Consider the following 63,324-nt stretch of genomic DNA (forward strand, 5'->3'; position numbering starts at 1 on the left):
TTACAAAATTGATTAGGGTACAAAGGGTCAAAGGCTACAGGAAAGTGGGTGAGACCATTGTTTCCACACTAATATCATCATTTTATTTCCCCTGTATCTGGTGTCAGGGGAGAAACAAAGAGAAAAGCCCCACCCAGCCTCCCACCCATCCCAGGTCCCTGATGGGGGGCATGCTCTGAGGGTCCTGCTCAAGCAGTTTTGATAGTTCAACAGTTCTGAATTGCTGCCAATCTCGCCACTCCAAGTGCGATGAAATCTCTTCAGAATCCACTGGCTGACATAGTCTCTTCATGGTTGAGGTTCTGAGATGAGCAGTTCAGTTGGAGGGACCTCCAAAGAAGCTTTGTCTGTAGTGATCCCAGACCTGATTCTTGTGTGTGCTTGCCACTACAGGGTCCAGCACAGTCTGTCGCCCCAATTATCTTATGCACATACTGGTTGTTGCAACTGCTGGGTCAGTTCTTTTTCCAGCCCTGTCTTCCACGTGAACTGATAGGTGTTGTAGTCCATCCCGATCCTGCTCACTTTATACTCGGCCCTCACGCAAACCAGTGGGAGCTGCAGCCTAGTTGGGTGACTCCCCATAACCCCCTCCAGTCCTGCCCCCTACCCTGGTTCCCATGCTTGCCAGTATGTACCGCAGACTTGTTCAGTCTGTCCCACATCCATTTAGTTCTTGTACATGTCAACGGGCATTGAAGCCTAGTTCAACCCAACCAACCCTACTATCCAGCCCACACACATACTGGCGGATGCCTTTTCTGTCTAGCCACCCCTGCCACTGTCCTGGTTTTCATGCTCTCCAGTGGGAGTAGTAACCCAAGAGGGAGGTGCCCACTATTTCCCTCCTAGGCCACTCCCACTCCTGGATTATGCATTCTTCAGGGGGTTCTGGAGTTTAACTTGACAGATTTAGCCCCCAGTGCCAGCCTCTGCCAGCTGATGCTGCAGCAAAGCCCAACCAACCCTCACACATTCTGATTTATGCTTGCACCAGTAGGAACAGTCAGCCCAACCTGGCTTTTCCCTGATCCAGCTCACATGAGGCCCGCAGGTGTTGTAGCACTGCCTGGTCTGTTCTGCCCCCATCCCAACTCATGCTCTCCCTGGGGAGTGGCTGTCCATCAGGGAAACCCACATTCCCCTTGCCGTCTTTGCCCCCTCCTTCCCTGGTTCTCACATGTGCTTGTTTGGGCGCTGCGGCCACATCTGGTACAGCTCACCTCACCTTGACATTCTATAATGTAAACTGGTATGTGCTGCAACCATGCCTGGCCCGACCCACACTCTATTCTGGTGCTCAGATTCGCCAGCAGGTGATGTGAACTGGTTCAGCCTGGTCTGCCCCCGACCTATGCCAAATGTATGCTGCTGGGTACCTTTCCCAGGCCTGGTCTGTGCTGCTGCCTATCGTGGTTCTTGCGCTCACCTGTAAGGACTGTGTCCTGCCAGAGGAGTTTCCCAAGCTTCTCCATCAGAACCTCTCCCATTGCCAGATCTCACACATACCGGTGGTTCCATGGGCCAGGACTACTTAGTCCACCTCCTTTCCTTGCTGATCTTCAATCCATTCTGGTTCTTACTGTTGGATGTTTCAGCCCAGCCAAGGCTCATCCATACCCAGACACTGCTCACACATGGCTCATTGGGGCAGAGACCTAGCCTAGTTCGTCCTACATCTACCCAGGTTCTCCAGAGCACCAGATGGTGCTGGCGTCTAGCCCAGTTAGGTGCACCCAGCCCCAGTTCACACTTGTGCCAAGGGAGATTGCAGCCATATCCAGACCAGAGTGCAGCCCCTAGCACAGCCCCTGCACTCTCCCATGGGTGCCACAACCCAGCAAGGGTGTACTGTCACAGCTCCCCAACCACGTCTATTCCCAGCTCTAGATTATGCGTTATGCCAGTGGTTGCTCTGACCCAGTTGGCATAGCCTTTCACCTGTCTCAGCTTTTGCCTTCAATGCTGTGGCCTAGTATCCCTGGCTCGTGCAGACCAGTTGGTGTAAGAGCTTAGCTCGGCATGACCTGTGCTCCATCCTGATTTCTGTTCTTCCTTGTGAGTTGAGGTTTGCTTGGCCCTGCCTGGTCCAGTTGCAGCTCAGCCCATCCCGCATCCTGTTTGAGGATGTACATTCAGGTACTGCTGCCTTGACCCGCCCAGACTGTTGTCGGCTCCTTTCCCCGTAAGTGATGGCAGGTTCCATGGTCACTCCTAGCTCAGCCCATTACCACCCCAGCTTGTATTTCCACAGGGTTGGGCCCACACTTCCCCCACAGAGTCTACCCTTGGATCTGGTTCTCTCGCATGTTGGTTAGTGTCTTGACCCTGCCAAGTGTGACCCATCACCTGTTGCACCACTCAATCAGGTACTGGTACCTAGCCCTGCCAGACAGGCCCTCCTCCCTAGCATTCATGTGGACTGGTGTGTGGCAGTCAGTGATGCTCTGTGCTAACAGCCCATCTCAGAATGTCTATATGGGTTGGTGAATCAGTCTGACCCAAATAGATCATATGGACTCTGCCCTCCAAACCACCAGGTCTCAGTCCCCATGCTTGCCAGAAAGTTCTGTGAGCCTGTTGCTGGTAATCACCCAGAATTCATTCCTCACCTACACTCACACTGGTCTTATCCGTGGATGTCCCTAGGCAGCAATTACATATCTTAAAAACCCAGAGCTCGCCACTGGGCAGCCAGCAGGCAGAGCCTGACACCGCTTGGTGTGCTGGCTGCCCAAAGCTAGGACTGGGTCACTGCCTGGTAGCAGTGACTTTGGTTTGAGTCCCCAGCATTGGGTCCAGCCTGGCTGGGGCACCCCCCATATCTGCTAACTGCAGGGGCTTCCTTTTGCCCCAACCCCATGGCCAAACACTGCCCAAACTCTTCCTGCTACAAGATGATAACGGCAGGGCAGAGCCAGGGCCTTGAGTTCCCAAGATTTGGGAGAAGTCATTCCCAAGCTCCCTGGTTCTGCTCTTGCTTTCTGTCATTTGGGCCAAGTCAGTGTCACCCAACCCTTGGCTAACATTGTCAGTTATGAAGTGAGTGTCAATGTGTCCAAGTTCACTTTGAAGCCACATTGACTCCCTCTGTCTTCTCATGGTTTGCTTCAAAGTCTTCTTCATTCTCTCTTCATAAGATGGTCCTTTGGAGTGTGTAACTGATCATTTTCGGCTCTAAGGAAAATCCTTCTACCTTTCACCAAGATGAATACAAGACATCTTATTCTTTAGTTCCTTGATTTCTGAAGACATTGGGTTCTATCTCCTTGGCCACTCCCCCAGTAACAGGTGCAACTCCTATCAAATCCCTAAAAGTCCTCCCCCCGCCAATAATCTCTTTCTCTCAGTGTGCACAATTATCAGGATTGAAATCTATGGGCTGGCATTCTGGCACCCCCTCCACTCCCTCTGGGTATGATGTACCCAGTGTTAGGACTGAGTTCAGGATTACCTCCAGAGTCCAGCTTCCCACTTATTCTCATTCTGGGAGGGAGCTGGTGATAGCTCCAGGGTCTGGTCTTCTGTCACATAGGTGGGAGTGCAGGTTGGAGTTCCCGACTCGTGGCTTCCACGTGGCCCTGTCCTGGCTGTTGAGGACTTTGAGGGAGTAAGCCCTAAGCAGACGTGAGCCCTTGCTCCATCTCCGCTCCTGCTTTCAAATAACTGGAAACACATATCGCCTTTTTTTTTTTCCTTTTCACTTTAGAAAGTCACACCATTCATGTTCACACCACCATTGTTTGTTGGAGTAGTATGGACATGACATAGTGAAACAGGGCCATCAGGGAGCTCTGACCAAATCTATGCCTGAGCCTAACGTAGTCCAGGAAAGACCATCAACTATTTCACCCTTGTGAAAAACAGTTATTTGAGAGTTAGTTGGTTATGCAGTGTTTTTTCTTAAATATTTATTTTATTTTTATTACAAAGTCAGAGATACAGAGAGGAGAGACAGAGAGGAAGCTCTTCCGTCCGATGATTCACTCCCCCAAGTGAGTGCAACCTCCGGTGCTGCGCTGATCCGAAGCGAGGAACCAGGAACCTCTTCTGGGTCTCCCCCATGGGTGCAGGGTCCCAAAGCTTTGGGCCGTCCTCGACTGCCTTCCCAGGCCACAAGCAGGGAGCTGGATGGGAAGTGTAGCTGCCGGGATTAGAACCGGCGCCCATATGGGATCCTGGTGTGTTCAAGGCGAGGACTTTAGCCGCTAGGCCACGCCGCTGGGCCTAGTTATGCAGTGTTTTACACAGGGAGCCCCTGTGGCCTCCTCAGGGCAGTGAGTTTGGAGTTAGTAAACACATCCTTCATGCTGATTTATCACTCAGCCACAGGGTACCCAATCGGGGCCCAACAATGGGTGCCGTTTCTTGGTGGTCTTGCAGTGAGGAGGCAGGTAGGATGTCTGAAGCTCCACAGGGCCAGCGCCTTGGGCCTCACACTCTTCATCAGCCAGGCTGGGTCAGTTCTGCCTGTCCTTGAAGTGACCCGCTGAAGGCACAGCTGCACTGGGAAACCACTACTGCCATTACAACCTCTGCTGCTGGTGAGGCACCCAGACCAGAAAGTTGGGGACAAGCCGTCAGGCTGCCCGTGCCTTGTCTGGCCTGAGCCCCATCAGCTGCCTCCACCACCATGAAGAAACAGTTCAGCCACATGAAGCAGGCTGGCCAACCAGCCCATGCACAGGAAAGTATGCGAGGGGCTGGGCTGTGGGCAAGGTTTGGGGTGGGATGGCTCTTCCTTGGGTCCAGAGGTTCCAGAGAAGGTTTCAGCCATGCCCAGACCAAGCAAGTTTAAATCTGGAGGATGGAGGGGGTAGGAGGAGTTGGCTGTGCCTTGGCAGAGCTGAGCTCTGAGCTCTGGCTGGATGGGATGCTGCCTCCTCCACAGAAGGAATGTGGGTTTGAGTGTGTGTGTGTGTAGAAAGTGTGCCACTTCTAGGGCCCAGCACCATGGCTCGGTGGCTAAATCCTGGCCTTGCAACCCCCCAGGATCCCATATGAGTGTCGCTTTGTGTTCCAGCTGCTCTAGTTTCCATCCAACTCCCTGCTTGCGGCCTGGGAAAATAGTAGAGGATGGTCAAAAGCCTTGGGACCCTGCACTCACGTGGGAGACCTGGAGGAAGCGCCTGGCTCCTGGCTCCTGGCTCCTGGCTCCTGGCTCCTGATCAGCTCAGCTCTGGGGTCATTGCGGCCACTTGGAGAGTGAACCAGCAGACAGAAGATCTTTCTTATCTCCTTCTCTGTAAATCTGGCTTCCAACAAAAATAAATAAATTTGTTCAGGAGAGAATTTAGCCACTGAACCATGATGCTGGGCCCCAAAATAAATCTTAAACAAACAAACAAAATAAAAGCGTGCCACTTCTTGTTTCTTGTTGTCAGTCTGGAGCCCACATGGGCTGCCAGCATTGCACACAGCAGCTTTACACACTACGCCACCATGGTAGTCCCATAGTCACATCTTTTTCGACATTTATGAATTTTATTTGAAAGGTAGAGAGACAGAGGACTAGGGATAAAGACAGAGATCCATCTGCTGAGTCATCCCTCAGATGCCTGGAACAGCTGGGCCCAGGGTCAGGCAGAAGCTGGGAGCCTGAAACTCAAGTTAGGTCTCCCACATGAGTAGCAGAGGCCCAACCCCTACTGCCTCCCAGGGTCTGCAGTAGCAGCAAGCAGGAATCAGGAGCACCGGTACTATAATATAGTGCCTGGGTGCTTTTACCTGCATCTTAAGCAGTAGGTCAAATGCTTGCCCTGGTATCTTCGTCTGATCATTCTTCTATTTGGAAGAGAGGAAGGCTTTCATTTTCTTGATACTTTGTTTTCACTGCCTTCAAATGTTATTATGAAAAGAGCTATACTGCACACCTTTCAGATAAATTACTAGAAATAGAACTGAATCAAAAGATATGCACCTTTTTTTAAGATTTAGTTATTTTATATAAAAATAACTTAGTATTTGAAAGGCAAAGATTACAGAAGAGAAAGAGAGCCACAGAGAGAGGTCTTCTCTGCACTGGTTCACTCCCCAAATGGCCACAATGGCTGGAGCTGAGCTGATCTGAAGCTGGGAGCCGGGAGTTTCTTCTGGGTCTTCCAAGCCAAGTGTAGGGATTCATGGACTGCAGCCATCCTCTGCTACTTCCCAATCCATGAGCAGGGAGTTGGATCACAAGTAGAGCAGCCAGGATACAAACTGGCAAAGCTGCAGATCCAGATCAAAGCTGTTGCACCACCATGCCAGCCTCAGACAGACACAATTAAAGAGCTAGTGGCTTTCTATACTTCTGTCTGAAAAGATTTACCAGCCCTTCTGTCCACGTAGCCCCACTTTTTACCAATGCCTCTCATTTAGTTCTTTAATGTGAAAATTAGCGTGTCCTTTCTCTTTGTGCATTTTTAATGCCAGGTGATTATTTTCACAAGCTTATTAGCTATTTCTATTTTCTCCTGTGATTTACCATTAGTATTTTCTTTTACAAACTGAAAGATTTTTTTTTTAACTTGTTTGAAAGACAGTTACAAGGAGAGAAGAAGAGACATACAAATCTTCCCTCTGCTGGTTCAGTCCCCAGCAGAGACCGGACTAGGCCAGCCAAATGCAGCAGCCAGGAACTTCCAGGTCTCCCATGCCTGTGGCAGGGTCTCAAAACACCTGTGCCATCTTTTGTTTTGTCCTGTTCCATTAGCAGGGAGCTGGATTGGAAGTTGGAGCAGCCAGGAATCAAACTGGTGCCCATATGGGTTGGCAGTATCAAAGGCAACAGCTTTAACCCCAGTCAAAGCAGTTCTGAAAACACTTTGTATTATATTTATTTGCACTTCTTGTAAGACCAATAGAGATCTTGGATCAGTTAGTTCACTACCCAAATTTGCAGTGATAGGTAGGCAAATTCAGAAACCTGGAACTCAATTCAGGTCTTCCAGTTGGGTTGTAGGGACCCAAGTACTTGGGCCATGACCTGCTACTTCCTAAGGTATGCACTGGAGTGGAACTACAGCTGGGGTTAAGACCCAAGGACTCTTGATACGGGATATGGTATCCCAAATAGCATCTTACCTGCTGGACCAAATGCCTGATTCTCTTCTGTTTTCTCCCCTCCTGAATTCCCATTACTATGTTATTGGCTTTCTTGAACTTGTCCATTTCAAGTTAAATTTCATATTCTCATACCCCTGCCTTTTTTTAATTTTGAAGATTTTTTTTTTTACTGGAAAGTCAGATATACAGAGAGGAGGAGAGACAGAGAGGAAGATCTTCCATCTGCTGTTTGACTCCCCAAATGGCCACAATGACCGGAGCTGAGCCGATCCAATGCCACAAGTCAGGAGCCTCCTCCGGGTCTCCCATGTGGGTGCAGAATCTCAAGTCTTTGGCTGTTCTCGACTGCTTTCCCAGGGAGCTGAAAGCGAAGTGGGGCCCTAGGATGGGATCCTGGGCATGCAAGGCAAAGAATTTAGGTGCTAGGATACCGCACTGGCCCCTCTTATTTTTAAATTTAATTTTATTTGGCCCAGTGTGGAGATTCAATGGCTAAATCTTCACCTTGCAAGCACCAGGGGGCACTGGTTCATGTCCCAGCTGCTCTACTTCCCATCCAGCTCCCTGATTATGGCCTAAGAAAGCAGCAGACGGTAGCACAAAGCCTTTGGACCTTTCACCCTTGTAGGAGACCTGGAAGAAACTCCTGGCTCCTGGCTTCCGATTGGTTCAGTTTTGGCCTTTGCAGCCATTTGTGGAGGGAACCAGCAGGTGGAAGATCTTTTCGTCACTCTCTCTTTCTGTAAATCTGATCTGCCTTTCCAGTAAAATAAATGAATCCTTAAAATAGTTAATTAAAATGCTTTTTCTTGTGCAGTTCTGTGAATTTTATTATGTATATAGACTTAAGTAACTACCACCAGAATCAAAACGATTTCTTGCTGTGGCCATTTCAGCCTGGCAGTTAACATTGTGGGTAGGATGCCTGAGTCCCAAATCATAGTACCTGCGTTTCAGATCTGTTTACCTCCTAAACTCTTATACATAATTAATTAATTAATTTTAAAAATTATTCACTTAATGTTTTCATTTGAAAGATTTACAGAGAGAAGGAGAGATAAAGATCGCCTATCTGCTGCTTCATTCCTCAAGTAGCCACAACTGCCAGAGCTGAGCCGATCCAAAGCCAGGAGCCAGGAGCTTCTCCTGGGTCTCCCATGCAGGTGCAGGATCCCAAGACTTTGGGCCATCCTCGACTGCTTTCCCAGGCCACAAGCAGGGAGCTGGATGGGAAGTGGAGCAGCTGGGACATGAACTGGTGCCCATATAGGATCCTGGCACATGCAAGGTGAGGACTTTAGCCACTAGGCTACCATGCCAAACCCTATTTATTTAATCCTTTCAAATATTTAAAACAGTGGTAAGTGGTTTGCAGACCCATGTGGAGAGGGCCGTGGAGGTTGGAGTAGAAGGTGGATGAGAGAAAATGTTTTGTCTTCTATCCAGTGTCCATGGGTTGGTGAGGATGGGGTGGAGGTGTGTGTGTGAAGAGGATGAACTTCTTGCTGTCAGATTGAGTGTCAGGGAATGGAGACGAATGTTTGATGTCATCTTAGGGACTCCGATGGGCAGAGAGGAGGAGAATGTCCTGGGGGTGTTACTTGAGAGGTCTTGGTTGTTTTGAGAAGTTGTAGGCTTGGTGTACCAGAGGTGATCAATTCTAGTTAAGGCTTTCTTGGCTCTCCTTGTCTAGCTCAGTGTGTCCACAGACTCGGCTTCGAGCTGTAGAACAAGGCCTGGAGTGTTGTTCAACCTGCTTTGCTTTCTACCCTTTGAAGAGGTATTCAGAGTCTTCTGTTGGATTAGAGGAGCCAGCTGTCTTGTCCTTTGTGTCATTCTTTATTCTTACACAGGAGTCAACAACAAAGGTGGTCCAGTCTTGCAACATGTGCTCTGAGGTAGGACCTCACATCTATGTGATTGTTCCCCGAGGTTGGCAATCAAGTGCAGCTGTCTAGTTGAGGAACCCCTTAAGAGCCCCAACCTTGGAGGCCTTCACACTCAGCTCTCATGCACAGGTGGCAAGAATATTGGCCTGGCCCAGCCTACCCCAAGACCCAACTCTAGCATGTATACATGGGTGCTGCAACCTAGACAGGGAAACCTCAAAGAACCCCTAGGCCTTCCCCTAGTCGTGGCTCCCATGCACACCAACAGGTGCTGCTGTCCATTCAGGGAAACCCCTAAGGACTCCCCTACCAGACCAGTTCAAGCCCTGGTTCTCATGTGTGTGACCTGGCGTGGACTGGCATGGCCTGGGCCAGACTCATTCCTCAGGGCCACCTGGGGGTCAACAGCCTGGCCTTGAGGATCCTCTAAGGCACCTCCTCTGGGTGGTCCCCAGACCTAGTGCTCCTGTGTCAGCAGGTGCAGCTGCCTGGTACAACCTGCTCCAGCCCCAGCTCCCATGCTCATCAGTGCAATGGCCTGGTTGTGGAGACCCTCCAGAATCCTCGCCAGATCAGTCCCCTGATCCAATTCTCACACATGTTGGCAGGTGCGTAAGAGCGGCCTTGGGGGCCTGGCGCCGTGGCCTAACAGCTAAAGTCCTCACCTTGAACGTCCCAGGATCCCATATGGGCACCGGTTCTAACCCCGGCAGCTCCACTTCCCATCCAACCCCCTGCTTGTGGCCTGGGAAAGCAGTCAAGGATGGCCCCAAGCTTTGGGACCCTGCACCTGGGTGGGAGACCCAGAAGGGGTTCCTGGTTCCCGGCTTCGGATCGGCTCAGCACCAGCTGTTGCGGTCACTTGGGGAGTGAATAATCGGATGGAAGATATTCCTCTCTGTCTCTCCTCCTCTCTGTATATCTGACTTTGTAATTAAAAAAAAAAAATCTCTCTCTAAAAAAAAAGGGTGGCCTTGGGAGGCCCTCTGGGTCCCCATCTGATCCACCCCCTTTCCCAGCCCCCTTACTTGCCTGTGGGTGCAGTAGCCCAGTCTGTGGAAGCCCTATAATTAGTTTACATATCTCAAACAACCCCTCAGTGACCCCAGTGGCCCTGCCCAGCATGCAATCAGGTTGATGCTGGAACTTCCACCCCACCACCCGCCCCAGCTTACTGTGAATGCAAACTCCAGAAGACAGCAGTGGTGGGTTAACTGGTGCCTCCCATGTATGTGTAAGACCTGGATTGAATTTCCAGGTTTTGATTTTATCCCAGCTCATTCCAGGGGGCTGCAGGCATTAGGGAATGGCTCCAAAGATGGGAGGACACTCTTTTTTGGAGATTTTTTTTTATTTGAAAGGCAGATTTTAGGGGGAAGATGAGACAGAGTTAGAGATCTTCCATCTACTTGTTCACTTCCCGAATGGCCATTTCATCTGAGCCAGGACAAAGCCAGGAACCTGGAGCTTCTTTCTCGGTGTCCCATATAGGTGCAGGGATCAAGGAACTGAGCCGTCTTCTGCTGCTTTCTCAGGTCTTAAGCAGGAAGGATCGGAAGCAGAGCCAGTGAGGGCTAGAACGGGCACCCACATGGGATGCCAGGACGACGGGTGGAGGATTAGCCTATTAGGCCACTGCCAATCCCACATACTCTTTCTTTCCCCTTCTCTCTCTGCCTTTCAAATAAATTCACAGGCATTTTAAAAAGTACCTTTCGGGCCCAGCAGTGTGGCCTAGCGGCTGAATTTCTTGCCTTGAACGCCCCGGGATCCCATATGCTCGCCAGTTCTAATCCCGGCAGCTCCTCTTCCCATCCAGCTCCCTGCCAGTGGCCTGGGAAAGCAGTCGAGGACGTCCCAAAGCCTTGGGACCCTGCACCTGCGTGGGAGACCCGGAAGAAGTTCCTGGTTTCCGGCATCGGATCGACATAGCACCGCCATTGCGGCTCACTTGGGGAGTGAGTCATCGGACGGAAGATCTTCCTCTCTGTCTCTCCTCCTCTGTGTATATCTGACTTTGTAATAAGAAATAAAAAAAAAAAGTACCTTTCAGGCCCAGCGGCTAAATTTCTTGCCTTGAATGCGCCAGGATCCTATATGGGCACCAGTTCTGGTCCTGGCAGCTCCACTTCCCATCCAGCTTCCTGCTTGTGGCCTGGGAAAGCAGTCGAGGACGGCCCAAAGCCTTGGGATCCTGCACCCGCATGGGAGACCTGAAGGAGGTTCTTGGCTCCTGGCTTCAGATTGGCACAGCACCGGCCATTGCGGTCACTTGGGGAGTGAATTATCGGTTAGAGGACCTTCCTCTCTGTCTCTCTCTCTGTATCTCTGACTTTCCAATAAAAATAAATAATTCTTTTTAAAAAAATGGCTTACAGAAGAAATTACATCACTTATAACTTAAATGAAAAAAACCTTTTAAGTGAGCTGATGTTGGCGATCGGCACTATAAAGTGACTACAGGTTCTTCAGAGGAAGATTAAATGCCTTTGAAAAGCTTAAGGACTAATACATATTCTCACTTAAAAGGCAAAATTCCGGGCTTGTCCAGCAGGATGCCCCATTACCTGATAGGATGAGGGATCAACAGAGGGGTCACAGAAGGCATTACTATGACACTGACTGGCATCCAAGAACCATACTCGGGGCTAGAATGTGTGAGGCATGCGCGGACCAATCCACTGACACTCTGACCCCATTGGACGGTTTAGAAGGGCCGGTGGAGTCTATGCAGGAGGCATGACAGTCTATAGGACGCTCTGGGCTGACCAGAGCAACCTCTGGCATAGTTAACACTGGCTGGCAACAGGCCTGGTTGGAGAGCGTGGTGGAGGCCTTGGCTGCGTGGAGCCTACCACTAAGGGGCACAGGAACTGGAGGGAGGCTGAGTTCTGGTCGGGTCACAGTTGTAATCCCTTGGCACAAATATCAATTCGGCTTTGACGCACCATGCCGGATTAGACCACAGCACAGTTTGGTGCTCCGGAGGACCAGGATAGACGTTGGACGGGCTCGGCTAGGCCTCAACCCCATCTGAGCCATACATGAGATACGCGTGGGTATGGACGGGCCGTGGCTGGGCTGAAACTCTCAACAGCAGGAACCAGAATGGATTGAAGAGCGGAGCTGGCCGAAGGACCTGCTGGAATGCGTGAAGCCCGACACCATGAAGGAGTCGGAGGGAGGAACCTGAACAGTTCCTCTGACAGGACACTGACTCTACAAATAAACGCAAGAAGCATGGAGGTAAATAACCCAGAAGAGGCTTTGGAATGTGACCCACTGGAATACACTTGGCTCGGGTTGGGGCAGACCAGGCTGAGTCGGTTCACGTCATCCACTGGCAAGCCCAAGTGCTGAAACTGTGTGGGGGCCTGGCCGGGTTTGGTTGCGATTAAAAAAAAAAAACAAACAAAAAAAAAAAACAGTACAAAACACAAAATGCCAAGGTGAAATGGCCTGTGCTAGCAGGGAATGCAACACCCGACCAGCACTCCTCCCGCTGGTTTAGGTGAGGGACGAGAGTGTGATGGGCAGAGCCAGGGAGAGATGCGATACTCATTGGTTCCAATGGAGGTCGGGGCTCAGAAGAGAGCCAACCCAGGGGGTAAAACCACCAGCTGATAGGAGTGATGGACGGTGGCGGGCACTGTGCTTACTAGTAGTACATGTAGGAGCCTGGACTGGGAATGCCTCAAAGTTTTTTTTAGGGGGATTCCCCTGAACAAAATGGAGGAATCAAAGCATTAATCAAAAAAAGATGGAAAATGGAGTAGATGAATCAACCACCTCAGCTTTATGCTTCCAGCGGAAAACTGGACAAGGGGAAACCCTAAGACGGACTATGTCAATCAGTGGACTCTGCACCAGCCTCATCGTACCTGGACTGTTGCTGATGATATGTTGGAGCTTCTAATTGATCGAGGTGACGCTCTGCTGGATCTGCCTTCAAACCTGAGAGGGCCTCCCTAAGAGGCCGTTGAACTTGAACTGGACAAGTGGGATGCTGGACTCTGTATGGTGTAAACTTTTAATTAGGGAATCTCAACGGAACTTGAGCTGTGGTTATGCAACAAGGTGAAGGAATTCATGATGGGGGAAGGGTTTGGGGTGAAGGGGGGGGAATCCCAGTACCTATGAAATTGTGTCATGTAATGCAATGTAATTAATGAATAAATGAATATTAAAGAAAAAAAACATTAAAAAAAAAAAAAAAAGAAAAAAACCAAGATTTAATTATTTACTTGAAAGACCGAGTTACAGCAAGAGGGCAGTCAGAAAGGTCTTCCTCTACTAATTCACTCCTCAAATGGCCACAACCTGCAGAGCAGGACCAGGGATTCTTCCAGATCTCCTGTGTCTTCCAGTGCTTCGCCATTAGCAGGGAATTGTACTGGAAGCAGAGAAGCTGGGCCTTGGGAACTGGCATGCATATAGTGTGCTAGCACCCAGGCAGTAGCTTAACTTGCTGCACCCTAAGAGCGACCCTCAATTTATAACTTCAGACTGGTGTCTTCCACTCCACATAAGCAGTTCAACTGCAGCTTGGTGGGCCAACCAGCATTATGCTAGCAAACAAAGCGGCTGCCTGGGACACCAACATCACATATCGGTATTGGTTCATGTTTTGGTGGATACACTTCCTGACCAGCTCTCTGAGAAAAGGAGCAGAGAACTCAAGTTCTTGAGTCCCTACCACCTACATTACTCAACTAAAGTCCCCCCCTGCTGGCTTGGCCTGGCTCAGCCCTGGGCATGGCAGCCGCCTAAGGAGCGACCCAGCATATGGAAGCTGTCTCTGTTTCTCTGTAACTCTGACTTCCAAACCTGAAAGAAAAATGAAACATGTCACTTGCTAGAGAGATGGATACATGTGGAATGTGTATTAGCTTTCTTCACTGGTTAGAACAGGTGTGTTCTAGGCTCGAACCTTAGGATCTCTGAAATGGACCTTACCCCTAATCTATAGAATATGCAAATGTGTCCGTTTAATCTTATATATATATATATAGCGCCCATATGGGATCCTGGCACATTCAAGGTGAGGACTTTAGCCACTAGGCCACGCCACCAGGCCCAAAACAAATAAATTTTTAAAAAAATGTTTCTTTCCTGTGAAGAACTTTAATGGTGATGCGGAACATGGAATTTCTAATATACTATTTGGGTTTTGTTTAAGATTTATTTTTATTAGAAAGACAGATTTATAGAGAGGAGAGACAGAGAAAGATCTTCCATCTGCTTGTTCACTCCCCAAATGATCACAATGGCCACTTTTTTTTTTTTTAAGATTTATTTATTTTATTACAAAGTCAGATGTACAGAGAGGAGGAGAGACAGAGATACGAACCAGTGCCTATATGGGATGCTGGCACTTGCAGGCAGAGGATTAACCAACTGAGCATCATGTTGGCCGCATTACTATTTGTTTCAATAAAAAAATTTTTTTTTTTCACTTTTCCTGTAAGGCAGGAAGATATGTACTGGTTCACAGCTGGGGCCAGGACAGACTGAAGCCAGCAGCTGGGAATCCAATCCAGGTTTCTTGTGTGGGTGACCCAAACCAGTTGAGCCACCCTCTATTGCCTGCCAGGGTATACATTAACAGGAAGCTGGATTGGAAGTGGAGTTAGGACTTGAACCAGCCACTCTGATAGGGGATGTCAGTGACCCAAATGCTATGTTAACTAGCTTAGTCAATTGCATCCCACTCCCCAGCTATTATTTTAATTGACTACACTCTCATTTTTTTTTTGCTAAGATTTATTTATTCTTATTGGAGCTGAGCTGATCCAAAGCCAAGAGCTTTTTCTGGGTCTCCCACATGGATGCATGGTCCCATCCTCTGTTACTTTCCTGGGCCACAAGTAGGGAGCTGGATGGGAAGTGGAGCAGCCGGGACACAAACTGGAGTCCATATGGGATCCCAGCACTCACAAGTGGAAAATTAGCCAATTGAGCCATTGCACCAGGCCCTATACTCTCAATTTTTAAAAGCTATCTGAAGATGCTAAGATGAAGCTAAGATGTCTTCACCTTTCCTTTCATGGAACTTGGAAGGGAGGGGAGTGCCTTTAGAGATGGGACTTAAGCACAGGAGGAGCGAATTGAGTTCTGTAGCAAAAACTTTATTGGCTGGTTGTCTCCCATCTGATCGTTCTGCAAAAGAGTATTTCCCCACAGCATGTAGCTTGGAACCAGGTCTGAGAAGTATACTCTCCGTGGGAATTATGTGCCTTACTTGCCTGAGGAGGGCAGGGAGCGGCTCCTGGGGTACGAAAGGCAAGGGAATCCACGGGGCACAGCTGGTTAGAGCCCCATGTTCAGGGATCGCACTGCTAGGCCGTTACGCTCCTCTGTCCAGGAGCAAGCCTATGGCTGCGGCGGCAGCAATGCCCTGGGAGAGCTCTGAGCCCCAACATTACACTCGTCAACACAAGAGGTTACTACTGTCATCTTGATCAGCACAGGGGCCTGGCTAATCATTGCACCGAGGTAGCATTGCCAGGAATCTTGTGGGCTGTGTGGGACGTTAGGCTCTCTGCGGGCCTTGCCCACAGCTGTAAAAGCCTTTCTTTCGCTCGCTCTCACTGGATCAACACACGCCTAGTCTGGGTTGCCACATCCTAGATGATTGCCACATCTGACCATCTCTTAACGGCAGCTGGAGATGTGGCGTGGGTGGTGAAGTGGCGAGGGCTTAGCCAGAAGCCGGGTAAGGCCAGGCACTGGCTCCATTAGGATCGGAGCTGTGCGTCAGCAGAAGACGGCATTTCCCCGTGTGGTGAACACTTTATTCCCATTCCAGATTAAGTTTTCCTTTCACCTCAGAAGTTCCCTTGCAGCAGAGAACCATGGAGTCCAGGCTGGAAACTTCCAGGTGTACCCTCAACAGCCAGGCAGGCACCTGCTCCGTGGAGGTCACCCCTGAGAGAGGCGGCAACGGTCACCCCAGAGGTAGTTCTTGTTTTAAAAAGTAAAAGGGCTGTTGCCCAGACACTGGGGCCTCACCGAGGAGCGGTGGTACCTGGTTTCGTTGGCCAGCTTCCAGTACCGGTCTCGCAGAAGAAAAGCTGCACTTTTGGGCTGCCTCTGACGAGTGAAGATCCCCTTTCTGTTCCCTATTGGTCTCTGCGGGGCTAAAAGAAAAATAAGAACCAGAAGACAGGTAAAGGTAAGATGAGATGCAAAAACAAAAGCAGCTCAAATGGCAAACTGAGGTCCAGCTGGGCACTCAGTAAAAATGGCCCCTGTGGGCTAGGACCATGTGCTGGGCTTCAAGTGGCATCTGAAGTGACAGCTTTGAGGTGAAAGCATTAGGTACCATTGCTCCCTCCCCAAATCACCGCAGCTCCCTGGTGTGCAAATGTCTGGGGAAGAAACTCCAGATGATTTCGCTCTGTGGCTTTTCTTATTACTGGGGAGCACTTTCATCTGCTGGTTTACTCTCCAAAGTACATGAGGACTGGTGCTGGGCCAGGACAAAGTCAGGAACCCAGAACTCAAGTCTCCTACGTTGGGGGTGGTGGTGGACCAAGTGCTTGAGCCATTGCCTGCCGCCTCTCAGAAGATGCTCTAACTGGACCTGACATTGGGAGTGGGGCCAGGTTTTGAACCCAGGCATTCTGGTACAAAAGGTGGACATCCCAACCGTGACGTCAGATGCCTGCCCTCCCTCCCTGCCCCCTCAAACCGTTATCTTTTATTTACAACATGAGGTTTAAACAGTTGTGGGTACACACGTGTTTGATATGCACAGCACTGAAGGGATTGGTCCAGGAAACACTAGGAACTGGAATCCCGGCCAGTCAGAGAGGTACCTGTGGTGGGCGTCGATTTCAGAGTTCCCACGGGACACTCTCCAGCCTTCTGCTGGCATTTCCCAGAGCTGAGGCTGGCAAAGCAGCAAAACTAGCAACAGCTTGGAACAGCTGCACCTTCAGCAGCCTTTCCTCCCCGCTGACCCCTGCAGACCATAGCTAAATGGAACAGGGACGTCGTCATGGCAGTGGGTTATGCCACTTGAAATCCTGGCATCCCGTATCAGCGTGCTGATTTGATTTCTCTTCCTACCCAGTTTCCTGTTGGCATGCCTAGGAGGGCAGCAGAAGCTGGCCTCCTTGGGTCCTTGCTGCCTATGGAGAGAGCTAGGTTGAGTTCCTGCTTTCTGGCTCAGACCTGGCTGTTGGCAGCCATCGGGGGAGTGAACTGGCAAATGGAAGATTGCATGTGTGTCTGTGTGTGTGTGTTTCTCACTGTCACTCTTCCTTTCAAAAAAAAAAAAATATATATATATAAACATATGAGACACAAGACTCATTTCCTCCACAACAAGCGAATATCCAGTATTGTCAAGCATTTTGTCAAATGGAATATGAACATTAGCCTTGCAGGTTCTGCAAAGGGCATTTGGCACAGCAGCTGGGGGCTATCTGAGATATCCATATTCCACACCTGGGTGCCGAGTTCTTATCCGGCTTCATGCTAAAGCATATCCTGGGAGGTTCAAGTAACCAGGTCTCTGCCAACCACGGAGGAGTTCCTACGCTTCATGCTCTCACCTGGCCCAGTCCTGGCTGTTGCCAGGCACTTGGAAATGAACCAGCAGAGTTAAGATCTTTTTCCAATTCTCTATCTTTCTGTCATTCTGCCTTTCAAATAAATAAACAGGATTTAAAACAAGAAAGAGCCTATAAGGTGACAGGTGTAATTTTTACTTTACTTGTGAAAGTTTGGATCACTCAGCCAATCGCTTACTGCACAAAACCGCCCTCTGAGTGTTTCCTGACCCCGTTCTCTTTAGGTAAGCAGGGCAGAGGAGCGGGTCTTCACTCTCTTTTCTCTTGACTTATCTCATTCATAGTTCATTGAATTCTCTTTCTATACTAACGTTTAGTTAAAATTTAAACTTTCAAAGGCCCATCTTCTCCATCATTCATACCACTGCCACAGTCTTCTCCACTCGCCTGAATTATCATCCCACATTCATGGTAAGTCAGGAAACCAGAAGCCACAATGTCTGGGAAGAAACCCCAAACACTCACTTGGAACTTCCCTGAAGTGTTCTGGAGGAAGCACTCTGGCCGAAGCTTTGCACACCCTCACATTCAAGGATTCCCTGAGCCTTACCTGTGTCTGTCAGAGCCTGCTGCCGCTGAGCGGATGAAATGCCACACCCTGATCCGCCTGGCATTTCTCAGGCTCTGTGCCCTACTCTGGGATAATCACCGTATCCCACAGCAAGACCCAACCTGCGGCTCAGTTCTGCCTTAGGTCATTGTGAGAAAGACAAAGGCAAGTTAGGCATCACGTCCAACCACTGCCACTTACACTGATTAGTCATAAAATCAGCGAAGTTCCAAATGAGCTCTCCCACCACGTATTCTTTGCGTTTCCGGTCCAGAACCAAGTGGTATTGCTCTAGCATGCTTCTCTGGTACTCCTCACTGAACATCAGTGGTGGGTCCTGCAAGACAAGGAAGGGGTAGTATGCATGTACGATAAAAATAAGGATCCACTTGGAGACGACCAAAACACTACAGAGGGCTGTAGCCATGTACACACAGCCAGGTTATGACAAAACCCATACAGGATTTAAAACAAAAAAAAAGCCAGTACTGCTGTATTTATAAACACAGCTTGATACTTGCTTTATCTTCCTTTTCTATGTTTGAACTGTCTTAAAGCTGCACTGCACTCGAAGTACAAATAAAGCCTCAAGCTTCAAGTTACTGCTAGTGCATAATTTGAGAAGCGGCATGACTCAGCTGCACCCACAGCTGGTGTGGCTAAGGAGCCACATGAGCCACTTCATCCACACAACAAATAACCTTCCATCTGCTTCTGGGACAGGAATCAACAATAAAGTGACAAACAGGGGCAACTCTGCCCTCAAAGGCTTATAGCCTAGAGAGGGAGACCCAAGAGGAGCTGTCCACCGTGTGTGACGAGGATGAACAGGGAGAGGGCACAGCAGGAGGTGGGCACGGTTAGCGGCGGATCCAGCTGGCAGCCTTCCTGCAGGCAGGGTTAGGACACTGCCAATTGGCGAGAAGAACCCCCCTACCCATGGATTTTTCAGACAATACCCAGCACGGTGCTTTGCATCCTATAACTGTGGCCAAGATGTTCTTGGCACACAAAAGTCAGCTTTTTATCTTGAGGAATGCTTTCGAGGTCCAAGCCTCGGCTACTCAAGGATGCAACAGCTCCATCAAGGAGGTGGTGGTGGACACAGTACTTAGGAAGTGGCCTGGGGTGCCACACCTCATGTCAGAGTGCCTGGGTTCAGATCTCAGCTCTGCTTCTAACTCTAGCTTCCTGCGGAGGTGTGCCCTGAGAGCCAGCAGATGCTATTCCAAGTGCTTGGGTTCTGCCACCCATATGGCAAAACTGGATGGAGTTCCCAGCTTTTGGTTTTGACCTGGCCCAGCTCCAGTTGTTGCATTTGGGCAGTGAACCAACAGGCAGAAGATCTGTGGGGTTGGGGTGGGGTGGAACGCTTTTAAATAAAGACAAAATAAATTTTTAAAATTTTTGATTAAAAAAAAAAGCTAAAAACTCAAGCAAACTTATCACATTTTCAGTAGTCAAGGTTTGGGAGAGCTTCTGCTGCCCCATTCACAGCTATCATTTCCATCTTTGCAAAGGTTCTGTCAGTTTCTACCAGACTCTGGGAGCTTATTTTTTGTGACTTTTTTTTTTTTAATTGGTAAGTCAGATGGACAGAGAGGAAGAGAGACAGAGAGGAAGATCTTCTGTCCACTGGTTCACTCCCCAAATGGCCACAATGGTCTGAGCTGTACCAATCCGAAGTCAGGACGTTTTTCTGGGTCTCCCATGCAAGTGCAGGGGCCCAAGGCTTTGCGTAGTCCTCGATTATTTTTTCCCAGGCCACAAGTAGGGAGCTGGATGGGAAGCAGGGCCGCCGGGATATGAACAAGTGCCCATATTGTATCCCTGGCACACAAAGAGAGGACTTCAGTCACTAGGTTACTGCACCAGGCTCCAGGGAGTTTCTTAAAAAATGCAGTTTTGGGCCCGGCGCCGTGGCCTAGCGGCTAAAGTCCTCGCTTTCAACCCCCGGGGATCCCATATGGGCGCCGGTTCTAATCCCGGCAGCTCCACTTCCCATCCAGCTCCCTGCTTGTGGCCTGGGAAAGCAGTCGAGGATGGCCCAAAGCTTTGGGACCCTGCACCCGTTTGGGAGACCTGGAAGAGGTTTCTGGTTCCCGGCATTGGATTAGCGAGCACCGGCCCGTTGCGGCTCACTTGGGGAGTGAAACATCGGATGGAAGATCTTCCTCTCTGTCTCTTCTCTCTGTATATCCGGCTTTCCAATAATAATAAAATCTTTTACAACTCGTAGAAGTAGCATTCTATGTCAGCAGGTGAACTGAAGGGTGCAAACAGAATAGTACATTCTACCATGGGTAGCGGGTCACACACAAAAGATACACACGTAAAGAAATGCTTGCTGGGCCTGGCGCCATGACACAGTAAGCTAGGCCTCATCCTGTGGCACCATCATCCCATTTCAGCATCAATTTGAGTCTCGCCTGCTCCACTTCCCATTCAGCTCTCTGTTTTGTGGCCTGGGAAAGCAGTCGAGGATGGCCCAACACCTTGGGACCCTGCACCTGAGTGGGAGACCCGGAGGAGGTTCCTGGCTCCTGGCTTTGGATTGGCACAGCTCCGGCCGCTGCAGTCATTTAGGGAGTGAATCATAGGATGGAAGATCTTCCTCTCTGTCTCTCCTCCTCTCTGTATATCTGACTTTGCAATAAAAATAAATAGAATTTTTCAAAAAATAAAATAAAAACAAAATACATCTTTATTTTAAAAAAGAAGAAATGTGTGTCAACAAGGGGTCCCAAGAGTCATGACAGAGCAAGCGACAGGTGGCTAGGGTGAGGAGGCAAAGGACTGGCTAGGGTTCAAGAATGCACATGAAGAGGCACGCGTTGGGTACAGAAGTGAAGTCACCACGTGGGACACCCACATCCCATATTGAGGGCCTGGTTTGAGTCTTGGCTACTCCACTTGTGGTCCAGTTCCCTGCTACTGGGAGGCAGCAGGGGATGGCTCACGGGCTTGGGAGATCAGGATGCAGTTTTAGGCTCCTGGCTTTGGCCCGGCCCAACCTTGGCTGTTGTGAGCATCTGGGGAGTGCACCAGAAGACAGCAGATCTCCCTCCACCTCCACCTGTGTCTGTTTTTCTCCCTCTCTCTCTCTCCCTCTGTTCCCTCTCCTTTCAACTTAAATTAAATGAAAAAAAAAAAAAAAATTCCCCAACACAGCAGCATATCTTTGGTATAGAAATGGACCAAAACAATGAGAACAAAGCTGATGACTAAACTTTGTTCCAAAATGCCACTCACTGCCTCCATTGTATTTAGCACCTGCTAGGTATCAGATACTATTGAGTGCTCGGGCAGCAACAATCATCTCATTCCTTTGCGCCCTCACAGTCTGGCCAAGGTGAAGAGCAAGTAAACGATGCAGGCATGGCGGAAATGCTGACGGGCACTCAGCCTGGAACAGGTGGGGTAAGCCTCTCCAAAGAGGGAACGGCTGAGCTGAGACCTGAGCCTTCACAGGAATCTGTTGGTGACTGTGGTGCGAACATGAGGTTGCACAGAGAGAACAGCCTAAGCAGAACAGGGGGTGCAAACCTCTGCTGGGTCACCTGTCCACCGGCATCCGGTGAGGCCATTCAGCAGCCAGGAGTAACAGGAGGAGGAAATGAAATCTTGGACAGGGCCAGTAGCAAAGGACATCTCTACCCTGACCAGGGTGAGGGCTTGGTGCTGTAGACTAAGGGTTACACCAAAGACAGATCTCAGAGGTAGGGATTTGCTAAAAAAAAAAAAAAAAAAAGACCACTTGCATAGGTGGGTATCTTTGAGGATCCGGCAAGTGGGGCAAGTGAGTGTAAGGATGGCTGAAAGGAAGCCATCAGTGCCACTGGCAGCCATGGGAAAGTGTGGGGGAACCAGTGGTGTCATTGGCCAGGAGTGGCATACAGGCAGAACGCAGCGCTCAACCTACCTCGTGAAACCCTGCGATCGTCTCTGCTCCGTACTCGCTCTGGATGATGGGCTTCTGGTAGGCCCCATACCAGCTCTCAAACTGGGACTCCAGCTGCAGCTGAATCAACTCCAAGTGCCCGTAGTCATGATACCAAGAGTAGTAACTGTTCACGCAGATCACGTCCACATACGGAGCCTGGGACAAGAATGCCAAAGTGCGTTCACTAACCATGAGATGGAAACAGTGTTAGGGCCCTGGCAGAGAAAGCAGGAAAGGGACACAGGAGATGAGTCAGATCCTGTGACGATCCCACCCCATGTGCAGGAAATCGGAAGTGCCCTAGAGCAACAGGGGTACACTGCCGGGCTGACCCTCCTGAGCCAGCTGCAGTGGGGTCCCGCAAGGGACCTGAAGTGGAGAAGTACAGGCCTCAGCAAAGCCTTCAGGAGTCCTCCAGCTGGAATCTTCACCCATTTGAGTGTTGACCTATCTAGTAACATCATGAATCTCCAAAGTCTGCCCTTGGACTGACTTGATCTACCCCCAAGAGCCGGCAGCCCCTTCACAGACTTTGAGCGGCAGGAAGATACAAGCAGGAGAAAGCTGGGGGCAGGTGCAGGTGGGTCCTCTCATCCATCCCAGACCTCAGACGATCAGTCAGTCTGGCAGCCTCTCACAAGGCCAGGCACAGGGAGTCCACAAGAAGCAGTGGCAGTGGGCATGGGGCCTGCCTTCAGATGCCCACTCCACCGTTCAGATTCAGCTCCCTGCTATTGCACAGCCTAAAGGAGCAGAAGATGGCACAAGGATGTGGGTCTCTGCTAGCCCACGTGGGAAACTCAGACGGGTTCCTGGTTCCCAGCGTTGGCCTGGCCTGGCCCCGGCTGCTGCAGCCATCTGCAGAGTGAACAGCAGATGGAAGAGATGGAAGATTCTCTTTCAAACCTTAGGCCACACTAGAGTTCATGGCAGTCTTTGTACCTCTTGGAGTGGGGAACATAAGGCCAACGTAGCCTTCTCCATCAATGGTAAAATGATGGCATCACACTCTGTGTGCATACTGGTTTCTTCTTTTTCAAGATTTATTTTTGCCTGAAAGAGTTACAAAGCGAGAGGAGACAGAGCTTCCATTTGCTGATTTGCTCTCCAAATGGCTAGAACTACCATAGATGGATCAGTCCAAAACCAGCAGCCAAGAGCTTCTTTTGGGTCCCTCACATGGGTACAGGGTAGCAAGACTTTGGACCATCCTTAGCTGCTTTTCCGGGCCACAAGCAGGGAGCTGGATTGGAAGTGGAGCACCCAGGACTCAAAACTGGTACCCACAGGAGATGCCAGCACCCACAGGCAAAAGATGAGCCATGACACCACCACGCAGGCCCCATGCACATTGATTTTCATCCATTTTTCTTTTCTTTCTTCCTTCCTTTCTTTTTCCTTCCTTTCAAGATTTATTTTATTTTTATTGGAAAGATCTACAGAGAGGAGATACAGAAAAATCTTCATCCGCAGGTTCATTCACGTGGCTGCAATGGCCAGAGCTGAGCCAATCCAAAGCCACGAGCCGGGAGCATCTTCCAGGTCTCCCACATGGGTGCAGGATCCCAAGGCTTTGGGCCATCCTCTGCTATTTTCCCAGGCCACACGCAGGGAGGTGGACAGGAAGTAGAGCAGCAGGGACATGAACCAGCATCCTTGTGGGATCGCCACATATGCAAGATGAGGATTTATCCAAAGCCATCATGCTGGGGTCCTCTCATCCATCTTTCCTTTCTATAGCAACTTCCACTGACAGACTCCCCAAGGGAAGGAGCACTTTGCTGTCCCTGTGTCTTAGAGTTTGTAGGGCAACTCCACACAGCTTCAGAGGGGGGCGGATGCTGGACCCAGAATCCCACAGGCTGGAACGCCTGGGGAAGCCACGTGGGATACAGTTAACCCTTTCCTTTCCATGCTCAGTCTAACAGTGGTTTCTAAGCTGCTTCATCACTGTAATCACTAAACAGGTTTTTAAAAATCCAACTTTGGAGCTCAGCACTGTGGCACAGCAAGTAAAGACTGTGACAACTGTGACACCAACTTCCCACGTGGGCACTACTTTGAGTCCAGGCTATCCTGCTTGGATCCAGCTCCCTGCTAATGCATCTTGGAACGCAGTGAGGGGTAGTCCGTGGGGGCGATCTGCATGAAGTTCCAGGCTCCTGGTTGATACAGTCATTTGGAGAGTGAACCAGTGGATGGAAGATCTCTTTCTCTCTTTTAAATGCAAATACAAATAAATCTTTGAAAACAAATCCAGGTTCAAATCCTGGACTGAAAAAAAGCAGAAACTGAGAGGCCAGTGTAGCAGTGTAGCCGGATAATCCTCTACCCGCGCCATCATCCTGTATGTGTCCAGGCTGCTCCACTCCCTATTCAGCTCACTGCTTATGTGCTGGTAGGGCCACGGAGGATGGCCCTGCCACCTAAGTAGGAGATCACAAAGAAACTCCTAGTTTTTGGCTTCAGTTCCGCCCAGGTCTGGCCATGGTGGCCATTTGGGGAGTAAACCTACAAATGGGAGATCTTTCTCTCTGTGTTTCCCTTTCTCTCCATAAATCTGATCTGCCTTCCCAATAAAAATAAATAAATCTTAAAAAAAAGGGGGGGGCCCCTTAGGAGCCAGCACCATTGTATAGCATGTTAAGCCTACACCTGCAATGCCGGCACCCCATATGGACACTGGTTTGAGTCCTAGGTGCTCCACTTTCAATCCAGCTCCCTGCTGATGTGCCTGGGGAAGAGGGTCCAATTTGTTGTGTCCCTCCCCGCCACATGGAAGACCCCCAAAGAAGCTCCCGGCTTTGGCCTGCCTCAGCCATTGTGGTATCTGGGGAGTGAAGCCGCAAATGGAACATCTACCCTCTGCCAAATGCCCAGGTTTGGGAAACCTTGGGCCAAAGGAACCAAAAGCTCCTTTCCACTTTTGACATCCTACAAACCTCACACTGAGGGATATACAATTAACCCAAGGTGTCCACAACACAGTCTGTGCTGAGAAAGTACTTCTCCTCGGCCCTGCCTCCGAAGAATCAGGAAGCCACACTGCCTGGCAGGTCAGCAGGTGGGCAGCAACTGGTCACCTAAAGACCATCTGTGAATACGGCTAACACGAGTGCACTGGCTGCCCGCAGCTCTCTCAGAAGTTCAGGTTAGCAAGCATCGGGACAAGATGGGCAAGACAGACCAATGCTGAGAGAAGTGACATGGACCGCCCCCTCCCATGCTGGCTCACCCCCAAGTCTGTAGTGTAGTTGGAGTTGGTCACAAAGGTCACAGGCCGGGAGGGGTCCAAGGCCTTGGTGTGGGCAATCACGGTCCTGTCCACAGAGGGTAGAAGACACGGGCTCCATCAGGCCGGTGGGGAGGGAGACAGTCTCTCAACCTTTCCCTCCCTCTGCCCCTGGCCAAAACCCGAAGCACCCATGGCTCTCCTGCCTACCTCCAACTACACAAGTATTTCAGAATGTCTGTTGTGGAAATCAGAATTAAGAGATAGGTTTGTTTTGGTGCACAAAAAAAAAAAAAAACCAAAATGACAACGACAACAAAAATTGTGGAAGCCATGCTTACGAGGGCAGGCTTTTGAGAAATTTGTGCACAACATGGCATTATTGCGAAACACATGTATGGATTAAAAAAAAAAAAACTCTTGGCATCAAAATGCCCATCTTTTGACAGGTTTTTCCATGCAGTTCTGAAGACCCCCAAATATCTGACAAGCTGATGCCTCCCTTTCTCCCCTTGACTCCCAGCTGCTCTGACAAGGAAGAGCTGGAAGGTCAGGCTAGGGTGGGTGTGAATGGCACAGCTCATCCGGGAGTGTGCTAGGAGACAGCCGGGGTGCTGCGTGTGGGGTGCTGGCCAGCGGCGTCAGCAGCGGTGGCCGGAGCTGCACGGAGTGGAAGGAGTACACGCACAGCTTGTGGCCGCGCTGAAGTGACTGTAGGAGCAGTGTCGGGAGGAGGGAGTGTGGTGCTCCAGGAGACAAAACCAAGGAACTAATACGCTCCTGGGGGAAATGCCACTCAGGCTGAGCCAAGTGGGTCAAGAAGGAATGGACAGGCTCCCAGAAGGCAGCCACTCTGCGGCCAGGGCTTGGTTGGGGTCTCAGGGACCACCCACGCCTGCTTTTCTCTTCTCTTCCCTGCCCTCAGTTTTATTTTATACCTTCACCCCACCACGGCTCTAATGAAAGGCTGTGTGTGGTTCCTCTGCACAGCACCAGCCTCTCTGCCTCAAGTGCTATACTCTCTGTCATCCGGGACATTCTGATGCCACAACAGAGGCTAGCACTGCTGCTCCACCCAAAGCCCGCCCATCCCTACCGCCCAGGCAACTGTCCACAAAAGCTGGTTCCTGGGAGCCCAGGCTCCTTACCTTCCAACTTCATTCCCCACATGGTTACAAGAGCCAGAACTGGGCCAGGCTGAAGCCAGGAGCTCAGAACTCCATCCTGATCTCCCACATGAGTCCAATCACCTGCGCTATCTTCTATCTTTTGCTACTTTCCTAGGCATATTAGTAGGGAGCTGCGTAGGAAGCCTGGTGCAGCTAGGACTCAAACGGGTGCTGTGGTATGAAGTGGCGTTGGCATAAGTGGCATGCTAACCTACTGTGCCACAACACTTGCTCCCTAACAGCAGTTGTCTCCTCCCCCCTTGGAGAACTGGTCTGTCAATGCAGAAGGTGGCCCGAGAACTTGAACTCCTGCCTCCCCACACACACAGGAGACCCTGATGGAGCTTCTGGCTCCTGGCTTCAGCCTGGACAAACCCTGGCTGTCGGTGGCCATTTGGGAAAAGAACCAGCAGATGGAAGATCTCGGTCTCTCTTTCTCTCCCTTCTGCCTTTCCAATAAACAAATAAGTCTTAAAAAAAAAAGAATGTTCTATTTGCCAAGCTCTGGCTTCACCCACCACACTGCACCCCAAGAGCTCTGGGGGCTATGGGTGTTCAGAGCCCTCTGCAGACTCAGCTCTGTCAAAGCACTGCACGAGACCAGGAGGCAGCATCGGCCTCAGTATTTCCATGCCTCCACGACTGGTGAAATAATTTACCTCTCCAGGCTGTTACACCCTGCAAGAAGGAGATGACTACCCCCCAGGAGGCACGGGGCAGGCTCCCTCAGTGACTGCGACCCTTCTACCCCCAAGTAGTCCATCTGTCCTTTGCAGAGGGCTGAGCGGGATGGGGTCATCAACAGTAGGTGGTCTGGTCCCAGCCAGCAACATAACCACACAGGACCTAGAAAGCACACGTCACCGGGTGCCTGGCTGTGTCATAAAGCCCAGGCCCGCTAGAGACAGGCCCAGCCTGTGGCACGGCAGGTTTGTGCTCCATCAGCACTAGATCTGCCTGGAAGACTGAGTGACAAGTCCACGGGTCTGAGCGTTGCTTTACCAGAGCTGCCCATCCCTATGAGAACGGGCAAGGCCTGCCCACGTGCCCAGGTGGTGCCCTCTCAGTTTGCTGTTGTAGCTGAGCTCTGGGGGTACATGTGAGTGGTTTGACCTCCTCACAGTCTGTTACAAAAACTCCTTTTATCACAGATAGACCATGTCACTAGTTTTGGGGTTTCCTCTCAGTGTGAAGTTACGCATATCAAACTGGATTGCCTTTCAGATGTTTTCGGGGTCTCCCAAGTTGGCAAGCCCGATGTGACAAGTCAACACTTGGAGCTCACTGGCCTGTGTTTGGGTGTACCGGCTCTCCAGGCTGAACCAGACGGAGAGGATACTCCCTCCCAGTACCAGTCTACCGCTGGTGAGGTCAAACCCAGCATTGCCACGGCCACCAGCTGGGCCCCAGCTCCCTGTCTCAGCCCAGGGGAGCTCCAGGGCACTCACTTGAAGTAGTAGCCAGCAGGCTTCAAGAAGGACTTGGGCTCATTGGCCACAGACCACATGACCACAGCCGGGTGATTCTTGTCTCTGCGTACCAGTTCCTCCATCACCTCCAGGTGGTGCTGCAGGGACACGTTGCCATAGCTCTGGCTGCAGCCGGGCAGGAGGGGAAAGGAAAGGAAGTGGCATTACCACTCTGCAGGGCTGGGCAGTCCAGGTGGGCAGGATGGGCTTGGGCACTCACGGCAGCACGATGCCCACGCCGGGACACTCATCAATGACCACGATCCCATAGCGGTCGCACAGCTGCATCACCTCCTCAGCGTAGGGGTAGTGGCTGGTGCGGAAGGAGTTGGCCCCGAGCCAGCGCAGCAGGTGGAAGTCCTTCACCAGCAATGTCAAGTCAAAGCCCCTCCCTCGGATCTAGAGGGGGATGGCAGAGCAGAGTGACGCCCTGCCTCCTCCATCTCTACTGAAGGCACACTTCCTCCCTGGGCCAGGACCTAGACGCTTGCCCATGGATACTTGGTTCATCCCTGACTCCCCCTCCCCAGGGTCCACGAGGACATAGGGGTTTTCAGCCACCCTGAGCTGTACTCAACCATTTCCAGGCACTGGGTGGGGGTGGGAGAGGAAGTGAGAGGAGACCATCAGAACCAGAAAACAGGCTCTGCAGGGTCCTCGGGGATTCCCCTGCTGGACTTGGGGCCCTCAGGGATACCCCCTTCTGGACTCACATCTGAATCCTCATGCTTGTTGACGCCGTGGAAATAGAATGGTTTCCCATTGATGAGGAAGCGGCTCTCTGTGACAGCCACGGTACGAATGCCCACGGGCAGCGTGTAGAAGTCAGACATGGGACCAGCCTCTGTCTGCGCAGTCAGCCTCACCTATGACAGCCAAGGCCCCACACGTGACTGACCACCCTCTGGCCTGAGCCCACCAGCCTGCCCACCAATAGGAAGAACCCTCGGACACCATAGCAGCCCACCTTCTGGGCCTGCAAGCAGTGGTGGAGAAAGCCCTATGATTAGTAAGGAAGGGTCTACCCTTACCCTGCCCAGGGACCTGCTCTTCAAAGCTGGGCCTCCCCACTGAAGGCTGGAAATGGATCAGAAAGCTGAGGGGACCATGCCTGCCCACCCACCTATCCTGCAAAAGTGAGGGATGTCAGACTTGGGGGAGGGAAGAGGGTCGGGTATTACCTCCAGCGAGTACAGGTATGCAGGGTGCTCATGCATCAGGTAAGGCCACCAGAGGTTGGCACTGGGCACCTGCAGCTGGCCCCGGTCACCTGTTCCCTGGGCCACAACTTTGCTTTCCTTATCCAGGAGTCTCACTTCCAGGAGGAAGTGCTCGGTGCCCTGGACAGAAATCTGGTAATTCACCAGCCCTGCAGCAAACAAGAGAGGTCAGGACTATAGGAGGAAGGGGCGTGACCTGGTCCCATGGGCAGAAGCACCCTGCAGCCAACGCCCTCGAGGTGCCCCTGGGTGCTCCACCCAGGCCTGCCTGTTTCCTGAGCTCAGTATGCAGTGGGCAGAGGAAGTGAGAGCAGCACAGCAGGAAAGGATACAATGCAGGCTGCTTCTCCCAGGCACAAAGCGGGGGGCTTTGGAGGCCCTTGCCTGCATGGACAGTCAGGTTCTGGCTTCTTGACTACATGGGAGCCTGCGAGGGTGAAGAAACGCTGGGAGAGCTTCAGAAGGTCTTTCCAGAGAGCAGAGCCACTTGGGCTGGGCTGACGACAGACCCCGTCATCAGGGACCCTCACCAGTGCCTTGGTCCACATCGGTGGTGACAGTGATGTCGTCGATGTAGGCAGTGGGTGTGGTGTACAGCAGCACAGTGCGGTGCAGTCCCGCATAATTGAAGAAGTCGAAATTCGTATCCTGGACAAAGTAACCCTTGGGATACCTAGGGTGGGAAGACAGCGGCCAACTGCCCTCGTCCCAGGTCCCTCGATGTCCTGGCATCCGCCCCGGCCCCCCACCAGATCCCAGGCTTCTGCTCAGCCAAGCCCCATCCCCACCCCTGCCTTCCCCCTCTGGCAAGGCCAGCACAGGTAGGGCAGAAGTTGGGAGCTGCTCACTTGGAGGGGTCACTCTTGTAGAGGATGGAACCCGGTGGCAGGGTGTGGGGAGTAAGCGTGTTGTTGACAGCGACTGTGACACGGCAGGAGGCCAGGGGCCCACTCTGGACCAGCTTGCTGATGTCAGCCTCGAAGGGGAGGTGGCCGCCCTCATGCTCTGTCACGTGGACCCCATTCACCCACTGCAGACACAGAGGCAGCAGGCTAGAGCATGAAGGGACCCCGCCATCTCAGGCATTCCTTCACATAAGGTGCAGTGTATGGGGTAGGGGTGTGGGGGGCAAGAGACCTGCCTGGCCAGCCTGGCCTTAAAGATGGGACTCCGAAGAGACTGGGCAACCCCTTCCTCCACTCAGGGTACAAAGCTCGAGAGCACCTCCACATCCCCCACACTGCCCCATCCCCAGACACAGCTGTTAGGTGACAGCTGGGAGCCAGGCATCCCCCAGGACAGCCATGCATGCGGGTCAGCCGGCCTGTCTTTTGCTGTTCCCACTGACCACAATGGCATAGTAGTGGGCACTGCCAATCCTCAGCACCACTCTCGTGTCCAGGTCTTGGGTCCACCGCTGGGGCAGGGTCACCTCACGTTCGTACCACACCCAGCCAACAAAATTACGCAGCTGCCCGTCCTGGCTCACGTCGTTGAAGCTAGAGGGAACTGGCATGTCCACAGCGGGGCCAGACTGGGGAAAGATAAGGCCAAGGTCAAGCCCATACCTCTGGGTCCCGTGTGCCTCACAGCTGCCTAGCTCAAGCCTGATTCCAGTTAAATGCAGGCAGGACTTGCCCGGGAGGGTCAGGTATCCCAGGGCCAGTGGGCCCCCCCCCTCCCTGGGCAGGGGGCACCGGGGACGACATGGGCTCGGAGAGGGGAGGTTTTCCCAGGGCTTCCTGAGGCAGGAGGAAGCCACAGATCCCCCAAGAAGCAGCTGATGGTTGATTCCAGGTCATGAGACAGGCACAGGCGGGTCCCCTGCCCTCCTTCCTTCCTGTGAGAAGACCAAGAAGGCCAGGGCAGCAAAATCGGCAAAAGAGGATCTAGGCGGGGCTGGCACCGTCTCTCTCTCTCTCTCTCTCTCTCTCTCTCTGCAGACCCCAATCCCTGTTCCAGGAGCGGAGTAACTAACGGGCTAGCTGGGCCGCTCTCCTCTACCTCAGCCTTGGAACTCGGGGTTCCTCCTGCCCCAAAAGCCCATCCCGGCCACCTTCACATTCCCCAATGCAGTGGCGGGGCGCAGCTCGGACTCGGCCTCCTCTCCCAGCTCCACGCCCCCCGAGCCTAGCGACCTTTATGGGCGGCTCCGAGGGCGCGGGGCCAGGGAGGCTCGTGCTGGCGGGCGGGGGGACCCGGGACCCCCGATTCCCACCCCGTGACCGCACCTCCCGCAGCGGCCGGCGGTACCACTGCTGCTCGAAGCCCTCGTGCCGGCCGGCTGAGAAGTCGGCGCGGAAGCTCCACAGGCCGTCCAGCTCCTTGCGCTCCCGCGACGGGCTCTCGCGGGGATACAGCATCCCACCCCGCAACGCCAGCGCGCAGCTCCAGAGCAGGGGGCCGAGGAGGGCCCAGGACCCCGCCGGCCTCCCGGGCATGGTTCCCGCGCTTGTGGCTCGGTCGCCAGCCGCCGCGAGCCTGGGAGTCGCGCGGGAGGCGGGCCGGGGGCGGGGCGCGTCAAGTGTCGCGCCCGAGGCTGCCCACGCCATCTTGAGTGAGGGCGAATGCTAGCCCTGGAGGTACCCCTGCAGTACACAGGCTCTGAGACTGCCAACCCCGAGCCCCAGGCAAAGCTTTCCTGGGATGGGCACACAGAGCCCCTCAAGGCCCTAGGCACGAAGGACGCGGGGTCTGAGGACCCCGCCAGCCTCGCCCAGCCCACCTAGCCCTGCTCTGCCCACGCTGTAGCTGCCCTTTCCACTCCAGGAGCAGCCAGGTCAGGGCCATATACCAATGTGGAAATCCTGAAATGGCCAGGGTCCCCCAGCTTCCTCCAGGGGCTGGATCCGAGGCCCCTTTCCACTGTCTCGTCCTGATCACACATGAAGCAGCTTCAAAGCAAGACCCAGTGGTCCCAAACCCACCCGGGAACTGGGACTCCATCCTGGTTCACCCAGCACTGGGAACATGAGGCCAAAAATGAGGGCGCTTAGGGGGGTGGGGTTGAATCTGGCCGGGACATGTTGTTCCTACAATCGCCCAACTTTTTTTTTGTTTTGTTTTTTGGGTTTTTTTTTGGACTCTGATATGCTCACCAAAGCAATCCACTTTGATCATGGACTTTGATCCTGGGAATAGAATCCCCAAGATAGTAAAACTAAGTATAGGAAATGACAAAGTCCAAAGGCTTTTCTCCATATAAAAATGTGAGAAAATTAGGTGCAGAAACGTACACAGAATGATCCCAATGTTGAAATTGTATCCACACAGATATGGGGATATATGTGTGTGTGTGTACACACATATGTTTTTATTATTATTATTATTTTATTTTGATAATCTTTACGTAGTTGATTCTGGTACAAAGGGTCAACAAGGGCTACAGAAAAATGGGTAAGACCATTGTTTCCACATTGTTATTTTTTCCCTAGATCTGGGGTAAGGAGAGAATAAACAGAGAAGCCACACCCAGCCTCCCACCCATGTGGGGCATTCTCTGAGGGTCCTGCTCAAGTGGTTTTGATAGTCCAACAGTTTTGAATTGCTGCCAGTCTCACCATTCCAAGCATGATGAAATCTATTCAGAATCCACTGGCTGACACAGTCTACCTGAGAGTCTCGTTAGCCCAGATTTTCACTGCCAACAAATGCCTGGGGTAAATATTGATTTGTTCTGTCCTCCGTCCTGTTGTGGTACCTGGTGTCCTCTGCAGGTTCCAGTAGACTGCCATGTCCTCCATGTGTACCTGGATATGCTGTCTACTGCTCCATCTGAGCCTCTGAGGAGGCCCAGCTCTGACACTTGCGCTCCGTGGTTAGACCATGGAACCTGCACTTCTCTTCATGGTTGGAGTTCTGAGATCAGCAGTTCAGTTGGAGGGATCCTCAAACAAACTTCATCTGAGGTGATCCCAGGCCTGATTCCTGTGTGTGGATGCCAGTCCAGGGTCTGACAGTCTGTCACCCAAACCAGCTTACATATATGTTGGTGGTTGCAACTGCTGGGTCAGTTCCATTTCCAGCCCTATCTTCCACAGGAAATCAATGGGTGTTGCAGTCTAGCCTGATTCTGCCCACCTCACACTCGGCCCTCATGCAAACCAGTGGGAGCTTCAGCCTAGTCAAGGCGACTCCCAATAACACCCACCCCCAGGCCTGCCCCCTACCCTGATTCCCATGCTTGCCAGTATGTACAGTAAACTGGGCCAGTCTGTCCCACATCCCATTCAGCTGTCCTATATGTCAATGGGCATTGAAGCCTAGTTCAACCCAACCAGCGCCATTATTCAGCCCACACACATGCTGGTGGGTGCTGTTCTGTCCAGCTATGTCTGCCCCAGTCCTGGTTTTCATGCTGTGCAATGGGAGTGGTTGCCCAAGAAGGAGGTGCCCACTGCTTCCCTCCTGCGCCCACTCCTGGGTCATGCACTTTCCAGGTGTTCCTGCAGTTTAACTTGACAGATTTAGCCCCCAGTGCCAGCCTCTGCCAGCTGATGGTGCATCAAAGCCCAACCAACCCTCATCCACTCTAATTTATGCTTGCACCAGTAGGAACAATCAGCCCAGCCTGGTTTTTCCCTGATTTAGTTCACATGAGGCCTAGAGGTGTTGTAGCCCTGCCTGGTCTTGCCTACCTCCATCCCAACTCATGCTGTCCCTGGGGAGTGGCTGTCCAGCAAGGGAGCCCTCCACAATTCCCCTGCCAGCTTTACCCCTCCCGGCCCACCCCCAATTCCAGCTCAGGTTTGTGGGGGCCAAAACCTAGCCCAGCCCAACCAGCACCGAGTCCAAGCCATAATGTATACTGATGTGTGTTGCAACCGAACGTGGTCCAACCCACACTCTGTTCTGGTTCTCGGATTCACCAGCAGGTGATGTGAACTGGCCCTGCCTGGTTTGCCCCCGACCTGTGCTAAGTGTATGCTGCTGGGTACTGTTCCCTGTTCTGGCCTGGGCTGCTGCCTATCGTGGTTCTTGCGCTTAACTGCAGGGACTGTGTCCCAACAGATGAGTTTCCCAGGCTCCTACATCAGAACCATTCCCAACGCCAGATCTTGCGCAAACTGGTGGGTCCATGGGCCAGCCCTACTTAGTCCACCTCCTGTCCTGGTAGGAACAATGGCCTTTCCTGACCAGCCTTCAACCCATTCCGGTTATTAATGTTGGACATTACAGCCCAGTCTAGCCTGGTCTACACGCAGACACAGCTCATAGCCGGCTCATCAGGGGCAAAAACCTAGCCTAGCCCATTCTACACCTACCCTGGTCCTCACGAACACCACTGGGAGCTGGGGTCTAGCCCAGTCTGGTGCACCCAGCCCCAGGCCACACTTGTGCCAAGGTATGCTGCAGCCTTATCCAGACCAGAACATGGCTCCCATTTCAGCCCTGTGCTTACCAGTGGGAACCACAAACCAGCCAGGGTGTCCCCTTAGCTCCCCAACTAGCTGTGTTCCCAGCTATAGATCTTGCACACGGCAGTGACTGCTCCAACCCAGCTTGGCCTAATCCCTCACCTGTTATGACCTTTGCATTTGGGTGCTGCAGCCTGTCCTGAGCAGCCTAAACCAGGTCCCACTACTCGTTGGCGGGTGCTGGAATCTGGCCCTGCTCTGTCTGCTTCCCTACCAGTCTCATGCAAGATGGTAAGTGTGACAGCCTAGCTGAACTTGACCTGTGCTCCAGCCTGGTTTCTGCCCTTGCCAGTGAAGTAAGGTTGGTTCAGCCTTGCTGGGTCACCCCCCACTCCAAAGCCAACCCACACGTTAGCCAATAGTTGGAGTTACCCTGCTCAGGTTGCCAACACCCAGGCCTGAAACACGTGCTCACCAGCAGGAGCTGTGACCCCCCAACAGATTCTCCAGGTTCCCAGGTTCCTCCATTTGGTCCACTCCCTGACCCAGAGCTCACATGCTCCAGCAGGTGCAAGGTCCTTGCCCGGCATAGCCTGCCACTCCATCTTAGCCTTTGTATGAGCCGGAGAATATTGCGGCCCAGCCTGCCTCACACCCTGTGGTAGGATGCATGTGCGGGTACTGCAGCCTGGACCTGCCCATGCTGCCACCAGTCCCAGCACCTGTGAGTGTTGGTGGATTCCGTAGTCGGTCCTAGCTCAGCCCATCTCCACCCCAACTCTTAAGCTAACCAGAGGGACTTGTATCTCCGCAGGGTTGGGCGCATTTATCCCCCACAGCATCTACCCCTGGATCTGGTTCTCTTCACGTGTGGTTGGTGTCATGACCCTTCCTGATGTGACTCACCCCTGTTCCGACACTCAGTCAGATACTGGGATCCAACCCTGCCAGACAGGCCCGCAGCCATAGCTTGCGTGTGGACTGTCATGTGGCAGTCAGTGATGTTCTATGCTAACAGCCCATCTCAGGATTCCCATGTGGGCTGATGAATCAATCTGACCCAAACAGATCATATGGATTCTCCCCTCCGGATGACCAGGTCTCAGTCCCCATGCTTGCCAGCAAGTTCGATGACTCCGTCGTTGGGAGTCACACAGGACTCACCCCTCACCTACACTCACATTGGCTTTATCCATTGATGTCTTTAGGCAGCAATTGCATACCCCAAAAACCCAAGAGCTCGCCACAGGGTGGCCAGCAGGCATAGCCTGGCACCCAAGGGTACACTAGCCGCCCAACAGCCAGGACTCGCTCACCGTGTGGCGACAGTGTCCTTGGGCAGAGTCCCAGGCTTTGAGTTTGACCTGGCTTGGGTACTCTCCGCAAACAAGCCACCACACTGCAGAAGGCTGCTGTCATCCTAGCCTCCAAGGAGGTCAAACTCACGTGCGTATATATGTTGTCTTTAGTGATTTCCAATTTTCTCTTCATGCCTTTCTGATTTTTCCAAATTTTCTGTAGCAAATGGGTTATTTTTATGATCATAATCAGAGCAGTGAATGTTTTTCCTTTCTTTCTTTCTTTTGGTAAAGTTTCCTTTTTTTTATTTGAAAGTCAGATATACAGAGGGGAGGGGAGACAGAGAAGAAGATCTTCTGTCTGCTGATTCACTCCTCAAGTGGCCGCAATGGCCACAGCTGAGTTGATCTGAAGCCAGGAGCCAGGAGCTTCTTCCAGGTTTCCCATGTGGGTGCAGAGTACCAAGGCTTTGGGTTATCCTAACCTCTGCTGCTTTCACAGGCCACAGGCAGGGAGCTGGATAGGAAGTGGAGCAGCCGGGATATGAACCAGCGCTCATATGGGATCCCGGGTATACAAGGTGAGGACTTTGGCCACTAGGCTACCGCTCTGGGCCCAGTAAGTATTTTTTTTTTCCCTAAAAATGGAAAGCAAACAGGAGAAAAATAGATTGATTGTTTACTAGTGAGTCCTTATATGTTTAGTTAGTCTGAGGTGACTTTCTATTCCCTAACAGGAATAAGATATTAGGGAGTCCTTTTATTCCAATGGGGTAGGAAGAGGAACGGGAGTGAAGCGTGTGTGTGTGGGGGGAACAGGAAGGGACCCTTCTCCTGCCGTGGTGGCAGGATGGGGGCTGCCAGGGCAAGGGCAAGGGGCAGGCTGGAGGGGATGGGGGAGAGCTAGGGAAGGGGAAGGGGAGAGAGAGGGGGAAGGAGGGGGGAGGGACTGTGTGGACAGTGTGTTTGCCCCAGGGACTGGTGACTGAGCTTGTCAGAGACACAGGTAGGTGGGTGGGGATAAAGGAGAGGGGCCAGAGACAGCGGGGAGTGGGATTCTCAGGTAAGGTGCCAGGTTACATCTGATTGGTGGATAAGCAGAACGGTGCCTGTGGGAAAGGGGAAGCAGGAATTGGTGCAGGGTCCAGAGATGGGATGTATGAATCACTTCTCACATCCTGATCATGTGAACCTGACAGCAGGATCCCCAGACTGGTTCCTTCTCCCCAGGAGTGCAACCTTCTGCAGCCACTGGATCTCGGAGGTGTGCATGTGGGGGTTTCCACCTGCCGGAATGGGTGAGGCCACCAAGTTAGTGCGGGGAGGCAGAAGCCCTGAGATGCTCCAACACTGTATGGAGGGAAGCGGTCCCCAGCACTTGGAGAGAAAGTGTAACACCTTATCTCCTCGGAGGCCATTCTCCAGTCCCAGGTCCTTGAACACAATACCCTCCAAGGCCCCTGGACGACCCGGCAGGCCCTTCCTCCTTGCCTGTGAGTGCTTCCTGTAACCTCTCCTGCTCAGGTTCCAGTGCCCAGTTCAGACAGCTTCAGCTTCACTCTTGTCCCATAGGCATGCACACGTGCGTGAACACACACACATACATGTACAAGCCACTCTCTGAAATCCCTCCCAGCCTCCAGCCCCTTGGGTTCCCCTGTTCTCTTCCAGCTTTTCTGCCAGACTGAAGCTCTGTTTCTTCTGCCCTCCCCATCTATCTGGCTGTCACCTCCTGACTCCTCAAGCCTGGAAGCCTCTGTTCCACCTGCTGCCTACCTCTCCCCCCCCGCCCCCCCCCCCCGGCCCCCGACACCCCACTGGGAGCCTTTTCCCTCATGCACTCCTCCCCTTTCTCCTTTCCAGCACCGCACGCAGCTGTCTTTTCCACCTGCCCATGCTGACCCAGGAGGGAGCCCAGCTTCTTGACTGCTCCGGAATGCAGCTGCATGGCTGCACTGACTGAAGACTCCCCTGCAGAGGTAGAAAAGGGAAACCAAGCTGACAAATGGGGAAGTCGCTGAGCCCTGCCCCCTGGTGGGTGCTATGTATAGCCTCTGCGTTTATAATTGGGTCTTTCTTTTGCCCTGATTTGGCCACCAGGGCCAAATGTGGTGTTCCCCTCTGTCTCAGGTGAACAGTTGGAAAGTGTGAAGAGGTCTTCAGGGACCAATTCCTCCCAGATCTGAATTAAGCCCACACCCCTGGGGCATTTCCTCCCTGCCAGGCAGTTGCTAAATTCAGCCAATTACCTCCTCATTTGTAGTTTATCTCAGTGAGGCCACCTACACATCCACTTGGCCCCTTTAAACTCAGTGATGTTGCAATAAACCTGCAGGCACCTCCCAGCTAGTCTGCTTTCCCTGTCCTTGCATTACAGAGGGCAGGACACAGGGACCTTGTCATGGGGGTAAACACCAGGCACTCTGAGACTCCAGGGGAGCCCTGGGAGGCCCAAGGCTGGGAGCCAGGGAAGGAGACAACCCTGGGTGGGGGGGTCCTTAGTTATTTATTCCCTCCCAGGCAGGGAAATTCCAGCAGAAAGAGTTATTAGCCCTGAAGCTAAACATTGGAGCTTCAAGGCCCCTCCGCTATCCAGAACCCCTTCAAAGGCCCTAAGAAGGCAGGAGCTCAGAAGCTGGCTGGTAGCCTAGTAATTATGGCACAGGCAAGTTTCAGGTTCAGCTCCTGATTCCAGCTTTCTGCAAATGTGCATCCTGGAAGCTCAAACTGGATCCACATCACCCACGTTAAGAACCTGGATTGAGTTTCAGACTCCCAGAGAGACTTTGGCCTGGTCTAGCCCAGACCTCTTGCAGACCACTAAGTAAGCAAATCAGAAGATGAAAACAAGCTCGCTCGCACTCTCTCTCTCTCTGTCTCTCTCTCATATCAAAAAATAATTTTAAAGCATTTTTAAAGGCTAGGTGCCAGCAAGCGTTCACGTGACATAGCAAGTGCCACGATGCCCCATTTCTCCACCCACTTGTGAGGTCAGCCACAGCTACAAGTGTCTCACTTCGGTGCGTGGAGAAGCAGGAGTCGGTGGGCGTTAGCAAATACAGGCTCCCTCTGAGGATGACAAGGACGCTGGTAAGTGCTTTCTGCAGAAAACTCTGGAGGACATGGTGTGCAATCAAGATTCCTTGCCGTTGGATTTCCTTCCTATTGTTTTAGTCTGCCCATGCTGCTCTAACAAAAACATCTTGGACTGGGGCAGTGTTGTGCTTTAGCTTGTTAAGCCACTGCTTGTACTATAGGCATCCTCTATTGGAGTCCAAGTTCAAGTCCAAGTTGCTCTGCTTCCAAACCAGGTTCCTGGTAATGTCCCTGGGAAGGCAACAGAGGATGGCTCAAGTTCTTGGGCCCTGAATCCATACAGGAGCCCCAGAAGAAGCTCCTGGCTCCTAGCTTCAGATCAGTCCCACTCTGGCCATTGCAGCCATTTGCAGAGTGAACCAGCAGATGGAAGCTATGGGATATCTCTCTCTCTCTTTCATTCTCTATAATTCTTTCAAATAAAAATAAATATGTTGGACCCAGTGTGGTGGCCTAGCAGCTAAAGTCCTTGCCTTGAACGCCCCGGGATCCCATATGGGCGCCAGTTTTAATCTCAGTAGCTCCACTTCCCATCCAGCTCCCTGCTTGTGGCCTGGGGAAGCAGTCGAGGATGGTCCAAAGCCTTGGGACTGTGCACCCGTGTGGGAGACCCGGAAGAGTTCCTGGCTCCTGGCTTTGGATTGGCACAGCTCCGGCCGTTGCGGTCACTTGGGGAGTGAATCATCAGACGGGAGATCTTTATCTCTGTCTCTCCTGCTCTCTGTATATCTGACTTTCCAATACAAAATAAAATAATAAAATAAAATATGTTGTACTGAGTGATTTATAAAGAATAGAAGCTCACTGCATGCCACCCCAGAGGCTGGAAAGTCCAAGATCCACCTGCAGGTGGGCCCAATGAGTGGGGCCTATTCCTCATTCCTCCTAGAGGATGCCTTTTAGCCATTCCCTGCATGGGGGAAGAGGCAAACTGGCTCCTGCAAGCCTTTTTCACGTGGGCATTAATCCTATTTTTGAGGGTGAGGCCCCAAGTCCTGATCGCTTCCTGAAGGCCTCTCAATACAATCGCACTGGGTGTTAGGTTCAACACGGGAATTTGGGAAGGACCAGACCTACTCTCTGATCCTAGGATTACTTCCACATTACTACCTGCATACATTTACACAGATCTTTGTCTTGGACTTCTCTTTCAAGAGAGCGCAGCTGAAAGTAACTCTGGAAAGCTAATTCTCAGGGTGGGATTCTGAAATCAGACTGCTTTGCCAATCACTGACTAGTGAGAAGAGGGTGCCAACTTCTGGGGAGGGCGGGTTTTGGGGCGTTGCTACTAAGACTCCCGTGTATTGTGAGTGGAGATAAAGTACAAGGAGAAATGAAAGCACTGAAAAATGAGCAACAATGAAACACGAACAAGGGCAGTTATAGGGACTGGGGAGAGAGCTTTTACTAAATAGCCAGGGAAACTTGAAGAAAGGGAAGGAGGGGCTCCATTCAACCAACAGTGACGTAGAACGTGGTGGGGAAGCTAGAAGGTCTTCCTGACACTGTCAGAGAGAGTCCGAGAAAGTCCATGTTGAGGCAGAACCACTTCCTGTGATGCCAGCATCCCATATTAGAGTGCTGGTTCAGGCTTGGGATCCAGCTCCCTGCCAGTATGCCTGGGAAGACATTAGAAGATGGCCCATGTTGTAGGTGTTAGATTTGCCACTGGCCAAAATGTTAGATTCGCTGACCACCACGGAAAGGATAACTCAGTCGAACATATGAAAAGAATTTAGATGGCCTTTATTTCAGGGAACCACAGTCACGGGCTTCCCTTCCCCATGCAGCAGGAAAGACAGACTTGAAGGAGCGGGCTGCAGAGGAAGAAGAGCATGGAAGAGACGTGGAAGGGGTCTTATAAGCTCTCCTTGACACGGAAGCTGAGACAGGGGTCACCTCGGCCCTTATTGGTGGGGGGATATGGGTCTGTGCCCCTCGTTGGTGCAACGGTGGCTTCACAGCCTTAGGAGCCCGCCAGAATTCCGCCATCCGTTCTGGGTCTGGTTGGAGGCCAACTCCACCCTTCTCTGGTTACCATGGTAGCCATCGGTAGCATCCCTGCCATCCAAGTGAGAGATACAGCACAGCCCTGGCTGTTACAGCCATTTGAGGAATGAACCACTGGATGGAAATTTTTTTTCACTGTCTCTCTATATAAGCCACTGTCTTCCAAATAAATAAATCTTTTGTAAAAAGATAAAAGAAATCTTGGGGTGGATCTTTGGCCTAGTGATTAAGAAATAGGTTAAGAAGCCCGCATCCCACCTCAGAGTGCTTTTTCCAACTCAGACTTCTGATTCCAGCTTTCTGCTAATGCCCACCCCGAGAGGCAGCAGATGATGGCTCAAGTGGTTGAGGTCCAGTCATCCATGTGAGAGACCAGAATGAAGTTCTCCCAGCTCCAGCCTGCCCGAGCAGACATTTGGGGAGTGAGGTAGTAGAGAGGAGTGCTTTTTATTTCTCAAATAGATAAAGAAGAAACAGAGTTCAACTCCTGCAGCTGAAAGGTGGACTGTGTTGAAATCAAGCCCATTATTTAGCCACAAGGTAGCGCAAGTCTCAGAGGCAGGCCCATGGCAGGGATGCTATAACCCACCAATGAGTGTTCGAACTCTGGGTTACCTAAGCCCCATGGCAGGGAAAGAAGCCATACTCCCTTGAATGGCCCCCTCTTTTTTCAGGAGCCACAGGAAGAAGGGTGCTACGTATGGAATCCTTTCCCAGATCCAAGCTTCCCAGGCCATAAACAGAGAGCTGGATCAGAAGTGGAGCAGCCAGGACTAGAACCAGCACCCATATGGGGGTGCCGGTGATGGATGGGGAAGGATTAGCATGCTACATCACTGTAGCAGCCCCTAACATGGTCCCTTTCGATGTTCATCACTGAAAAGACCAAGAGAAGTACGTCTTGATGGGAGAAAGGCAGCAGCCCCCTTGATCCCTAGAACTCAATCTGCCTTCACAGTTAAGTGAGGGAAAGCAGAGGAAGGCAGTGTGTGTTGGCTGCCCAAGGTCAGGTTTGTTTTGTTTTTACCTCATTCAACCCTAATTACTTCATTACTTCAAAGATAGCCATTATTAATGGTTAGGCTGTTGACATCTAAATTTAAGGGGACAAACATAAAGGTACTTGAAAAAGCTCACCGAAGGAGGGAGTATTTAACACCAGCCAGGACATTGGTTTCTTGGGGTTGGTGTTAATGTGCAATTGTGTAAGCATCAAATATGGGACCTGGCACCATGGCTCAGTGGCTAAATCCTCACCTTACACATGCAAGGATCCCATATAGGCTCCACTTCCCATCCAGCTCCCTGCTTGTGGCCTGGGAAAGCAGTCAAGGACGGCCCAAAGCCTTGGGACCCTGCATCTGCATGGGAGACCCAGAAGAATCTCCTGGCTTCGGATCAGCTCAGCTCCAGACATTATGACCTCTTGGGGAGTGAACCAGCAGATGGAAGATCTTTCCCTCTGTATCTTCTTCTCTCTGTAAATCCGATCTGCCTTTCCAATAAAAATAAAAATATCTTATAATAAAAAGCATCAACTATGAATGCCAGTTCTAGGCCTGGCATGTCCCAGCTCTGGCCCTTGTGGCCATTTGTGGGGGCAAAGGCGGGGGTTGTAAATCAACAGCATGAAAGATCTCGCTCTCTCTCTCTGCTTTTCTAACTCTACCTTTCAAGTAAATAAATAAATCCTCAATAAATAAGTAAATAAAGACCGAGGCTCTCGTATCAAAGTAATTGGGTCTGATTCTCAGCTCCAGCTCCTGACATAGCTTCAATCCTTGCCGACCTTAGGAGACAGCAGCAAGGGCTCCAATGCTTGGGTCCCTGCTGCCTTCCTTGGGGCCCTGGATCACAGTCCTGGTTACTGGAGCTTTGACTACGGCCCCACCCAAGTGTTCCAGGCATTCTGGGAGCAAACCCTCCTCTACCTATCCCACGCTCTCTGCGTATCTACCTCTCTCTCATGTGTGTGTGTGTGTGTGTGTGTGTGCGTGTATACCTCAAATAAGTGAGTGAATAATTTTAACTGCAATTTCATAATTTGGAATATGAAATTAAATGATTTGTATGTGAAAGGCATATTTTACAGAGAGAGGTCTTCCATTCACTGATTCTCTCCCTAGATGGCTACAGTGTCCACAGCTAATCTGATCCAAAGCCAGGAGCGAAGATATCCCACAGGAGTGTGGGGACTGCTGCTTTCCCAGGCCGCTAGCAGGAAGCTGGACCAGAAGTAGAGCAGCTGATACAGGATCCCATATGGGATGCCAGTCCCACAAGCAGAGGATTAGTCTGATGTGCCACCATGCATATTTTTTTTTTTCAGAATACTCATTTTCCACAAACTTTTTAAAGATCCCTCTTATGTATGGATTCCAACATTTTTGGCATCAAAATGAACTTATCTTTTGATTCTATTCTCTGTGAATTTTTGAAGTGTCCTCACACATTCAGTCCATAACAGATGAGAAGAGGGTATCCTAGGGAAAGAGAAAAAGGCAAATGGAAGGTGGGGAAAAGGACAGCTATGGCCTCAGAATGGAATTCTCTCATTACGCCACACTAAACCAAAACGCTCACGGCCCACCGTGTTCGCCGTGACCCTCGTGTTGTATTGCTTTAAGCAAATAAAACTCTGGGGCAGGCCTTGTGACACAGCATTGTTACACTGATACTTGGACTGCCCACATCCCACAATACCCATGAGCATCCCGGCTGCTCCACTTCAGATCCAGCTCTCTGCTAACGTACCTGGGAAGCAACAGGGGATGACTCATGGGCCCAAATCCCTGTCACCCACATGGGAGGCCAGCATGGAATTCCTGGCTCCCAGCTTCAGTTACTGCAGGCATCTGGGGACTGAACCAGCAAAAAAGATCTCTCTTCCTCTGGCTTGCTTGTACTCTCTCTTCCTCTCTCGCACTCTTTCCCTCTGTCTCTTTGTCTATTACTCCGCCTTTTTTTTTCCTTTATTTTTTTTTTTAAGATTTATTCATTTTTATTACAGCCAGATATACACAGAGGAGGAGAGACAGAGAGGAAGATCTTCCGTCCGATGATTCACTCCCCAAGTGACCACAATGGGCCGATGCGCGCTGATCCGATGCCGGGAACCAGGAACCTCTTCCAGGTCTCCCGTGCGGGTGCAGTGTCCCAATGCATTGGGCCGTCCTCAACTGCTTTCCCAGGTCACAAGCAGGGAGCTGGATGGGAAGTGGAGCTGCCGGGATTAGAACCAGCGCCCATATGGGATCCCGGGGTATTCAAGGCAAGGACCTTAACCATTAGGCTATTGTGCCGGGCCCTACTTTGCCTTTTAAATACAGAAATAATAACTTAAAAAAACCCCTCTACACCGGGAATAGTCTTCTCTTTCTTTCCCACAACCACACCCATGCAGACACCACCTGCTGCCCAACATGCACTACCTGCCCGTACTCCCATCGGAGTCCCCGACTGAGGCTCAGATCCCACCTCGTCTTGCCTTCTCTGGGACTTTCATCCTGCACTCCCCTCTCTTGCTCTGACGCTGCTGAGCCATTCCTGCGTGGCCCTGAAACGCATTCCAGGTGTCTGCTCATGAGAAATGTGTGCCCTTGAGCCAAATCCTTCACAGCACAGTTTAAGGGACAGACATTCTTATGTCCGGTGACCTAAGGTCCTCGTATCCAAACAGGCTTCTCCCCAACACGGCAGGCAAGCTGCAAAATCACAGATCACGTCACGTTGTCGTATGCAAGCCAGCTGCATTCCTGCTCCTACTCCCTCTAGTTGCTGCCCTGTGGCTTCATGTCTCAGGGTAGGCCCAGGCGCCTTGCCTGCTGATGGTATGCTCTCATGTCATAGCAGAGCGGATCCGTGTCATTAACAGAACTTGGTGGAAGGGGTGAATTCCTGTTTACGAGGTCTGGAATTTTTGCTTCATGCTTTCTCTTAAACTGCTTGTGCTTCGGATCTGTTGTGAATCCCATATAGCAAGTAATCACAGCCTCCGGTTCACAGCCAGCCAGGAGTTCAAGCCTGCTGCAAGAGCCATGCTGTGTCCTATCTCGCTCACTGCATTCCCCAACCCCAGTCAAGCTCTCAGTGGGCTGAAGTCTCAGGTGACATCCAACTCAATCTTTGGAACCAGAGCTTCCCAGCTAAGCTGCTCTCAAATCCCGGACCAACCGACAGGGCGAGGCAGGATATGTCTGTTGTTGTGGGCCCACTAAGCTGCTGGGAAATTTAAGCAGCCATTGATAATTAATACAATGCCCAAGTTTATATTTCCAGCCCTGCCCAAGTTCATGTACTGCGGTATTGTCTGGTATTAACCCTCAAAAATCCCAGAACACCTTAGAATTAACATGAACAGGGCCCGGCGGAGTGGCCTAGCGGCTCAAGTCATCACCTTGAAAGCCCTGGGATCCCACCAGGACCCAAGAGAGCTCTTTCCTCAGGGTAAGTGCACCATGAGGGAACTTGGGAACTGGGTTAAAATTCCTAGCTCCACCCAGCTGCTAATATCTGGTGGCTGGATGAGTTTGGGAGGGGTTCAGGCCTTGGAGACAGGGGCAAGTGCCGCTCCTCACAGTGTGGCGGCTGTGGGGGGTGCCCCTGCCGGGTCGGACCCAATGCTGGGGGCTCACGCCAAAGACACTGCCACAAGGCAGTGAACAAGTCCTCGGCCTCCCCCAGGGCAGCCAGTGCACCATGTGGTGCCAGGCTCTGCCTGCTGATCGCCCAGTCAGGGAGCTCTGGGGTATTGGTTGTCTGAATCGCTTCTTAGGTAGCTCCAGGTTGATCCCACTGTGCTTCTGGGATCTCAGTCAATCCTTAACATTCCCATTGGCGGTAACTCTTCCTTTGAAGAAATTGGTAACAGAACAGAATGTACTGGGCAGGACTGAGCAAACCTTAGCCTACAAACAAAACTAGAAACCAGCATGGAGCACAGGTCATGCCGAGCCATGCTCTGGCACCTACTGGTCTATTTGAGTCAAGGACACTAAGCCACACAGTCTAAGGCAGAGGCCAGGACAAGTGAGGGACTGAGACAAGCTGAGTCAGAGCAACCACGGCAGACGCATGATCTATGGCTAGGAACAGGCCCAGTTGGGGAGGTAAGGGGACACCTTAACTGGGTTGAGGTTCCCACCAAGGGGCGCGTGTGCTGGAATGGGGTTGCGTTCTGTCTAGGAAACAGTTGCAATCTCCCGAGGCACTAGTGTGGACTGGGATTGGATGCACCAGGCCAGGCCAGACCCCAACATCATCTGGTGTCCTGGAGAAGCAGGGTGGATATGGGACTGACTAGCTGGGTCTCAACCCCTTACTGAGCCATGTGTGAGCTGTACGTGGGTATGGACGAGCCATGGCTGGGCTGAAACATCCAACAACAAGAACCAGAATGGGGTGAAAGCAAGCCAGGAAAAGCCACTGTTCCTGCTAGGACATGAGGTGAACTGAATAGGGCTGGCTCAAGGACCCCCTGGTATGCACAAAATCTGGCATTGGGAGAGGTTCTGATGGAGGAGCCTGGGCAACTCCTCTGGTAGGACACAGTCCCTGCAGACAAGCGCAAGAAGCATGACAGGAAACAGCCCAGAATAGGCCATGGAAAGTTTCCCACTGGCATACATTTGGCATAGGTCAGGGGCAGACCGGGCTGAGTCAGTTCATGTCATACACTGGTAAATCCGAACACCAGAACAGAGTGTGGGTCGAGCCGTGACTGGTCGCGACAAAACCAGTACATACTATGGAATGCTAGGGTGAGGTTACCTGTACTGGATGTGATTGCAGCACCCAACCAGCACGCGCGAGGTCCAGGAAGGGAGGGGCAGCGCCGGCGGAGGGATTAAGGGGCTGGTTCCCTCGCCAGACAGCTACTCCCACTGGAGAGCTTGGGCTGGGAAGGGGACAGACCAGACTAAGCAAGGCTGCAACACCTGTGCGCTGCACGTGGACTAGATCAGGAAAAAGCCAGGCTGGGCTGATTGTTCCTGCTGGTGCAAGCATAAATTAGAGTGGGTGAGGGATGTTTGGGCCTAGCCGCAGCATCAGCTGGCAGAAGCTGGCACTGGGGACTAATTGTGTCAAGTCAAACCACAGAACCACCCGAAGAGTGCATAAACCAGGACAGAGAGAGACCTGGGAGGGAAATAGTGGGTTCCCCCCTCTTGGGTCACTCCTCCCGCGGGAGGGCATGACAACTAAGACGGGGGCTGGGGTGGCTAGACAGAGAGGCACTCAACAACATCCGTGAGGGCTGGAGAGCTGAATTGGTTAGATGGAACTAAGCTTTAATACCCATTGACAAGTACAAGAGCCAAATGGGATGGGGGACAGACTGGACTAGTCTGCTATGCATACTGGCAAACCAGGGTAGGGGGCGGGCCTGGTGGGGTTATTGTGGGTCGCCCTGACTAGGCTGCAGCCCCCACTGGTTGATATAACTGCCGAGTGTGTGCTGGGCAGAACCAGGCTGGACTGCAACACCCATTGGTTCCAGTGGAAATCAGCTCTGAAAACAGAACCAACCCAGCAATTGAAACCACCAGCTGATCGTGGTGAGGGACTGTGGTGGGCCCTGTGCTTGCTAGAACATACAAGAATCTGGTCTGGGAATACCTCAAAGTTTCTTTGGAGATCTCCCCAATCAACCTGCTGGACTCAGAACCCTAGCCAAGAAAAGACAGAGGTCAGAGCAAGTCAATCAACCATCTCAGCTATATGTTGGCAGCGAAATACTGGGCAAATGAAGACTCTATGATGGACTGTGTCAATCAGTGGACGACCTCATCGAGCTGGAAGTGGCAGCGATTCATAACTGGAGAACTATTAAAACCATTTGAGCAAGGCTCTCAGAGCATGCCCCACATCCGGGACTTGGGGTGGGTGGGAAACTGGGTGGGGTTTCTCCGTCAATACCCCCCCTTTACCTCAGATACATGATGGAAACAGTATGGACATAATACTATTACCCACTTCCCTATACCCCCGAACCTTTTTTTTTTTTTTTAACCGTAACTAACTATGTAAAGATTGTCAACAAAATTACAATACAAAAAAAATTAAAAAAAAAAAAAGAAAGAAAGTGCCGGGATCCCATATGGGCGCCGGTTCTAATCCCGGCAGCTCCACTTCCCATCCAGCTCCCTGCTTGTGGCCTGGGAAAGCAGTTGAGGACGGCCCAATGCATTGGGACCCTGCACCCGCTTGGGAGACCCGGAAGAGGTTCCTGGTTCCCGGCTTCGGATCGGAGCGCATCGGCCCGTTTGCAGCTCACTTGGGGAGTGAATCATCGGACGGAAGATCTTCCTCTCTGTCTCTCCTCCTCTGTGTCTATCTGGCTGTAACGGAATGAATAAGTCTTTAAAAAAAAAAAAAGAATCAACATGAACAAATCTAACCCTTTTTTTTAAAAAAAGGTTTATTTACTTGGATGGTATGGAAGGCAAGAAAGCAAAAAGAGACAGACAGACAGACAGATCTGTTGCTGATTCGCTCCTCAGATGCAGAGCCAGTCAGGCTCTGTGTGGGAGGCAAGAACTCCATGCAGTTCTCGCACGGGGGGTGGTAACACCTGTTACCTCCCAAGATGTGTGTTAGAAGGAAGCTAGGATCTGAAATGGAGCTGGGACCTGAACCTAGGAATCCTAGCATGGGATCCTGCATCCCAAAGCAGCTGTGCCAAGTACCAACTCACTCCACATCGCCCAACTCCACTGCTGACCAGCTCCTCCCTGATGGAAATCTCCACTTCAGTGACAGCTGAGTTTTTCGCGAGTCATTCTTGATTCTTTCCTTCCCCTCACTCTTCACATCCAATTTACTGACTTGACTTTAAAATTAGGAGACCAGAGTTGCGGTGTTGTGGGTTAAGCGGCAGCCTGCAACACTGGCATCCCATATGCACACCAGCTCAATTCCCAGCTGCTCCACATCCATTCCAGCTTTCTGCTAATGTACCTGGAAGCAGCAGTGGAAGACGGCCCTGGTACTTGGATCCCAGACACTCACGTGAGAGGTACAAGCTGGAGTTCCAGGCTCCAGGCCCAGCCACAGCCACAGCATCACAACTATTTGAGGAATGAGCCAGCAATGGAAGACCTCTCTCTCTCCCCAAAGGTAAGTTTATTTTAGTGCAAAAAAAAAAAAAAGCTTTAAATCTGTGCAGTTTTGTCATGCTGTTCATTTCTCATGAACTTCTGTGTATAAATCACTCCATTTACTGGCCGTTTGGGGCGAATGCCATTGCATTAACGCTGAATCAGTCCTGTAGCTGTATTATTGATGGGCTCCGTGTCCTGACCGGAGGAGGGTGCTGAGAAAGGCTCCTTGAGAGGTGTGTAAGCTCCATTTTGTTTACAAATGCTGTGTTCACTCCATTAACTTTGCTGTCGTTCATAACATGAGCAGTTGTAACTACTTTGGGTTTGTTTTTAGCCAGAAAGCATTTTGCTTTCGGTGGAGGGGGCTCTGGCTATGCATGACACATTCCTGGATTTCTGGCATCTTTTTTTTTGTTTGAAGATTTATTTATTTTTGCTGAAAAGACAGATATACACAGAGAAAAAAAAAAGAGACTGAAAAAGATGGTTCATCTGCTGCCTCACTCTCCAAATGGCTGCCACAGCCACAGCTGAGCTAGCTGATCCAAACCCACGAGCCAGTATCTTCCGGGTCTCCCACATGGGTGCTGGGTCCCAGGGCTCTGGGCCATCTTCTACTGCTTCCGCAGGCCACCAGCAGGGAGTTGGATGGGAAGTGGAGGAGCTGGCATATGAACCAGTGCGCCTATGGGATCCCGGCACTTGCAGATGTAGGATCCGCTCATACAGCCATCACACTGGCTCCTGGATTTGTTCTTGATCGCTATTTGTGATACCTGTGTGCCACAGCTGTATTCCAGGTGACATCATCTGTACTCCAGTAACTGTCTAAAGACCCCTGGTATGTGTGGATTTTTCAAAAAAATTTTTTTGCATCAAAATTAACATATTCTTTTAAAAATATGTAATTATTTATCTATTTATTTATTATTTTCCCTCAATACGGATCTACATGCATAAGGGATCACCCTTACCACCCCTCCCCGTCCCATTTTCCGATATCCTTTCTTACTATTTGTCCTCAACTTATTACAATAACAGAGCCATGTACGGGCTTAACTTTATTATTATTACTAATTTTAATTTGTATTTAACACGATACAGTCAGGTTTAAGTTTCCGATATATAAAGATATCAAGGGCCCAGCACGGTGGCCTAGTGGCTAAATTCCTCACCTTGAATGCACGGGGAACCCATATGGGCAGCAGTTCTAATTCTGACAGCCCTGCTTCCCATCCAGCTCCCTGCTTGTGGCCTGGGAAAGCAGTCAAGGACGGCCCAAAGCCTTGAGACGCTGCTCCTGCATGGGAGACCCGGAAGAGCTCCAGACTCCTGGCTTTGGATCAGTGCAGCTCTGGCTTTTGCCAAAGAGTGAATCATCGGATGAAAGATCTCTGTTTCTCCTCCTCTCTATATATATCTGACTTTGCAATAAGAATAAATAAATCTTTAAAAAAAGATATCATGACATTGCAAATAAAGTAACATCATGTAAAAGTTTAATTAAAAATAATAATGGATTTATACTATTATTTGGGAATAAAGACATTGCTATATATATGTGATTCCCAATTCCACTTTTTCTACAAACTTTCCTAAGTAACCCCTCGTGTGTGTACACATCTGTCTAGCTTTAATACAGAGCTTTTAATTATTATTTTAGTCGTGATTTTATATCGATACAAGGCCAATGATGATGAAATACAGCAACCAGCGAGAATTACCAGAAATTTCAGAGGTTAAAGGTTAATTGTACACGATCTAAAAGTAGTCTGTCTTAGGGGTCCCTCTAGTGAGGACGGGGACTCGAGGTGTGGTGACTGTGCCTCCTCAGGCCAGGTGGGGGCAGAAGATTCGGGCACAGGGGATGCCAAGGCGAGAGGCATCAATGCACACTTGATTACTGAGTTTTACCGGGCAACTTATACCATGATTTTTGCAGAGCAAGCAGGCAGATGAAAGTTACTAGTTAACTAAACAATAGCACATAAACTAGTCTTCCGATAGATGACAAGGGATTTGGGAAATGGTCACCAGGCTCCAAGCAGCAGTGTCAGCAAACAGGAGTTACAGGAACCAACATGGATAAACAAACAGATCTAACCAGAAAAGCCGCATCAGAGAACTTTGTATTCAGATACACTGAGGTCACAATCACGAAAAGAAGAAATGATTGTGAAGATGCCTCACACCTCCCCAGGCACGCCTAGCCAGCAAGGCTGCCTGCAATCCCAGCGGGAAGTCCGCTTCCTGTCTGCTGAAAACGTCTGAGATTCGGGGCCCTTGGGTCTCATTGTCTGGTTTTGGGAGCAGACCTTCCATAAAAGTCTGTAAAGTCCCAGCATTTTAAAACACTCCCTTCCCTTGGGCCCGGCACAGTGGCCTAGCGGCTAAAGTCCTCGCCTTGAAAGTGCCGGGATCCCATATGGGCGCCGGCTCTAATCCCGACAGCTCCACTTCCCATCCAGCTCCCTGCTTGTGGCCTGAAAAGCAGTCGAGGACGGCCCAATGCATTGGGACCCTGCACCTGTGTGGGAGACCTGGAAGAAGTTTCTGGTTCCCGTCTTCGTATCGGCACGTATCGGCCCGTTGCGGCTCACTTGGGGAGTGAATCATCAGACAGAAGATCTTCCTCTCTGTCTCTCCTACTCTCTGTATATCTGACTTTGTTTTTTTTTTTTTTTTTCCTTTATTTTTTTATTGTATTGTTGTTGACAATCTTTACATAGTTAATTGCGGTAAAAATAAAGGTTCAGGAGGTATAGGGAAGTGGGTAATAGTATTATGTCCATACTGTTTCCATCATGTATCTGAGGTAAAGGGGGGTATTGACAGAGAAGCCCCACCCAGTTTCCCACCCACCCCAAGTCCCGAATGTGGGGCATGCTCTGAGAGCCTTGCTCAAATGGTTTTAATAGTTCTCCAGTTATGAATCGCTGCCACTTCCAGCTCGATGAGGTCGTCCACTGATTGACACAGTCCATCATAGAGTCTTCATTTGCCCAGTATTTCGCTGCCAACATATAGCTGAGATGGTTGATTGACTTGCTCTGTCCTCTGTCTTTTCTTGGCTAGGGTTCTGAGTCCAGCAGTTCGATTGGGGAGATCTCCAAAGAAACTTTGAGGTATTCCCAGACCAGATTCTTGTATGTTCTAGCAAGCACAGGGTCCGGCACAGTCCCTCACCACGATCAGCTGGTGGTTTCAATTGCTGGGTTGGTTCTGTTTTCAGACCTGATTTCCACTGGAACCAATGGGTGTTGCAGTCCAGCCTGGTTCTGCCCAGCACATACTAGGCCCTTATATCAACCAGTGAGAGCTGCAGCCTAGTCGGGGCGACCCACAATAACCCCACCAGGCCCGCCCCCTACCCTGGTTTGCCAGTATGCATAGCAGACTAGTCCAGTCTGTCCCCCATCCCATTTGGCTCTTGTACTTGTCAATGGGTATTAAAGCTTAGTTCCATCTAACCAACTCAACTCTCCAGCCCTCACGGATGTTGTTGAGTGCCTCTCTGTCTAGCCACCCCAGCCCCCGTCTTAGTTGTCATGCCCTCCCGCGGGAGGAGTGACCCAAGAGGGGGGAACCCACTATTTCCCTCCCAGATCTCTCTCAGTCCCGGTTTATGCACTCTTTAGGTGGTTCTGTGATTTGACTTGACACAATTAGTCCCCAGTGCCAGCTTCTGCCAGTTTATGTTGTGGCTAGGCCCAAACATCCCTCACCCACTCTAATTTATGCTTGCACCAGCAGGAATAATTCGCCCAGCCTGGCTTTTTCCCTGATCTAGTCCACATGCAGCGCACAGATGTTGCAGCCTTGCTTAGTCTTGTCTGTCCCCATCCCAGCCCAAGCTCTCCAGTGGGAGTAGCTGTCTGGCGAGGGAACCAGCCCCTTAATCCCCCTGCAGGCTCTGCCCCTCCCTTCCTGGATCTCACGCGTGCTGGTTGGGTGCTGCAGTCAAATCCAGTACAGGTAACCTCACCCTAGCGTTCCATAGTGTGTACTGGTTTTGTCGTGACCAGTCCCGGCTCGACCCACACTCTGTTCTGGTGTTTGGATTTACCAGTGTATGACATGAACTGATTCAGCCTGATCTGCCTCTGACCTATGCCAAATGTATGCCAGTGGGAAACTTTCCATGGCCTATTCTGGGCTGTTTGCTATCATGCTTCTTGCGCTTGCCTGCAGGGACTGTGTCCTACCAGAGGAGTTGCCCAGGCTCCTCCATCAGAACCTTTTCCATTGCCAGATTTTGCGCATACCAGGGAGTCCTTGAGCCAGCCCTATTCAGTTCACCTCATGTTCTAGTAGGAACAGTGGCTTTTCCTGGCTTGCTTTCACCCCATTCTGGTTCTTGTTGTTGGATGTTTCAGCCCAGCCATGGCTCGTCCATACCCACGTACAGCTCACACATGGCTCAGTAAGGGGTTGAGACCCAGCCTAGTCAGTCCCACATCCACCCTGGTTCTCCAGGACACCAGATGATGTTGGGGTCTGGCCTGGCCTGGTGCATCCAATCCCAGCCCACACTAGTGCTTCGGGAGATTGCAACTGTTTCCTAGACAGAACACAACCCCATTCCAGCACACGTGCCCCTTGGTGGGAACCTCAACCCAGTTAAGGTGTCCCCTTACCTCCCCAACTGGGCCTGTTTCTAACCATGGGTCATGCGCCTGCCAGTGGTTGCTCTGACTCAGCTTGTCTCAGTCCCTCACTTGTCCTGGCCTCTGCCTTAGACTGTGTGGCTTAGTGTCCTTGACTCAACTAGACCAGTAGGTGCCAGAGCATGGCTCGGCATGACCTGTGCTCCTTGCTGGTTTCTAGTTTTGTTTGTAGGCTAAGGTTTGCTCAGTCCTGCCCAGTACATTCTGTTCTGTTACCAATTTCTTCAAAGGAAGAGTTACCGCCAATGGGAATGTTAAGGATTGACTGAGATCCCAGAAGCACAGTGGGATCAACCTGGAGCTACCTAAGAAGCGATTCAGACAACCAATGCACCAGAGCTCCCTGGCCGTGCAGCCAGCAGGCAGAGCCTGGCACCACATGGTGCACTGGCTGCCCTGGGGGAGGCCGAGGACTTGTTCACTGCCTTGTGGCAGTGTCTTTGGCGTGAGCCCCCAGCATTGGGTCCAACCCGGCAGGGGCACCCCCCACAGCCACCACACTGTGAGGAGCGGCACTTGCCTTTGTTTCCAAGGCCCGAACCCCTCCCAAACTCATCCAGCCACCAGATATTTGCAGCTGGGTGGAGCTAGGAATTTTAACCCAGTTCCCAAGTTCCCTCATGGTGCAGTTACCCAGAGGAAAGAGCTCTCTTGGGTCCTGGGGGAGGCCGAGGACTCGTTCACTGCCTTGTGGCAGTGTCTTTGGCATGAGCCGCCAGCATTGGGTCCAACCCGGCAGGGGTACCCCCCACATCCGCCACACTGTGAGGAGCGGCACTTGCCCCCAAACCCAAGGCCCGAACCATATCTGACTTTGTAATAAAAATAAATCTTTAAAAAAAAAAAAGATGTCAAAATATGGTTTACTTTTTTTTTTGAAATTAACTTGATTGATGTGTGGTTTACATGCAGTAAAATGTGTGCATTCAACTGGCATTGTCTAGTGAGCTTTGGCAGATGTGTGTCATGGGCCTCTGACGCACATGAGAGACCTGTACAAACAAAGAATACACAGCAGGTTCTCAGCTCATTCCAGAGAGGATCTCCATGAGCTTTGATAACATCCTGTGCTCCCGTGAGAGCGTTTACCACCTCATTCTCCAGTGAGAGCGTTTCAGCCAATCTGATCACATTGAGTGTTGCCCCACCTTTGCACAGGATGGAAAGATGAATTATCCTCTTCCTTATCTTTTTAAAACCCTTTGTCTTGCAACATTCTCAAGATACTGTGTTAGGTTTCCATTAGCAGGTTAGGACAAAAAAAAAAAAATTAAAAAATAACCCAGCATGTGCCACTGCCAGTTAAGTCTACATTTACAATACCATGATGCCATGTGAGCGTGGCTTCAAGACCCAGCTGCCTATTAACGCACCTGAGACATCAGTTGAAGCTGATGTGGGTGCGAAGGCCACTTCCGCTCACGTGGAAAACCTGAATGACGTTCCAGGCTCCCGACTTGAGCCTGCCCTCGTCTGTTCTGGATGTTCAGCCGTTTGGGGAGTGAACCAGTGATTTCTCACTCTGGTGCTTTTCTTTTCAAATAAATAGAAGTATTTATTAAAAAGAAAAGAGAAAAGAACAAGCTGGAGGAGCTCAAAAGCTACTATATGGAAAGGAGAAAAGACTTTTTTTAAATGATTGATTTATGGGGCCCAGTGTGATGGCTTAATTTGCTAATTCTTCCATTGCACACACCAGGGTCCCTTATGGGCGCTGGTTCATGTCCCAGCTGCTCCACTTCCCATCCAGCTCCCTGCTTGCGGCCTGGGAAAGCAGCAGAGGATAGCCCAGAGCCTTGGGACCCTTCACCCACATGGGAGACCCCCAAAAAGCTCCTGGCTTCGGATCAGCTTAGACCTGACCATTGCTACCATTGGAGAGTGAACCAGCAGATGGAAGATCTTTCTGTCTCTCTTCTCTGTAAATCTGTCTTTCCAATAAAAAAAAAAAAAAGTTTTATTTATTTCGGCAGCCAGCTGCATCTCAACAGGTTAATCCTTTGCCTGTTAGCACCAGCACCCCGTACGGACACAGGTTCATGTCCCGGTTGCTCCACTTATGATCCATCTCCTTGCTTGTGACCTGGGAAGGCAGCAGAGCACGGCTCTAGTCCTTGGGCCCCTAACATGAAGCGGAACCTCCTGGCTCCTGGCTTTGGATTGGCTATTGGGGAGTGAACCAGCACATGGAAGATCTCTCACTGTCTCTTCTCTCTGTAACTCTTTCAAATAAATCTTTTTCTAAAAAGATGTATTTATTTATATATATCTAATATATATACAGATATATGATATATACAAGATATATATACTAAGCCTCTGTCTACAGTGCTGGCATCCATATGGGTGAAGTTTCTGTCCTGCCTGATTCACTTCCCATCCAGCTCTCTGCTTATGACCTCAGAAGGCAACAGAGGGTGCTCCAAGTCCTTGGACCCCTGTACCCATATGGGAAACGTGGAAGAAGCTGGCTCCTGGCTTTAAATCAGCCCAGCACCTGCTGCTATCGGCCATGCAGGGAGTGAACCATGGGGTGGAAGAGCTCTGTCTCTGCTTCTCACTGTGTAATTCTGCCTGGAAATAAAGGTAAGTAAGCTGAGCAGCTAAGTGTCCTGTAACACACCTACAGGTGTGTGGACCGATGCTGAAAGCACAATTGTCCCTCCAGGAAGGACTCCTAAAATACCATGTATCCACAGCGCTTTGCTCTCCGAGCAGGAAATAGGGAACATGCGCCCCCTGGTGGTAGGAGCGCAGCACAAAACACCCCTGCCAAGATGCGGGAGTCAGAGCCTGGAGTGGAACAGTCACAGGACGCTTGGCTGCTGAAAGCACAAGTTTGACGCTTCCATTGTTGCTTTATTTCCCCAGAAATAATTCTAAAATATAAATGTCTATTTTAAAATGACATAATGATTGTATATGTTTATGGTTCACAGTGTGCTATTTTGTTGTATATATTATGGAATCAGTGTAGCAAACTTATTAATACATCAACAACTTCAAACACCATTTTGGAGTGAAAATAATTGAAAGATTTATTCATTTAATTAATAGGCAGAGTTATAAAGAGAGGAGGAGAGAGAGAGAATCTTCTACCTTCAGGTTCACTCCCCACATAGCCACAGTGACCAGAGCATGGGTCCAGTGGCCTGAGCAATTGGGCCATCCTCCACTGCTTTCCCAGGTTCATTGTCAGGGAGCCGAATCAGAAGTGGGTCATGAGGAACTTGAACTGGCACCCACCTGGAATGCCAGCATTGCAGGCAGCAGCTTAACCCAGCATGCCATCATGTCAGACCCAAAGTGAGAATATTTGAAAGTCCTACTTGGGTGCCGTATGAGATACTGGATTAAACAACACTTTCTTTTTTTCACCCAAAACATTTGGAGTTTCTACAAGAGACTCCAGCAACACTGGTGGGGCTGTGAGCACAGGCGGACTTCATCTTCCAACGGAAGCTGGTGGAATGTCCCTAGTCCAGTTCTATTGGTGACCACGGATATAGGAACCAGAGCCACTTCCTGTCTGCTCTCCACTCTTTGTCAGTATAGAGACTTTTGTTTCCTTCCTTTTTCCCTGGGCAGCCAAGTCCCACACTCACGGAAAACTCCTGTGGAGAACTTCACAATGAGCAGGTGCCCATTAGAGTGATGCCAACATTTTCTGGTTTATCCGCCATCTGTTGCTAACAACGGTCTTTGTTCTTCCAAGCCAACAAATAGAATATCTTTAATGTTTATTCCTTTTTTCTCTTTAAAAAGTTTTTTTAAAAAGATTTTTTTTAGGGCCCGGCAGCGTGGCCTAGTGGCTAAAGTCCTTGCCTTGAAAGCCCCGGGATCCCATATGGGCGCCGGTTCTAATCCCGGCAGCTCCACTTCCCATCCAGCTCCCTGCTTGTGGCCTGGGAAAGCAGTCCAGGATGGCCCAAAGCCTTGGGACCCTGCACCCGCGTGGGAGACCCGGAAGAGGTTCCTGGTCCTGGCATCGGATTGGCGCGTCCCGGCCCGTTGCGGCTCACTTGGGGGGTGAAACATCGGATGGAAGATCTTCCTCTCTGTGTCTCCTCCTCTCTGTATATCCGGCTTTCCAATAATAATAAAATCTTTAAAAGAAAAAAAAGATTTTTTTATTGGAAAGTCAGATAGGCAGAGAGGAGGAGAGACAGAGAGGAAGATCTTCTGTCCGATGATTCACTCCCCATGTGGTCGCAACAACCGGAGCTGCGCTGATCCAAATCTGGGAGCTTCTTCCAGGTCTCCCATGCGGGTGCAGGGTCCCAAGGCTTTGGGCCATCCTCGACTGCTTTCCCAGGCCACAAGCAGGGAGCTGGATGGGAAGTGGGGCCACCGGGATATGAAGCGGTGCCCATGTTGAATCCCGGCACATGCAAGGCGAGGGCTTTAGCTGCTAGGCTACCATGCCAGGCCCTATTTATTTTTTACTTGAAAGGCAGAGTCAGAGAAAGGGAGAAACAGAGAGAGAGGTCTTCCATCCATTGATTTATTCTCCAAGTGGCTGCAATGCCCAAAAGGAAGCCAGGATCCCAGAGCTTCTGGATTTGCCACCAGAGTGCGGGGGCCCAAACACTTGGGCCATCTTCTGCTGCTTTCCCAGGTGCCTCTGCAGGGAGCTGGAGCACAGGTGGAACAGCCATGGAATGACAGCGCCACAGATGGAAGCTCCAGTACAACACCACGGTGCCCTATTGTTTATTGTTGTTATTTGAAGGGCAGAGAAACAGAAACAATCAGAGAACTTCCACCTGTTGGTTCACTCTCTCCAATGCACAGAAGAGCCAGGACTGGGAAAGGTTGAAAACACGAGCTGGGGTTCAGCCCAGGTATGCCTCATGGATGGCAGGGACCAAACATTTGGGCCATGATATGCTGTTTCTCGTATGTACATCAGTAGGGAGCTAGACTTAGCAGCAGAACCGAGCTCTGTGCTATGGAATCGGGCATCTCCTATGGCATCTTAGCTGCTGGGCCAACTACCCACCCCTAATGCTTGTCTTTCCAACAGGTTTATTGAGATGTAATTCAGAGAGGGCCTGGGGGTGCCACACCATTGCCTCCCACCTTGCTTTGTGTGTAGCTTCTATCTGTTCCACGTGAGTACAGAGCCCTAGGACTTGGGCCAGCCTCTGCTGCTTTCCAAGGCCATTTGCAGGAGCTGGATGGGAAGTGGAGCAGCCGGGACTCAAACCGGCACTGCAGATGGCATCTTAACCCTTTGGACCATGGCACCAACTCCTGGGATTTTCCAACTAGAGTACTGTGTCATCTGTGAGTAGAGATGCGTTTGCTGTTCTTTTCTGATTTGGATGTCCTTTATTTCTTTTTCTTATCTAGTTTCAGTAGTTAGAACTTCTGGAATAACGCAGAATAGCAGCAGGGAAAGCATTTGGTCTGTCAGCATCATGGTGATTGCAGGTTTTTCATAAAAATACATCACATTGAGAAATATTCCCTTTATTAATATTTTTCCTGGGAAGTTCTTTCTTTCTGTTGTGAAAAGATGTTAGATTTTGTCAAATGCCCTTCAGTCTTTGTTTCTGTGACACTAATTGTCCTTCTCGCTTAGGTCAAACCACCCTTGAATTCCTGTAGTAAATTGTACTGGGCCATGGTGAAGCTATCCTTTCCACATGTTGGAGAATTTAATTTATTAATAGAGATGCATTTGAGGATTTTTACATATATAATCATGAGGGATATTTGTCTGTAATCTCGTCTTGTGGGATAGTTGCCTGGTTTGCCATCAAGCTCATACTGGCTTCCCAGAGTTAGATATTTTCCTCCATATTTTGAAAGGAATAGTATGAATTCTTTAAGTGTTTAGTAAAAGTCACCCTTGAAGTCATCCACACCCTGTTTGGAAGATTCCCACTGATTCAATCTCTACCTGTTCGCTCTCTCTGAAGATTTTCTATTGTTTCCTGTGTCAGTTTTGGGTGATGTGTGTATTCCAAGTAATGTGCCGTTATCTAATTTGTTGGTCTTTAAGAAATCTAATTTGTTGGTTCACAGCACTCTCTGATGATCCTTGTATTTCTGTAAGGTCAGTAGCAACAACTCCACCTTGATTTATGATTTTAGTTCAAGTTAAAGAAGAAAGTATTGACACTGGTGTCTAGATGCCTTCCACTGGCACCTAGACAACATCAGAGCCTGGTGACTCGCACCGGGGGCCGGTGAGCAGAGTGGCCATGGGAATTCACTCACATGCTTGGGTTTGGATCCCAGGCAGGAGGTGAAGGAGGGGGAAGGAGGAATGCTAGGGCCCCATGCTGGCATCCTGGCATGGAGTGCTGGTGGCCTGGGCTCGAGGACTTGTTAACATGCTTGAGTCCTGGGTGGGCAGATGAATAGGGTCCCAGGCCAGCACGTGTGCCGGAGGACTGCATCTGGGGTCCCGGGTGGGAGGACAGATTCAGGCCAGCATGCCACTCTGCTGAAAGTCCAGGCTGGGGAAGCCACATGCTCACGGGGGTAGGGATGTGGATTGTTCAGAGAAGCAGGTATAGGATGTGTGAGAGGGGATATTGCTGAGGGAGAACATTGCTGGTGAAGATTGGCTTCTAGGAAACTTACATCAGCAAGGCCACTGTACTTGCAGGTAAGCAAGGGGGCTTTCAAAGAGGGAAACTGGAGAAGGTTTTCTGGGTTAGGCCAATGCATCTGCCCATGGGGGAGTTCTGAGCTGGGCTAGTCAGTATCGATCATGACCACCCTCCATGACTGCCCACCTCACACCACGCACAACCTACAGGGGCACACTAAAGCTAGGGCTGGGGTACTGGGTTCTGTGCAATGGGTGTGGATGACATGAAGGTATAAAGAGAACAGCTCCCCTGTTGGCAAGGCCTCAAGGAGCTTCCAGCCGTATGGCAAGGCCTGGCGGATGTCTCTCCAACCACTTTGACGTAGTCTCACCCCCTTTGCATGGACACTCAACCACCCTGCTAAGAATTCTGTAATCATTGTTTGCTCCTGCGAGATGGTTTTTGCAACCAACGAGAGCTTGGGAGTTCATGCTGCTGATAATGGCTTGGAGAGGGGGCCTTAGCAGTGTACACACAAGAGCACAGTAAGCCCATGCCATTTCTGGACACCTTACTGTGTGCTTAATTATTTTTTTTAAAGATTTATTCATTTTATTACAGCCAGATATACAGAGAGGAGGAGAGACAGAGAGGAAGATCTTCCATCCGATGATTCACTCCCCAAGTGAGCCGCAACGGGCTGGTGCGCGCCAATCCGATGCCGGGAACCTGGAACCTCTTCCGGGTCTCCCATGCGGGTGCAGGGTCCCAATGCATTGGGCCGTCCTCAACTGCTTTCCCAGGCCACAAGCAGGGAGCTGGATGGGAAGTGGAGCTGCTGGGATTAGAACCGGCGCCCATATGGGATCCTGGCACTTTCAAGGCGAGGACTTTAGCCGCTAGGTCACGCTGCCGGGCCCCGTGCTTAATTATTGCCCCAGAATCTGGCCCAGACATGTAGCATACCTTTCGGGAAATGGCTGGATAAATATCCCCAAAATTAATGAAAGTGATGGGAGTACGAGCTGAAACTACTATAGGGATAAACACAGTTACTGTGACCCTAAAAGTTAGTCTGTCTTTGCATTTCTTTGGAGCATAGAAAATGTATCTGTTTTAGCCACTTTTCTAACTTTTTGGCTAGAGGAATTATAGGGTGTTTTTGTTAATCTCATGGAGATATGCTTTTAATTATTGTTTGACTGTTTATGGGGTTGTAGAGCCTGTAGTTGTAGGGGGATTTAATATTTGAAACTTTCATCTTGGATCTTTATGTTTTTTTCCCCTTTTGATCTATTTCTTCCATTAAGTGATAGATAAGTTGTAGAAACAGAAATGTAGTGGGAATGTATTACAGATTAGGTAACCGCATGTGCCTTGGCCTTGGAGTCCTGGCTGTCGCCTAATGGCTATTACTGAAGAATGAGTAATGGCTTGCTTTGAAGAAACTGAGTATAATAACTCACAGAATTATCTTTTAGAGCACTTGCTTGACCATGAAGTAAAAAAGTTAATTAATCAAATATCTGCATGCTGGCTTGGTCATGAAGTTAAAATAGAACAATCAAACATGTGTGCAGAAATTGGTGATGTGTCTGAGTAAATAAAAAAGACAGCTTCTTGAGCTGTTAGCAAAGGGCACCAAAGGATTCTGTCTGTGTCTCTTTTCCTCGCTGAATCCACACACCCTTCTTGAGCTCCGAACTCGACTGGAGCTGGCCTCTGGCACTGGGGGACTGGCAGGACTAGACTACGGTACCCGCCAATGAGTGTTGGAACAGGGAACAGGTCACCTTAGGCTGGGCCATGATACTAACGAGCACATGAGAGAACCAGGTCTGGGGATAGATTCTGTGGGACTGCAGTATCCACAGGTTTGCTCAAGAGTCAGGGGTGGTAACAGACCAAACTGGGCATGACCATGGAACTCACCAACACTCATGGGGACTGGGGTTGGGAATAGGCTGGGCTGGTCCAGGCTGCAGCTCCCACAGGTGTATCCAAAAATTGGGTGTGAAGCAGCCTGGGCTGCAGTACCCACCGATATATGCAAAAGCTGAAACTGGGAGGGAGACTATGCCAGGTAAGGGCCTAGCACCTGCTGGCATTGGTGAGACCTGAGTCAGTGAGGGAAATTGGGAAACTTCCCTAGTGGGCTGTGGCTTCCATTGGTGAGCATGTGAGTCAGGGCTGGGTATTGACCAGACTGGACAAGGCTGTCCACTTGTTGGCAAGTGTGTGCACTGGCTCTGGGGCTGGGAGATGAACCAGGTAGGGCCAGGCCAAGCTGTAGCACACTGGCATGCATAGGAGCCAGAATGGGGTGCAGGCCATGCCAGGCTAGGCTATCATACCTACTGATTTGCATGAAAGTCAAGGTATAGGCAGGTTGGGCAGTGTTAGGCTACAGCATCCACCAGCAAGATTTGGGACTGAGGACAGGCCAGGACAGGCTACAGCATCTTATGGCAAAATCCAAGATGGGTGATAGGTTATGCTGGGCTGTTTCATGTGACCATGGAACTCACCAACACTCATGGGGTCAGGGGTTGGGAACAGGCTGGGCTGGTCCAGGCTGCAGCTCCCACAGGTGTATTCAAAAATTCGGTGTGAAGCATCTTGCCACATGCAAGATCTGTGGCTGGGAGCAGGCCTGGTCAGGGAGCTAAGGGGGTGTCCCAGCTGGGCTGTGGTTCCCAATGATGATTGCCAGAATGGGAACTGGGCTAGGCATGGTTGAGGCATCCCTCAACACTGGTGTGGACTGGGTCTGAAATGTGCCGGATGAGGCTAGGCTCCAATACCCACTGCTGCTCACAAGAGCCAGGTGAGACTAGGATAGGCTGGGTTAGGCCTTAGCATCTGCTGAGTCATATGAGAGCTGAGTCTGAGGGAGGACCAGCTGCAATTGGACTGTAGCACTGAACAGGAAGAGCTGGAATAGGTGTAGGCTGGTTGGGCGAGGCCACTGTCCCTGTTAGGACAGGAGATGGGCAAAGCCTGGGTCAAGAACTGTGCCCGGCATGTTGGGTTTGTGGAAAAAGCTAGCAACATCCTTCTCAACTACATAAACATCATCAAAAAATAAAATATATATATATATATATATATATATATAAAAGATTTATTTTATTTGTATTGCAAAGGC

General features: G+C 50.8%; 1 protein-coding gene across 1 annotated transcript; it reads right to left on the reverse strand.

Annotated features, from left to right (window-relative positions):
* Positions 1-15,716: 15,716 nt before the first annotated feature.
* GUSB (glucuronidase beta) lies at positions 15,717-31,567 on the reverse strand. Its single transcript, XM_058680761.1, has 13 exons — positions 31,330-31,567; positions 30,447-30,632; positions 29,947-30,128; positions 29,629-29,771; positions 29,060-29,247; positions 28,592-28,744; positions 28,099-28,277; positions 27,858-28,004; positions 25,244-25,328; positions 21,988-22,164; positions 18,267-18,402; positions 15,964-16,075; positions 15,717-15,863 (listed from the first exon to the last, which is right to left on the reverse strand). The coding sequence occupies exons 1-13, from the start codon at positions 31,537-31,539 to the stop codon at positions 15,764-15,766; spliced, it is 1,998 nt and encodes a 665-aa protein (XP_058536744.1). The 5' UTR covers positions 31,540-31,567; the 3' UTR covers positions 15,717-15,763.
* Between the last annotated feature and the right edge of the window lie 31,757 nt (positions 31,568-63,324).

This window comes from Ochotona princeps, chromosome 24, assembly GCF_030435755.1.
Source record: "Ochotona princeps isolate mOchPri1 chromosome 24, mOchPri1.hap1, whole genome shotgun sequence".
NCBI lineage: Eukaryota > Metazoa > Chordata > Mammalia > Lagomorpha > Ochotonidae > Ochotona > Ochotona princeps.

Coding starts and splice junctions, on each gene's coding strand:
- GUSB (XM_058680761.1), bottom strand. CDS start 31,539: ATGCCCGGGAGGCCGGCGGGGTCCTGGGCCCTCCTCGGCCCCCTGCTC. Junction 30,633..31,329: donor ACCGCCGGCCGCTGCGGGAG/GTGCGGTCACGG, acceptor ATCTTTCCCCAG/TCTGGCCCCGCTGTGGACAT. Junction 22,165..25,243: donor ACTACACTACAGACTTGGGG/GTGAGCCAGCAT, acceptor TTCTTGTCCCAG/GCTCCGTATGTGGACGTGAT.